The following is a 72,089-nucleotide window of genomic DNA, read 5'->3' as shown; positions in this document are numbered from 1 at the left end:
GGAGGAGCACAGGGGACTGAGGTGATGTGCACAGGTGCCTTGGGGAAGGAAATTCTATGGGGACTACATCTGAGGGGGGCGGGGGAAGCAAATGTTTAAAAATGAACAATGATGTAAAATATATATAAATAAAACTTTTAAAAAATAGCAAATGTTCTGTTAACCCATGGCTAAAAAGTTGGAAGTTTTGTCTCTTCCTATAACACTTTTTTTTGTCTCAGGTAAGGTACAGCTGTAGCTCCACCCCGAGATCCTTTCCTGCTAAGACTCTAAGGTTCATGCCTTGTTTTTTTGCCTGTAGGGGAGATCAGAATGCATACTATAATCGGATCCTTGCCTCCACAGTACCTACTCACTAGGTCCTCTACCGCCCTCAGGGAGGCCCTGTCCAGCTGGGCCCAGGCTATTCACACATGTGGGCCTCCTGCACGCTTCTACCACAACCAAGTATCTTAGTAATAGCTCGCTACTTAGGGTCAATTGCCAATGTCAGAAGACCACAAGACTGGTTTAAAGCTTCTTGCCCAGGCCACAGCAGATAAAAGCAAACAGCACAACTATAAAACTCCTCCTGTCCTGACATAAGCCTGTATAAACTACCAAAGTCACACTAGCCTGCTTCACCAAACACCTTGCTAGAGTATATTTTGCTCCTCTAATTTTAAGTCATTCATTTTTAGTTCTTGCTATTCCAGGCAGTGCACCAAATGCTGGCGTCTTAAAGAGACCCTCATCCCTGTTTGAGTTCGGAACAAATTGAGAAACAAAAGGGAGAAATGACTAAATGGTAGCAGGGGTGGGCAAAATAACTAAGACTTTTATTACTGATCAAGGACAACTTGGAGAATGTCACTTAGCTTAAGTGCTTAACTGTTTTCCTGCTATTGAGTTCCAGAAGCAGAGAAGTTTCTCCATCGAGGTGCGTGCTGGTTTCCCCCACATCCTAGCATAATCAATGTTTCCCCGAATTATACCTATCATACAGTTATTTCATCTCTCCAGAGGCAGAGTGAATGCAGCGGGAAAAAAAGGTAGGATGTTTTTAGAGCCAAGCCATTCTCATGAATGTAGACCTGGGGAAGAAGGAGGGACCCACCCTTCAGGGCTGCTTTAAGGGGAAGACTCCTGTCCTATTCATTCTTGGCTCTTCGGTGTCCAGCACCATGCCTGGCATTTAGACATTTGTGCCTCGCTTTTAAAAAGAATCAAGGGAACTATAAGTTTTGAGAAGCAACCCCTAATGACTATGGAAATTAAAGGAAAATGAGAATAATAAGATAAGCTTACAGAAAATGGAGTAGAAAACAATACATGCCCTTCAAGATGGGATTGTTTTGAGTTTTAACACCTGATTCAACAAGAAAACACCCAATTCCACAAGAAAACACCTACCCCCCTGTACTCAGTGTCAGTCACCGGGAAGCTCTTGGGTACAATCAGGCTCCTTAAAGAATAGCCGGAAATATTTGGAAAACAGCACTAATGCCTACCTCAGTTTGCAAGTGTAAATATATGACAAAAATGAGAATAAGAAGAGGGCAAGAGCAAAAATGAGAGAAATTCTGGGGAGACAGAGAGAGAAAAAGAGAGGAAGAGAGACAGGGGTAAGCAGGGGTCAGGCAAGCATGGCCTGCATATCGTGCCAAACAAGCTAGATTTGATCCAGAGAACAAGAGAAAGTCATTAAATGTTTTGTTTGTTGTCACTGTCATTGCTTTTACACAAGGAATAATAATGGTCAACCACTTGCGAATATTCTCCTCAATAAAATGATAGATTGGATTTGGTATTCTGTGTGTGGAACCATATAACTTATTTCCAAATCAGGACATTTCTGAGGGTGAATGGGAACACTGTTAAAATTATTTTATGACAATAGGCAACAACCTGGACTGCACTTAGCAAATTGGATCTAGTAGCCCTCCCAATCCCCAAAGCTACATACCCTGATTCCTCTTTTTTTTTTTTTTTAGAGATTTATTTATTTATGCATACAATAGCTGGGGTATAGGCCAGAGTGGGTTGAGAGGATTCACCAGAGACAGAGTGGGGAACAGAACAGGCAGACTGACTGAAATACACTGCTGAGGGGAGCAGTGGGTGAGACAGGAGAGGTCTGCTGTGCCATGTGGGTCACCTCCCTGGCCGGGGATCAAACTCATGCTGCAATAGCTGCAGATTGCTTCACAGTGCTGACACTTAATCCCTTGCACCACCAGGGAGGCCCTGATCCCTCTTCTGTTGTCCAATATGTCACTGCACGACTCTAGAGTCCAAATTCTACCCTGCACAATGAAGCCGTGAGAACAGTCTAAAGGGCTATCCCAACAATTATCTTTCATTTCATATTTTTAAGACACATATTATAAGCTCATAAAGCACATACTATAAGTTCAACAGTCCATAAAACTCACTTGATTTTTTCAAAACTCTTTTTACTACAACTAAACAATATTACCCCCTTCAACCATTATTCCCCAAAAATGTAGTAGTGATTTTTAAAACAAATTTAATGCATGGATTTTTCTTAAGACTTTCGGGGGAAATGAAGATACCTGGAAATAACAAATGGAAATTATTTCTCCACAACTTTTATTTACAGATTGAGGTTATTCTGTCTTGACTCACATGAAAGACTTTTTCTGACTGTATTTTTGGCCCACATAAGCAAGAGACACATGAGTCAGATTCTTTTAAGTATAATTTAATATTAGCAATTTCAAATATATTTTTAAAAATGAAATTTCAATTCCAGATTGATTTTTATTTCATGTGAATAATAAGCACATTGTAGAGCTTTCTACCCACAGCTTGTCAATCCTTCATGGAAAAATTCTCCCTAAATAATGTTTTGTAATGCAACACTAAATGGCATGACATGGATGTGTAGAAGTGTGTAGACTATGTTCTCAATAATGTATATAAAATACAAAATACATTTATAAATAGTATTTTGGATATGTGCAGAAAAATGATAATGGTGTCATGCAGGAAATTTTTGATTTCCCACTTTAATTTTCAGTGTTTAAAAATACTAAGTGTATCAGTAGAGTTCTTTTTTCTTTAAGTCTTAAATGGGTTATCTGGTACTTTTGAAGTTTAATGTGTATAAAAATCAACATAATCTTGTTAAAATGCAGAATCTGATTTACTACTCTGGGGTAGGACTAAAGAGTTTATAGTTGTGGAAAGTTTCCAGGTGATACCAACCCAAGGACTATACTTGAGAGTAAAAGTCATCGCACTCCAAAGTGGCTACACCTTAACATCATTTGGAGAGTTTTTTAAAATACTGACGTATGGGCCTCTCTGCCAAATCATCTGATTTAATTGGTCTAGAATGGGTATCAGATTTTTAAAACTCCTTAGCTGATACTATTGTGCATCCAATTTTGAGAATGAGGGCTACAAAAGTTTATAGTTAAAAGGTCTGATCCTATTTTTACACATAGAGCATCTGTAGTGTGGGTGGTTCTTATACAATTTTTGTGTTCTGTGTGATGGTAGGACATTAGCCTTAAGATTTGGATATTTCTCTACAATGATAGATTTTGATTCTCCAGAAATAGGAATGCAATATCATTACTCACAGCTGCGTCACCAAAATGGACGCTTTGGAGCAAAATCTCAGTGAAAGGGCCTCCCTGGTGGGGCAGAGGTTGAAATCTCAGCATTATCAAGCCACCGTGGCATGAGTTCGATCTCTGGCCAAGAAGGTGACCCACATGGCGTAGCAGACCTCCTGTCTCGCCCGCTGCTCCCCACTCTGTCTCTGGTGAATCTTCTCACACACACCCACCCTCCACAACTCTGGCCTAGACCCCAGTTCTTATATGCATAAATAAATTAAATACAAATATTAAAAAAATATCTCAGTGAGTCAACAGGGTATTCACTGGAAGCTAAACTCATACCAATGGTGAAAGCATCATCAAAGACGACAATACATCACAAATAATATGAAGCCCTTTCTGTGTTTCTCATTTGATAGCCAACCTTTACTCCTCTTGGGTTCAGCAAATATTTCTTTTTCTTGCTGTGCTCTGACGTTGGTCAAGTCATCTATCCTCCATGGCTCCTGTAGGAAATGAAGGGATATCATCAAATGGACCCTACATTCTCAAGTTCAAGATTTCTCTCCTTTTTCTCTTTATATTTTATTTTTTAAAATTTATTTTTGTGTAGGAGAATTGGGGTGTAGGGCAGAGGTGCAGGGCATGAGAGGAGTCACTAGAAACAGAGTGGGGAGCAGAACAGTCAGATGTTCTGGAATATACTGCTGAGGGGAGCAGAGGGCAAGACAGGAGAGGTCTGTTCGGTCATGTGGGTTAGCTCCCTGGCTGGGGATCAAACTCAGGCCTTAGTGGTGATAGCACTGAGGCTTAATCCCTAGGCCAATAGGGAGGCACCTCCTTTTTTGCTTCCCTTTCTTCCCTATCGCCATTGTCTATTTCTTGTTATCAACATTGTCATCCTCTCAGATGCTCTCCCACAGAGCATAGTTCTCAGAGCAGACATACTTAGTATATAACAAAATAATCAATGGGGCCAATTGAAGCACAGATCCTGAGCCCACTGCCAGAGTTTCTGGTACAGTAGGTTTAGTGTGGGACTTGAGAATTTACATTTTCTAACAAGTTCCCAGGAGATCATGAAGATGTAAGTCCAGTACATATTTTGGAAACTACTACTTAGAGCATTCACCAAATCAAAATTAGAATGCCAGTGGGTGATAATTAGCACAGTGTGGGGAAGTAAAGGGCACTTAACTCCAAAAGTGAATTGCCTAAATATTAAGGGATCTTTGTATGCATGTTTTTAGAAAACTGCAGGGCCTACCTTGCAGATCAAGGACATTCCTCCTTGATGTGCTTTATTCAGACCATTTAGACAATGGTTGCCTGAAAGCTTTCCTAGTGAGAACATTATGATGAAATTTCTCTGCACTACAACACTTCACCTTTCTTCATGTCGATGAGAAAGACAGGGGAAACTGCTCGTTAGAAATTGTTCACTTCACTACCTTCATTTCCATCAACAACACACATCATCGAGAGAAAATCTTAAGTACCAATAAGTCCTCCATTCCCGTGGGAAGATATTCTTTTTGGTTGACCTGTGGAATAAAAACATATTTTCCAAAACACACACACATGACTATGGTATAATTTCTACACACACAGAGATATGTGCATGAGATGAAACACACACGTGTGCTCACTGGTTTGTACATACATTGTCCTAAGAAGCTCGTCGAGGGTTAAAAATAAGATAATCAAATGTCTTTCTTCTGTTTGCTCTAGCAGAGTATGTCTTTGCATATTTCAAGGCTTCCCCGGGACATGCAGGAATTATGCTTGCACACTGGCAGCGCTGAGTCAGCACCAATCTGACGGCTGCTGCTGGATCTGTGCAGGGACGCCTCCACTGCATGCTTGGTATTCTCCAAACCTATTTTAAGATCAATGTTATTAATATTCTTCATTAAGCCAAACAGGACACTGTTTTCTTTCATAGCAAATGATTTTAAAATAGCATGAAATTCTCAAAATGGATTAGATGAAAGAAAAACGAAGGAGTGTGAAAATGGCTTGGGTCTTTTTATTATTATTATTTTTTAAAGGAGGATATTAAAATGTTCACCCTGAAGCTTTATCAAATGTTTTGGAGATTCTTTGTACCTCTGTTCACTAGTTATAAATTTGAGGACTCCATGCTGCTTCCACCATGGGCATTTTTTCAGCAACTTTATATGAAGAAGAGGGATTTTTGAGTTTCGTTGTCATGGTAACCCTATATTCAGGTTGAAAAGCTTTATTGAATGTTTTGGGTATTTCTCTATCACAGCCTTCGTTTAATAGATTTTGATGTTCAAATGTTTAAATATACTACTTCATCTTTGCCAGGGTTGTTTGGCCATATACATATAATTTAGATGCTTAGGTACTGCAGGAAAGAAAATATGCTAAATATGATTTATCTTTTTCTTTCTCTAAGTCCATTGGTATGTAAGATTTTTTTTACTTGTGGAAAGCAAAAGAGGATATACAGATAAAATGTCAGATATAGAGAAAATACATGCCCTCTTGTTTCATATCTCAAAACAGTACTACATGGTATCCCTAAAAAGGCTGTCATTTTCCCCACATAATATTCTTTATTTTTCAGCATGGAGATGCCACAAGGACGAGTGACAATAGGATCAGAGGGTACAGTCAAGTGATGAGGAAAAATCACATAATATCAAAAAATAGAGGTAATCCTAAATATTTGTCCTTTTTACAAGACTCTTTGCTTACTCCCCAGCATCTCTTAAAACATTTTTTCTAGGGAATGCATGTCTTCTATCAAGGACAAATGAGCATTTCAAGGTTATAAAGGACTTTGCTGTCAAAAACATTAGGCTGACACAGGATTAGATAAATGATTTAAGATGCTTCAGTACACTGTGATATCTTTGAAGGATCAGAGGTACCCATGTATTTTGACCAGGGACCACAGGCCTTGGGGGTGAGTTACCAACAGAGAGCACTTCAGGCGATGCCACCCCCTAACATATTTCTAGCAAGTTACTACTATTCCAAATGTGAACAGAATAGATTCTTGAGTGAGCCAGCAAAGTGACACTTAAGTCACATCTTGCCCTACTCTATACCTGTAGAATATACTTAAAGAGATAGGTCTCTCAAAACAAGATCAGAGCTCATAGGAGGAAAATTACAGACCCCTTGACAATAGACTCTCCATCACTAATCACCTCTACACACCTCAAGATCCAGATAACAGCAATTCTCAAGAGGGAACTCTGGAAAAGCAGGGGATATGTGTTGGAACTTACTCTGAAATTCTGTTCTGGTAGTGAATTCTATGGAAGTAAACCTATTAACTATTAAGCATCACATGTGTGAGACTGAACTTTGATGGATCCCCTCATATGAATGCTGCTGTTTTCCCTACTTACATATTTTAATCTGCAAATTGAGCCTTTTATTATCCAGTGTAGTAACTACAATAATAGGAGCTTAGAAAGTAAATTTCAATCAAAATAATTTTCTCTGAAACTCTGAAGAAAAATATGCCTTTGTTCCTCAGGCTGATGTTTATACCTTTTAGTTTATGAATCCTGGAAACTTATTATTTCTGTTCTAGTGCCAAAAGTTAGACATCTTTGCCAGCATCACTTAGATGCACAGTGAGTTCTACTTCTTATTCTGTTCTTAGTCTCCTTAATAAGGACAAGTTCATGTTGATGATGAAGTTAAACTCTAACCACATCCAACCCTACATTATATTCTCTTTGCCCAGCAGAATTATTTTATAAATGCAATTTCAAATAAAAGTCATAAACAGGAGTATTGCTGACTCATATCAGAGAAAAGAACCAATATTTTATTTATATGAACATCATTAGCTATAGGGAGTTATTCATCCTGATTTTCCTTCCAACAAGTTTCCAGCCAACATCTTCCTCAAAGTTACAAGTTGTAGCTCATGGAATGAGTGGGGAAGCTGCTAAAGGAAAAACCAAAAAGGACAGTGTCTGGGTGACCACAGCCATTTCAAACCACACCACCAGGTTTTGTCCAGGGAAAGGGAATCTCTTCACGACTGCTTTTGTTCCATAACCCAACTGTTAGTTGCTGGGTCCTTCTGTGTCTGAAATTGGCATAAGTCAACTTTTATATGCTGACCTTAAAGGGCTAGTTGTCCCAAAAGTCACCAGTCTAAGCTATATGTGCTCATAAAATGCATTATCATTCTTCTTGCCTGGTTGATTTCTACAATCACAATGAGTTAAGAAAAGTAACTGCAAAAGTTGCTTCTGGTGCCCAAGTCATATCTCCTCTACTAAGACTCACATTTATCTCCCATTCTGTGAGTGTTGACTGCTAATAATTTGCAACTTTCCCCTTCTGAGGAGAATTTCCCTTGGTCCTAAATGGGCCACTGCATATAGAGATAACCATCCCATTTTGTTGGGGACTGCCCTGGTTTCAGCTTTGAATATTCTGACTTCCAAAATATCTCTCAGGGCCTCCCTGGTGGCACAAGGGGTTAAGCACAGCACTATGAAGCTATCCAAAGCCTCTGCAGCATGAGTTCAATCCCCAGCCAGGGAGCTATCCACATGGCCCAGCAGACCTCTCCTGTCTCGCCCGCTGCTCCCCTCAGCAATGTATTTCAGTAGATCTGCCTGTTCTGCTCCCCGCTCTGTCTCTGGTGAATCCACTCACCCCCTGCACCTCTGTCATGTACCCCAGTTCTTGTATGCATAAATAAATAAATCTTTAAAAAAAACTCTCAGTCTTCAGCAAACTGAAATTGGTCTTTCCTCCTCTTACATGAGAGCTCTAGAACTTTCCTCCCCTTACATGAAAGCTCTAGAACTTAGTTATATCTTGTATAATAGCAACTTAATTCAGGCTGAGTCACAACCTCCCCCCTGCCATTCTATTGTTTCTACACCACATATAAGTTGAACTGTGCATATTTGTCCTTCTATGAGTGGCTTATCTTAGCCTAATGTCTTCCTTGTTCATCGTGTTGCCATATTTAGTAGGATTTCCATCTTTGTAAAAGCTAAATAATATTCCATTGTAGGTACAAACCACATTTATCCATGTGTGGGTAGTTAGCATGTTTCCATTTCTTAGCTATTATAAATAGCACTGCAGTGTATGTGGGAGTGCAGATGTCTCTTAAAAGTTCTTATTTCAACTATTTGAGGTAGATACTCAGACATGAGATTGTTGTGTCACACAGTTGTTCTGTTTTATTTTGTCCTGTTTGTTTTGTCTGTAATTCATTGAAAGATACTATAGTTTCACATTGAAGTACAAATCAAGAAAAATGGCTGGAATAAAATGGCTGAGATAGTGAAGGAAGAAGTTAGGAAATAGGTATAGGTAGGCAGTTAGGAACAGGGTATACCAAGTCCCTAAGTCCATTTACCAGCCTGATTGAGAAACCCTCAGCTGAAACCAGAAGGGTGAGACCACCCCACAAACCCAGATGCCCTAGGTCCATTTATCAGTCTGATTGGTGAGTTCAGAACACTACCATAATAACACAATGCAAAAGCAACATACAAAGTCTGGTTTAGGGAGGGTAAGCCAGGTAACATGAGCATAATCAGTGGGCCTGGGTAGCCTTGGAGAACCCTGCTAACTCAGTAGCCTAGGAAAACCCCGTAAACTTAGTGGACCTAAGCAGCCTAGGAGAAACCCATGGATCCAGCCAATAAGCAAAAGACACAACAAGGAGATACCCAACAGCTTAACCCCCACTCTTTACCCACTATACTCATATAAGCACCTGCTTCTTGCCACCTCAACTGACTACCCACTCACTTGGAGAACCCCTCTCCACTTGGAGAGCATTCCTGTTTCTTCCTACTTATAATAAATCTTTTGTTTTTCTGACTTTGGTCTCAATGTTGAACACTGAACATTCTGTTCCTTGCCAAAGACAAGAACGGAGAAAGAGCCCACTTGGAGTCCTCAGACTCTAGGACTGCTCCCTGAAAACCCTGATTCAATAGGACTGAATTATAAGGTAATCAATGATAACTCTTAATTTATTTAGCTCTTTCTTTGGTTCCATGACAACTGTCTTACTTATATAACTCTTTTAATTCTCACAACCTTGGAATGGCGAGAATGTTATAAATGTTATCTAATGTTGTACATTATATATGTTACATACATATGCTATGTATAAGCTACAAATGTTATAAGGAGGAAAACTGAGACTCAGGTTATTTAATGTTAGACCCTGGAGTAGAAGGAGAAATAGTGTATGAAATAACAGGGAAAAAGAAAAAGAAAAATCTAACCACAAGACTTTCTAGATATTTCTCTCTAATTAGAGATTCTTAAATTTAAGCCATCTCTCAGTCAATTTAACTTCTGTTTGATCATTTTGCATTTAAAAATGCACCTTCCCCCTTCATTACTGACTTCTTGTAAAACAATAATCATGATAAATCCTGATAATTATTTCAGAATCGTTCACAAACTTATCTGCAACACCTGATCCCAGCGTAGCCTTCATACCCAGTAAAACTCCAATAAGCCTCCTCTTCACTGTATGAAACAGCTCTCCATCCATCAACAATCTTTATTGGGGACAAAAGACTACTTGGCATTCTAGTGGGTTTTACAGCTACTCAAATATGATGAATTCAAGTAAAAGTTTTATTCAGAAGCTATGGATTCAAATACCAATTCTATTCAAAAAACAGAAGGAGAGAAAAACAGTATTCACTCTTACATATTAAATCCTTAGAGTAGTTCTTTTTTTCATAGAGCCTAATTTATGAACTTATAATTGACTAGTGAGCATCATGCTTTAATTATGATTTTGAAAAGGCCCTGGCAGTAGACTAGCTCTGACAGCCTGTGACATGGTATGGGCTTAAGAGAATAGGTATTTATACAGACTGTGTCAATCACCCAATGCATGCCATTTCAACTGCCTGTCCCAATCAGGGCCAGCATCCAAAAGTATAGCAATTAGAATGAAAAGATAAAAAGCACTGGGGACATTACAATGGAAGTCAGTGGCCAGAGGAACCCACTGAGACAGTACAAAATGTCACCTTCATCCAGACTGCTATTTTAATACTGATAAGCCTGCAATTGTGTATGTGCGTGCACGTGTGGGGTTTTTTTTTTTGTTTTTTTTTTTTTGTTTTTTTTGGTGGGACCCTCGCCGGCGGCCGGGGAGCAAACTGAGGCTGCCCAGCACTCAACTGCTGCACCACCAGGGGAGGCCCTGTGTGTGTGTGTTTTAACATGGGGCCACATCACTTGTTGAGGTGAATAAGAAAGAGCTAATTTAATAAAATCAGGGGATTCACATGTTTCCAAGAATTTACAGACTCAACTCCAGATTTCACTACTATATGTGACAATAAACTCAACCCAGAATCTAACAGCTAGTATTACACATGTGCCATTATTTGAACTTACAATAACCACTGCATACTGAAAAAAGAAAAATCACAACCCATTAAAATATATTCAGAAAAGTCATTAATTGGATTCATGGCTGCCCCTTTTTTGCCCATATTAAGTGAAGAGAGAATTAAAAAACAGGGTCATCATTGAAAAGTATTTAGAGTGAAAGGTATAAATTCATATATTGATTCAACTATTCCAGATTCAAACTCTTGAACAAGATTGCAAACCTCATTTCTTTTACTATAAAGTGTGACAATAATGGAAGGTCATTGTACAAATCACTTGATGACAAGCATGTGACAAATAATAAAATCCTCATTACTTAAAATCTTCATTATCTACTCCTATATAACTAATTCATTGAAAATTTGACTGCTGGAAACAGCATACATTTATTATCTCACACTTTCTGGGGACCAGGTGTCTATGAATGGCTTAGCTGAAAGTCCGGAGGCTGTAATCAAGGTGTTAGCTGGGGTCCTCTTGAGGCTTAGCTAGGGGAGGATCTGCTTCCAAGCTCATGTGTGGGGGAGGTGGCAGAAGATCCACTTCAACACTCACTCACATGGCTATTCACAGGCTCAGAAGGATTGTCACCATGCTCATTAACAGGGTGCCCCCTACAGGGTTACCTCACCAGGTAGCAATTGGCTTCTCCCAGCATGAGGATCCAAAAGAAAGCAAGAAGCAATAGCTAAGAAAGCAAACCACAATCTTTTCACAATCTAATTGCAGAAGTGATATCCCCTCACTGGGCTGCCTTTCACTTGTTAGAAGCATGTGATTCACATGCCTCACACTCAAGATAGATAATACAAGGGCCTGGAAACCAGGACCTGGATTATTGGAGCCACTGGGAGGCTGTTCACCGCTACAACTGTTTAGCTGCTGTAGATAGCTGAGTGAGCCTCATAGTCAAATCAGTCAAAAGAAGATGATAGGGAAAACATATATATCTACTTAGGTTCTTTCTATGATTTTTACTGGGCTTGAGACACATAACAAACTAGTTCTTTCGATTGTTTTGTCTGCACAAACCCGCTGTGAGTTAAGCAACAAGAGTTTTGAAAGCTCGTATATGATTTTTCTACAGTATGGTATGCAGTCATCTATTTATTTCTAAGTGACTTTCCAAAGGCAGAGGGTCAATTATCCATTTCACATAGCATCAGAAGTAAGTTGTCAATCTAATGTTATCCATTACATTTTTCTCCACTCTTTTCCCTCTTTGGTTAACCAATATTATCTACAATTTGCATTCAAATAATGAGTGGTTTAAATTCTGAGCCTATCCCCTCTGTCAACTTGCCCACGACAACTACATTTACTCAGACTTCAAATAGCACCCAGGAAAAATTTATACTCACCCTTTCAGGAAAGGAGATAACCAGACCCATGCCCACTATGTTCCAAAACAAAATATGTTAAATGTATTAAAAGCTCAGCTTAAATCAAAGAGTAATTATAGTCAAGAAAGTAAAAAAAAAAATCAATTCAACATAATTTTATAATGAGGAAAATGAAGGCACCAAGAACAAAAATCTAGTAGAAATCTTAGGTATGAAAAACATAACAAAGGAATGATTTTTTTTTCTCAATAGGCTCCTGAGAAGACTGGAAATATTAAAAGGAAATGTCAGTGAATGTTAATTTATTTCAACAGAAATTTTAAAACAAAGTGATGGAGTTTTATATCTGAGAATAGACAGAGTTTCTCAGAGTCTATGCATGCTTATAGCTATAGTGTCCCACGAAGAAGAAACAATGAATAAAGCAGATTAAATATTTGAAGATATGGTGACAAGAATTTTCCGAATTGTGAAAAAATTCAAACTGCACACTAAAAATATCATGAAAACAAAGAAAGATAAAAGGAGCTAAAAATAAAATCGCTCCTTGGCTTACCTTTGCCAAAATATTGAAAAATCAAAGATAAAGAGGAAAACTTAAAGCTAAAGGGAAAAGCCATAGTTGGTAGAAGGTAGCAGCTGTAAGAATGATGACTGACTCATCAGGAGCAATTGAAGCTAAAGACAAGGAAACAACTTTAAAGAACAGAGAGGAAAAAACCAACCAAATATAATTCCACACTGGCAAAAATATATCTTTCAAAGTGAAGGCAAAATCTTTTTTTTCCCAGGGACAAAAACTGAGATAATACATCTCTGGCATGCTTGCAGTACCAAAAAAGAAGTAATAAAGGAATTTATTCAGGCTGAAGGGAAAAGAGTCCAGATGAAAGCTCAGATGCACAGGAAGAAAGTCACCTCATATTTATACTTTGACTGGTTTACATTCTTATATATTTTTGATGTAATAATTTTTAAATGCAATGCAAGTGGGGACAGCTTATTAGGCAAACATTCCCATATTTCTCTTCACGCTTTACAGTTAATATATAATTTGTGAATCTCAGTATTTTATGGTTTCTATCAGAAGTAATTTCACACTCCAACTTGAGTCTCCTAAAGTTTGTTAATTCCCCATGTGCATTCTCTACTCCTTCCCACAGCCTCCTGTTGACTCCATGAGAGTTAATCTAACACTCTTCCTATTTCTGCCTATGGTCATCAAAGCCAGAAAGTACAAAGGAGATTTATTCTGCCAAGTCAGGAAGGGACTTATGACACCATCAAAGGGCACATTTCTGACCTGTAAAACAGAAATTCCATAGGAATACAATATCCTTTCTCAATATAGAAATCTTTAATTAGCTTTGTCCTTGACATTGCTGTGTAGTTGTTTCAACAAAGAGGTATAAAAAAATGAACTTAATTCAATTTTGAACTTTTTTTTCCCATTTCAGTGTGTACCTATTGCCTTAATAATGTATTGACATCCAAATTATCCTGCTTGGCCCTCACATCTTCCTTGTTCACTAAAGGTTAGTAAAATAAAATCAGGCCTCTGGAAATATAATTTGTGTAAAACTTCTAGAATTTAGATAGATGAATTCTATATGTTGTTTTTATTAAAACAAACTGAATAAAATTTTTGAAAGTTCAACCTGATATCATAGTTCATTAAACATAATGTTCATTCGCTTTTTAAAAAAATATTCTATGTGTATTCTTCATGTCCAGTATTTGTTGGCCAGTCTTCCCAAAAGGATCCAACTTAGCTATGAGAAAGCCGAGAAATTCACTATATCCCCAAAGTCTTTGTGCAGATAGTTAAATATCTAACAGGTTATTTAACTGGGGGATTTATAACAAAAAATAATCCATTATTACGAGAATATTAACAATGTGTTTCAAGGAGAGTATACCATTTACTGTAGAATTGACACTCATGTAGTATCTATGGCATATTGTGCTGAAATTTTCCAATTCTCTTTTCCATCATCTTTGAAAGGATGACATATCCATTTTGTTTGCTATGCGGTTTACAACTCTTCATAGGATAGGAAGGCTGCTTCCCTGACTCATTTTCAGCCTGGCCATGCACCTTTCTTTGGGGTAAAATATGGGCAGACATGATGAACATTATATCCAAACAGAAACTATAAATAGGCTTTTTGTTGTTGTTGTTATTTTGCATTCCTGCCCTAAGCCATAAGAACAATTTAGTCCAGATAGAAACTTCTCATCCTAAGTTCCAGAATGAAGGGACATACAGAATAGAAATCATCACAGTCAAATAGAGTTGTAGTCAATCTGCAGAGTTGTAAACAAAAATAAATAAATAAATAAATAATGAGTATTAACTGTTTTAAGCCACTTAAATTTAGAAACAAATCTAATATTTTCTGTGAGAGTGTGATGCATGCGGACAAGTATACTTCTTCATGTAAAATCTGTTACTACTAACTAAGAGAATTCTCATTCTCTCTTTTTGAAATTTTTGTTGGCACTTTCCATAACCTGTTTATTTTTAATTGTAAACAATTTAGGAAAAAGCTGTATGCTTCTAATAAGTTTTGCAAAATCCCAGACTCAGTTGCTCAGGGTATCCCTCTGTTTCTCTAGCTTTCTATTTGTATTCTGCTCTGAATATTCTATGAATTATTACTCTTTTATCATGATTTTTTAAAGATTTATTCATTTATTTAAGCACAGAAGAACTGGAGTGTAGGCCAGAGGTGTGGGGGGTGAGAGGACCCGCCAGAGACAGAGTGGGGAGCAGAACAGGCATATCCACTGAAATACACTGTTGAGGGGAGCAGTGGGTGAAACAGGAGAGGTCTCCTACACCACACTTGGGCCAGCTTCCCGGCAGGGGACCAAACACAGGCCACAGTGGTGATAGCACAGGCCCCTATTTCACTTTTATAGGAAAGGTTTTATACCACTTTGGCTCTTGTTGGAAAAGAAATTTTTCTTGGAAAGTTAGATATTAACATTAAAAAAATGTCCCTCACCCAACCTTTGTGGAAGTAATTTGAGTCAAAGATACTCTCTGTTGAAAACTATAAGTAGTGTCCCCCATCTGGGTTGAGGAAACCAGGAATGTATTATTTCACTTGATTGTGCAGTCACAAAAAAAAAAAAAATTCTGGTTGAATAAATTCTTGGAATTCTAACAACGTTCTTGACATTTGGGAGACCATTTGTCCATTACATTGAATACCCAAATGTCCAAATGATTTCAAAATGTGTAAGTCATTAGACTGTAATGTTACACTTGCTCTCCAAACCAAAAACAAACATCTCCACATTTAATTAACAGCAAATTTAGGGTCTCCCCAGTGGTGCAGCAGGTTGAGCGCTGCACTGTGAAACTGTCCACTGCCTTTGCAGCATGGGTTTGATTCCCAGGCAGCCAGGGAGATACCCACATGGTGTGGCAGACCTCTCCTACCTCACCTGCTGCTCCCCTCCCTTCGGACTGTCTGCCTGTTCTGCTCCCAGCTCTGTCTCTGGTGAATTCTCTCACCCTTCCGCACCTCTGGCCTTATCCCAGTTCTTGTATAAATGAATAACTCTTTAAAAAAATCAAATTTAAATGAAATGATTTTTTAAAACATGCAATTAGCTCAAAAATGACTTCTTTCAGTTACAAACTCTCTTAAAGAAAATGTGGATCAATTTTCATCCCATAAATGCAAGTCTCATTAAATATCTATAAATTATAATTTCAGTGTGTTAAATGAGACCAACTATGTAAAATACCTAGATCAATCATTGCACATACACAGTTCCTAATAGCAGCACCTTTCTCCCATGCAATTTCTTAAAAATTCAACATATTACTTTAAAATTCAAATACCACCAAAGAGATGCCTTCTGTCATCTTATTGTATATTAATCAGTAGCTTCAAATCAAATCAATACACATCATCCATAAACATAGTAATATTTAGACTGGCTGTGCAGTTACACAATCTTCCCTCTAGGTTGGAAGATCTGTTAGTTGCTTTACAATTTTTGCATGAAATATGTTTTGAGAACCATCTGTAAAAATAATATTGCTCACTTTGGTACATTTTAGTACAGAAAATCTTACATTTCTAAGTATTCATGAACAAGTATGGTTTATCCTTTTGTCTGTGATACATGAGGCCTTTGAAAATATGTCACAAACTCACCCATACTGCTCATTCTTGTTTTAGAAATAAATGATTTTACTTCTTTGGGTTTAATATTACTTGAATTATGTAATAGACTATTCCCTAGGCACTATGATACTTAGCATCTCTACATGCCAAATTTGGAGTCAGAAAGCTTTATATTTCAACTTCTAGCTGGAAAATAAAGTGGAAGAATATTCAGCATATCAATGGCAATATCATAAATAATTGCTATCCGTCTGATTTGAATGTATAGGCTTGGTTTCACTTCAGCCAGTGATATGTGATACTTTGGTGCTCTGTGGTCTCCATACAGAGGCTCTTATACTACAGAGTCATAGCCAAATCAATAGCCAGCCTGGTTAAATTACAAGAGCTATACAACCAAGTATCGGATCTATGTTGGTGCAAATGCTTACAAGCATAGAAATCAAATGTATCTTCTGCATTCTCTAGCTTTTATTTTGTCTTACATTCCTTAGCACTTCAGTGAGGCACAGAATATTTAGAAGAGATTTTTTAAAAGTCTGGGTGTTTTATTAAAGAATGAGAATTTCATTTAATGTTGTCCCCAAAAATTTTTTAAAAAAGATAAATAAGGTTTCAGTACTAAAACATATTTATTTAAAAGAAGACTATTTGACAAATCATATTGTCAATCAGTCTAATTATGAATCACTTGAGTATGTGCACTGCAGTCTCAAGTATCTGGCAGTGTGGCTTCCTATTTAAAATTCATGACATCATACTCTGGTGCTTTGAGTTTGGCTCAACATGAAAAATCGCCTTCTTTGGATGAATTAATTGGATTGTTGGCTCTACGGGAAAAATAATTCCTCCAATGCTCTTTATGAAGAAATTAGTATCTTGGATATAATTTTCAATTCCCTAAAGGAAACAACATCACTTGATAAAGGAAATAAACTGCTTCTTCAAATTTTTTAAAACTTGTTTAATATTCTACTTTGTTCTGTCAAGTGCTATTGTAAAAAGAATTTTCTTTGTCATAGATAACCTACAAAACAATGCAGATAATAGAATGAGTGTTAAGATAGTAAGAAGAGAATTTCAAGTTATTTGAATATATATTTCACTTATTTGGGAAAAAAGTTTTACTTTTTAAAATAGTAAAAAAAGTTATAAAAGTATCTTCCAGTCTTAAGAAAAAATAAGATCTATTACAGAGCACATACAATTAGGATATTTCTCAGATAATATAAATGTGTTCACTAGAGAACTACAATGTTTTATTGTACATGATAAAGCTCTTTATTCTGTTAACTTGATATACATATATATATATATGCTTACAAGTTGTAGGTCAACAATATCACCTCTGTATTACAGTTCACCTTAAAGTCTCTTCTTATCCTTATCTCAAATCCTCCCCAATGTAAGGGGAGGAACATGTTCACTACATATTAAACTTATAATAAGCCATCCCATCGTTCATTACAAAGAAAAATGTACTTTCCTCTTTCAGAGTAAGTAGTTTTTCAAATAAAAAGTACGTCATTCAAATGTTGAATAGAAATGTACTAAAAGAATTATAGCTGGTTAAATTTAGAGTGCTAAACAAAGTCCAATCTAAGAATATTCTTTGGCTTTATGCCCACAGCATTTTTATTTGATTGTAAATTGGACATATTTTCATTCACTTTAGAATTTTGCTGCTTGGTGTTTTTTTTTTTTTTTTTTTTTTCCCCCTCAAGAGACTCAGCAGGTTCTGATTAGCATGTAGGCTCCAGTGTTAACTCCCTGCCTTCTGAGGAGAGTTGTATTACTTCTAGTCAATGATAAACCATCACCATCCTTTTTACCTAGAATATTTTCTGCAAATAAACGTGACTACAAAGGTTGTTTTTTAATGTAAATGAATCATTGATATATAATTTACACAGAGAAAGATTTACCCATATTAAAATCTTCAATGCACTTTCACAAATACATAACCATAATTAACATATAGAACATAGCTATCATACCCAAAAGTTCTTGTAAAGTAGTCTATGCCTTTTAATTGCCATATAGAATATACTACACTGCTATACCCTATCCAATTGTTGATAAACATTGGGTCTTTTTTTTTTTTTTTTTTTTTTTTACTTTGGAGCTATTATAAATAATCGGTCTTTTGTGTAGATATATATTTTCATTTTTCTTGGATAAAAGCATTTTATTAAATTTGTCTCTGAGTATTTTGTGTTTTGATGCATTGTATATGGTGTTTTTCTAATCTCTCATTGCTAGTGTACAGGACTTCAATCAGTTTTTATGTGACTTTGTGTCCTTGATCTTGGCAAATTCTAGTAGCTTTTTTGTTTGCTGTCTTAGGACTTTCTGCCACAGAATTATATCATCAAAGAAGGACAGTTTATTTTTTCTTTTCCAATCTATATGCCCTTAATTTATTATTCCCCCATCATTGTACTGACTAGAACACCCATTACGATGTTTAACAAAAATCATAAGAATGAACATTCTGTCTTATTCTCCATATTAGGAGGAAAACATTCAATGATCTATTATTAAGTATGATGTCAGCTATCAGTTTCCATATATGTCATTTATTTGATTAAGAAAGTTCCTTTTAATTTCCTGGTTTGCTGAATACATAAATTTGTTAAATGCTTTTCCTTCACTGATTAAGATGATCTTCTAAAGTATTTAATGTTTCTAAACTGGTTGCTTTTTTTGCATGTTTGTTTGGAGAGATTTTTTAATTTTATTTTTAACAATAATGTATACATATTTTTTACATCATTGTTCATCCTTTTTTACAATGGTTGCTTTCTTTTATCAAGTGTAAACCCCATAGAATTTCCACCACCAATTCACCTGGGCACCATCACCATAGACCCTTGTGCTCTTCCTGCCCTTATTTTGATCCCTCTCCATCACCCTCTGCTGTACAGTCTCAGATTTATAGTTGTCTGTATTATCAGTATACATGTACATATTTTGCATATTTCTGGGCAAAATATCAGTTATGCATGATGTTTCATTCTTCTCACATATTACTAAATTCATTTTGGTAATATGCTGATAATGAATTTTGAGTTTATGTGATAGTTGGGGCAACAGCAACACTCTTGCAATCATGAGGTAAATTACAAGAGATTTTCAAAGATATTGACATAATTAAGTTTCTAAATCAAGGCCAATAACCTGTAGACTATCTTGGCAATGGATGGATGGATGGATGGATGGATGGATGGATGGATGGATGGATAACAAACCTTTGTTTGTATAAAACAGAGCATATGAGATTCCTGTTACTTAGAGTTAAAAGGATCCCTAACTGACACAAATGTCATGTGAGTTATACTGCATTTTAAACTACTCAAGAACATAGGGAAATCTCTTAACTATTTTATTAAGGCAAACAATAATCATAGTACAATAGCAATAACATTGCTATACTCATTTGTCTTAATTTCATAATATCTTTGTCTTAAAAATGGATACTATTTTTATTTTACCAAAAAGTGAAACTCAGAGAAATTAAATGATCTTCACAAGTTCATTCTACTTTAAAGATCTAACACTACATTCTGTACTTATTTTCATCTAAGTAGAAACCATGGCCTCCCAAGAGTAAGAAGTCTTTCCTGAATATTTTATTAAGTAGCTTGGAATTCACACATGGTAGTCTCTATATCCACTTCTTTGAATTTGATACTTAGGGAAGTTGTGAAAGTTTGACTAATGGAAGGTCTGTTATTGAACAGCGAGGGCATAAGATTCCAGGCTGTTATTTCCAAAGAGTAGTAACAGTCAAAGGAGAAAGTCAAGACCTTGCTGGTTTTATGCACTATTTATAAATGTATGGAAAAGAAATGCATTTGAAAAACTGCAAAATAAAAAAAATATATGCTGTGGTATCTTGAGACTTCTAAAAGAGCATTACTAACACATAATAACTGTAAACCTATATTCAAGTCTCTAAGAATCTTCTTGCTTGGAAACAAGTATTAAATATAACATTTGTTGGCTTTTTGCTATACAATGTTTTCAACAAACCTTTAAAGGACACTAAATTGTGCTATTAAATTCCAAGAGGAAAAGAACAGTTCCTGAAAATAACTGGAGCTGTAGTTTTTCAGGATAGAATTTTGTCAAGTTGAAATGCTCTGGCTTAGCATGATTGCATAAATATCAGTATCAGAAAGAAGAATGAATTTAAGAAGTGTTCTTTCAGCCAAACCAAGTTTTACTAAAACATTAGGAATACAACAAAAGTCACACATGTAGACTTGGAAAGAATGCTTAACAGGAAGAAATAAACTTTCTGTACCTAAATTAAAAAAAAATGCACTTTTTGGCATTTTTGGAGATGCAGTCATGTAGCAAACCTGTTTAAACTGATAAAACAGAGCCTAAGGTTTTGTAAACAATCAGAGAAAGAGACAAGTACTTCCTCCAATTAAGTGGTAGAGCCTGCTTCAATACTGATTAGGTCTCCTACACAGTGAGAAATGAAGGAAACCAATGGAGTCCTGGTGTCCAAATACTAGAAAATGAAAATGAAGTGAGGCAGGAAATTTAGAGAGGTAGTCTTGTCATTTATAGAACTACAGCTCAGTAACATTTTGAAAGAGCACTTTATCACTAGCCAGACTTCCACTTTTTGAAATAAAAACAAAATTGCTATAACTATTACTTTATTTTATGTAACATTTTACATTTTCAAAGTACCTTCAGAGGCATTATCCAATTTGATCTTCATAACCACAAACTAGACAAAGAGTTTGATACATTATTGGACTGATGAGGAAACTAAAATTAGGGAAAAACATAATATTATGAAATTACTTGTTTTTATGCTATCAGTAATCACAAAAACTGACCACCATTTATTGACTCTCTGCTGGATGGCCAACATAATGGTAAGTACTTTAAATACTGTATCTCACTCAATCCCTACCAGTCTTTTGTGAGATACATGCAAGATATCACATTATATGTAAGGAATAGGGAAGATGAGATTATTTAAATAATTTGTCCCCAAATTACATAGTTCATAGCTGTAGGCTCAGAATTCTATTCCACATCTCTCTGAATGCAAGTGTTGTAAATTAATAAGAAAAACATTGGATCTATTGTATTACCCTTTGCTAAATAAATGATTTCCTTAACCTACTGTAATAAAATTGTCTATCTATGCATTTTATAAATACTTATTTACATACATTATACCCATATTCATATAATACAAGTAGTGTAGGCATGACTTATATATGTCCTTATTTTCAAAGATTCTATTTAATGCCTAGATGGGGTACAAAGTAAATGGAATAATTGAGTTTTTCACTTTTATCATCCCAGGCTATTTGTCATTTGTTACATAAAATTATGCAAATGAAATTTGTATTTGCAAAGTTATGCTTAAATTGTACAAGCTCTGAACTTCACACCAGGGAACCAAGCTAAACAAGTTCTATTATGTTCTAAATAGTCTGATAAATAATAAATTATTTGTTGAAGAAAAAGTAGTTTAAAAAGAAGAGCAGTTTGATTTTGACCATTGATGTATCACTAATAGTATCAACACAGGTTTTCGATTTATTTCTGCATTGATGGAATGCCTGTCTTTGTAAACTCTCTGTTATAAAGATAAATAAAACAGAATCTTTTTCATTATTTCAATTATATGAGATATGCACAAATGGACAATTCCAAGAAGATAACAGAATGATAGAGATAAGACAGTGCGTCAGTAGATTGGAGGAAAGTGACAAAACAAGCTGGTAGAATCCAGAAAGCCTCATAAAGACCATGCTGGAGTTAAACACTTCAAAGAACAAGCAGAAACAAATAGCTAAAGGAGAATGCAGCATTGTAGATGGGGACATTGTGCAAACTTTTTGATCCCTCCTTTTATTACATTGAACTTCCAAGTGCACTGAAGAAGAAGAACACCACTTCCCCACAGAAAGTCAATTTATTTGGAGTAAAATTTTGCCTTCCAATAGGCATTCCTTAAGTATATTCAACTTAAATTAATCCTACTATCTCTACATCTATATACACTGTTTCAATGCTCATGCCCTCAATTCCCAAACTCTCATTAGAAGGTTATCACTCCATTTTTTTATTACTTCTATTGAGGACAGAAAATTTTTTGCATGTTAAAGGAAAACAGAAGCAAAGGAAAAATAATAAATACTAGAAGATATAAATAGTATACATACTTCCAAGCCCTGGAGGCTTTCCTGTAGGCATTTTTATAATAAAAAGTTGGTTTTAAGTTGCCTTCATGGGGAAATAAAATTGTAATACCTCAATTTTGGTTGAAATTTTATCTTTACTGAAAATCATATATTAATGAGAAGTGTTCCTTATCTCTCATTATTAAATTGTCTGAAACAGGTATCAAACATCAGAAAGGGAAGACTTTTCAATTATTTAGTCCCCAACTGAGAATACCTCAGACAGAAATCACATCATTCTAGAAGGCAACAATAACTGTGCTTCTGACAGTGTTTCTAAAATCTCACAATCATTTCTTACATTTGCAATAAACACTCCAAGCTTCAAGACCACTATGTATCTAAGACAATAAGAAAATGAAGCAATTTTTCTCAATCTAAGAGGTGACTCTATTCCTCTCTTTTATAATTTCTACCTGCTGAATTAAGAAGTCCATATTGTTTAAAAATGAACAATGATGCAATAAATAAATAAAAAAATAAATAAATAAATAAATAAATAAATAAAATACCAAAAAAAAAAAAAAAAAAAGAAGAAGTCCATATTATGGCCAATCTTGTAATTAAGACTTGACATTGAAGAAGACATTTCCTAGTTACAATGACCCTGTATTCCTAATTTTGAGGTCGGGGGAAAGTCCTGATCACAAATATGCTTCCATGTTGCAGCTTAAAAAAAAATACATGTTGAGTCATGAGTCATGATTTGGAATTCTGAAACTTCAGATTCCCATAATAATGAAGAGTAAAAATTCCAGAGCAGAATTATCTAGGTTTTGATCCCAGCTCCAGCATTTACCAGAATTTAGGTAAATGATTATCCACCCTGTGTCAAATCACCTGGCTGAAACATTTGGATGTTGAAAGTATCTGCATAATAAGGTGGTTATGAAATGTAAATATAAGTGATTAAAACAGTGACAAGCACATAGTTGGCACTATGTATTTTATATTACAGTCATTTCTTTTGAAAAATAAAGGCAAAGGAAAAACAACACAGCAATAACAGCAACAAAGCTAGCAGTAGCTATTTGCAGCATTGACAGTCCTGCCAGCAAACAAAGGAAGCATACCTTATAGGTGGGATTGGAGGTGAGAGGTGCTTCAAATAATAATAATTCAAGAGGACAGAATTAGTAATAAGCTAAAGAAAATTGTAAGGAAGTTCATATTTGTACCTTGGACTAAAAGTCTTTGTGTCTATTAAAATATTAATATCCTTTGAGTGGCTAAAATGACTTAATGACTTAAAAATTTTAAAAGTAGAAAAGGTAGAGTCTAAAATTACTGAAAATAAACAGTATACTCTTTTTTAGTATATATGGGTCTCCAAATTTTCTGCATACACACAAAAACATTAACTTTTTAATCAACTATTATTAATATTCTGACTTAAAGGTTTACTGATGTCTAACTGTTTGTATAAAGGTCTCTCACCTAAGACTAAGCTATTTGCAATGGATTAAACAAAAAGCACAGAACAACGTCCTTATAGCTTGAAAGGGAGTATGGTTTTCTAAAGGACTCCAGTAGTTTTTGAAAGATTCCTTAGATAATAATCTACTAAATTCACTATTTTGTGATTTTCATTTTAAAAGGAAGGACAAGATTATTTATCAACTAATGTATATCACAAGTGTAATCTATTTTCATTCCTTCATAGACCATTTTTATTCATTAAATAACTAGAGAGTATCTGGTACATTTCAGATCTTGGGTTAAACTTTAGAAAACAAAATTAAAGAAAAATGGACTCTGCGCTTAGGAATTTTATGGTCAAATGGGGGAGTTATTTGCAAATAGTAATGCTGATATTTATTTATTATTTTTGGAGCACTATGTTGTAATTTTATCCTAACTCTATTAAACTTTGGTATATTTCACAATTTATTCCTGTTGAGCTCATTCTTAATAATTTATTTTCAGCTTTATTGAAATTAAAAGATAAAAAAATAAAAGATATTTAAGTGCACATAATCATGTTTGGGTATTTGTGTACATTGTGAAAGGATTCCCTCACCTAGTTAATTAACAGTCATTACCTCATCCTGTGTGTGTGTGTGTGTGTGTGTGTGTGTGTTTGAGAGAACATTTCAGTTTTACTCTTTTAGCAAATTTCAATTATATAATATAGTATCAATTTTGGTTAATTATCAATTATAGTCCCCACGTTTTACATTATATCTTTAGACTTTATTCATCTTGTAACTGAAAGGTTTTTTTTGTTTGTTTTTTTGTTTGTTTGATTTATTTATTTATACAAGCACTGGGTACAGTCAGAAGCGCAAGAGGGTGAAAGGATTCACCAGAGCCAGAGCAGGGAACAGAACAGGCAGACTGACCAAGTACACTGCTAAGGGAAGCAGCGGGCACAGCAGGAGAGGTCTGTCGCACCATGTGGGACTCTCGCCCTGGGGCCGGGATCAACCCGGCACTGCAGAGGCTGTGTGCAGCTTTGCAACCCAGCACTCAACTGCTGCGCCACCAGGGGAGGCCCTTGTAGCTAAAAGTTTTATACTATTTTATCAACCTTCCTCTATTTCCTCACCCCCTAGCCCTTGGCAACTACTCTTCTATATCTATTTTTATGGGTTATTCTGTTTGGATTTTTTTAAGATTCCACATATATGTGATACATGCAGTTATAGTTTTTCTGTCTGATTTATCTTATTTAGCACAATGTTCTCAAGAACCTTCTCATATTGTTGCAAATGGCATGCTGTTCTTTCGCATAGCTGAACAATATTCCAATATATTTAGGTATATATACATAAATATATATACACACATTTTCATTTTCTATGTATATACATCATCTTTTTTCATCCACTAAGAACACTTAGGTTATTTTTACACAATGGCTATTATGAATAATGGTGCAATGAACATGGGAGTATAGATATCTCTTTGAAATTTTGTTCTCATTTTCTTTAAATATATTCCCAGAATGAGATTTTTGGATCAATGAGTAGTTCCATTTTTATTTTTTTGTGGAAACTGTGTGCTGTTTTCCATAGTGACTATGCCAATTAACATTCCAACACCAGTGTATAAGGTTTTCCTGTTCTCTATATCCTCAACAATACTTGTTGCCTATTGCTCTATCTTTAATCATTTAATCCAGGGGGCCTCCCTGATGGCTCAAGGGGTTAAGTCTCAGCACTATGAAGTTATCAGCAGCCACTGCAGAATGAGTTCAATCCCCAGCCAGGGAGCTAACCCACATGGTGCAGCAAACCTCTCCTGTCTTGCCCACTGCTCCCCTCAGCAGTGTATTTCAGCTAGTCTGCCTGTTCTGCTCCTCACTCTGTCTCTGGTGAATCCTCTCACCACCCCCTACAACTTCAGCCTATACCCCAGTTCTTATATGCATAAATAAATAAAATAAATCTTAAAAAAAATAACTTAATCCATTTACCTTCCTATGTCTCACTGTTCAAGAGAAGGCTAAAGCTGCCAAGGCAAGGAAGCCAATAGCAGTGGAAAATATATACCACATAGTGATTTATAATTTAGACTGTGTTGTCATATGCATTAATCTTTTATCCTACTTGAAGGCAGGTAATATTACTATCATCCCGATTTAACTTTAGCAAGAAGTACAGTTCAGAGAAGTACAGTTGTGGCTTGCTTAAGAGCAAAGTTATCCAATTCAAGATGATAACATAATAATCACAATACAATAGCTAATGCATAGGTATACTCTATATACAAGATACAGGGCTTTATATCCATTAACAACTTTATTCCTCATTAAATAACAATAAATTCTATAAGGTTTATGCTACTATTATATCCATTTTTTTTGTCATGTGAATGATGATTTCCCTAAGGTCACCACACTGTTAGCTACTAGAAGCAGCTTATGATTTATAGAAAGTAACACATAAGAGTCAGGACTGGGCCTCCCTGGTGGTGCAGGGGGTTGAGCGCCTCACTGTGAAGCTGTCCGCAGCCTCTGCAGCACTGGTTCGATCCCAGCCAGCCAGCGAGAATCCCACATGGCAAAGCAGATCTCTCCTGTCTCACCCACTGCTCCCCTCAGCAGTGTACTTCGTCAGTCTGCCTGTTCTGTTCCCAGCTCTGTCTCTGGTGAATCCTATCACTCTCCTGCACATCTGGCCTATACCCTGGTTCTTGTATAAATAAATGAATGAATAAATAAATAAATAAGAGTCAGGACTCTACTTCCTGCTGTATTTCTCTTCCATGAAGTTTTCTTCACAAGTCATTGCCTCTATTTTTCATAGATATGTATCTTCAAAAATCATAAGTTATTTTTAGAAGATTAAAAAAACAAAGACCAGTCAACTAAACACTAATTTTTCATGCTTTGCTGTCAAAACCACAACGGCTCTGCCTATCTCACCCAATGCATCTAAAGTATTATATTGGGCAAAAGAGAGATTTCTGAAACAGGAGAAAATAACTTTAGTAAATATGTTCTTACCGATCAGTTTGTATTTATTCTCGATCATTTCCTTTTTATCACACCAATCTCTTGACTCGGTATCTTAATCACTCCTTTCCAAACTCTATGTATACTTAACCATCCAATAAACTGCAACTATCTTCAATTAAACCATACCTTCAGTCTCTCTCTGACTTTTATTTAAATCAGGTAAATTTCAACAAAATTTGCCATCTAGTTTTAAGCTCTGGTATTGTTCCGATATTGTGCAAAATGAGCAAATCCTTACATTTATATAACTCCTAAGATTAGGTTTATTGTAAGTGTTCAAAATCTACTTCAATAATGAAATAACTGACTCACAAACGTTGCCATTTCAGTGAGAAAGCCCAATGGAGCTTCAGTTTTCAAACAACACTTAAAGAAAATAAGCTTCTCGGACTCAAAAATAAAAATGGTTCAATTGTCTCCAATCTAAAAGACCTTACAAAGTCAGAGTCAAGAACAAAAGCAATCTGCATCAACTCTCTAGATATATCTTGACCTAAAACTAAGGCTGAATGGGAAAACATAATAACAGAATTTGATTACCTGGTTCCATTTTAAATAAAAAGACTGAAATCAAATATTGGGACTGATTTTGCTGATTAAGTCACCCAAAGGCAAATTAAATTGATCATTTAAATCTCAGTTGTATAATATGCCTGATATGTGACTCAAACACCATTTCTAATAGAATTATTTTTCCATTTTCTGCTTATTCATCTTTGAATGTCAGTAAATAAGAAGGGAAAAGTGAAGCTTATAGGGTTGAGGATAGTGCAAGAGCAAGTGCTCTGCCTGAATTTTCTATTTGTGAATCACCCTTTGCAAGGTTTGGCATTTATTCTGAAAATTCCTAAAAAATAAAAATGTTTCCAGAAATGCATACCTATTAAGTTGGCATTATACCATACATATATTTATTTTAATGTAAATATATTATTAATAATCTTATAACTTCATCTAAGCTCAATTCCTGTTTTCCTGAAGTATTTTTCTCCTTAATTATGTGTTTCAGAGATTCTTATTTTGTGTCTGTCTTTCCTTGTGTTTCCTAGAGGCCTCCATAATTAGACCCTGTAATAATTCCACATCAGAGAGGAAACCAAGAAAATTTCTCTTGCTTTCAGGTTTTTGTAAAAATTTAAAACTTGAACCTGGGTTTATCAAACGTTTTCTTTAGGTAGACAAACCTTTCAGCAAGTTTTGTGCAAATCTGGGATGAATTCAAAGTCAGATGAAGCCAATTAATTTTTTGGCAGGCAAAATTGTAACATATGACAGTTGTGTCTGTGCTAGATGGCTTTATAAAAAAAAAAATGGGTGACTTTGGAGTATCTGGCTTTGAATGCATTGGCTCTTCACACCTACATATACAAAATCTGACCAAGGGCTTGTATAATTCTGTCCCCTCAGAATCCTTGCAGGCAAATTTATCAGCTGTGATTTTATTTCCCAGGCAGAACATTCATTTATTCAGTACTGAACATTTTTTCCCAGTTTGCATTAACATCAGTATTTATTTTCCTTTAGAAAGAGTGTTAATCAATTAATGAGATAAACAGGGACAGGACACAAAAGGGGATAAGTTCCAAACTACAAATGCTATGAGACAGGGATTTCTGTTCTATTTATAATTCCTAAAACAGAGTCTAGTACATAATAGGTACTCCATTAATATTTGTTGAATGACTAAATAAGGACACATTCCTCCAAATAAATACCACAGCAGTAGAGTGAAAGGCAAAAGAAATAATCCAGTATCTCCTCAAACTCTAATAAGACCTCCTATTACTAAAGTGTTTGTATTGTTTCCTCAAATATTCAGGTTGCCAGATAGTCACAAGATTACCCAAAGAAGTCTAGTCATGTATGAACTTTTGCTTAAAGGTAATAATAACTGGAGATATGTATATATCATATGTAGATTTGTGCATATGTTAATTACAGGTTTTATAATTATTATTGTGATAGGTTTAATCTGGTCAAATTATTCTGCCATTATTTAAAATAATAATCACAAAATATACCACCAATATAATATTTTTAATGTTGAGAAATGAGTCTTACTCAGCTTAATACTTCAGAGGCCAAATATGTTCTTGCCAGATATTACCTGTTCAAGAAATGTTTGTTGAATATATTTTATTTTGACTTCCAGGTTTACAGTTGTTTGTTTACATGTATAATAAGTCATTTATAAATAATTGCATGCATTGTTTGACATGAACAAGATTTTCAAAAAGAAATTATAAGATATTGCATTGTGTTTAAGTCTCAGGAAAGCTTGACTATCTAAAAAGAATTTGAGTCATAGTAATTTGTGAGACACATGTTTTATAAGCTGGAAGGCCCAAAGGTGCATCTTCCTAAGCAGAAAAGAAAAAAAAAAAAGAAAAAGATGTCTTCTTTTAAGATTATATTTTCTGTCAGAGGCAAAGATATACCAAATCATATGACTCTCAGCCCTCAAAACAGTACCCTGTGTCTCCTCATTCTTTCTATAATATGACATAATTGGCATGTCATACACCACAGAGGGCTGACCAAACCTTTGAAGAAAATTCCAGCCAACATCCTCAGGGTACTAATCAATGCTAATATGATAATGTCAGCATTAATCCAAGTCATAGCCACTGAGCTTTGGGGAAAAGCACACACACAAACAGCAACCCAGGCTGAACACGGTTATTTTCTCTTAGAGAAGGGACCGTATTTGTTACTCGAGTAACAACTTAATCCCTCGTTATAACACACAAGAACAAATTACAGGAGAGAGATTATTTATCAATATCTTCCTCAACATAACAAATGGAAGAATAAACACTAGACATTAGGGCTTTCAAGGAAAGGTTTGGATTTTGGATAGGCTGTTAAAAAAATCAGTTTTATCATTTGGAAAGGCCTTCATTCTATTTCTGTGGAGAAAAGTAACCTCCCACCTGCTATTAAACATACTAAATTGAAGAGATCCAGACTGTATGGCTTATACTTATGGCATATCACTTGAACTTTTGACTAAGTGTCATTCTTCTAACATTATCACAGATTCCTAGCTCATCACGAGAACAGAGCTGCTAATCAAGAGGAATTACTTAGCAATTATATTTTTATTTAGAATTTTAAGCGTGAGCAATGCTATTTTTGGAAGCACCCCCAATCATCATTTTTACACATGTATTTATCTAAAGAGGTTCAGTTAACTCTTTGTTCTCTAGGAAAACCTAGATTTGTTACCCATCTTATAGCACTGTTTAAAGGTAGAAATATTTTAAAACACAATGTTCAAAGCTAAAATTGCTAAGTGTATTAAGGTTTTCCAGAGGAAAATGTTCAGATTGTTAAAGGTTCAAATTGGAACCAGAACTCTGGTCTTCTGTCTCACATTTGGGGTTGTTTTTCACTAACCAATTTGACCAAAATTATTGCTTCTCAGTTGAACTATAACAATAAAAACAATATGTTTAAAAAATTTAAACTTCTGTTGAAAATTCTTTGGTTAGGATATATACAACACTTTCACGATAATATCCATTACTTTTCCTTTTATGTCTCCAAAGTATGTTTTCTACAGTTTTTTGAAAATAGATGATAGATAGATAGATAGATAGATAGATAGATAGATAGATAGACTTCTTGATAGCTCCTTGAGTTATATATTCTTTTCAATTCATTTCCACCAACATTATCTATATATGTGTGTGTGTGTGTGTATCCATGTGTGTGTGTGTGTGTGTGTGTGTGTGTGTAAGGTTTGGTTCATGTGATTATGGAGGCTGACAAGTTCCAAGATGTGCAATTGGCAAACTAAGACCAAAGATAGGTAGCGATGTAGTTCTAGTCCAGGTCAAAAGGTATGAGAACCAGGAGAGTCAATGGTATAGATCCAGTTCAAAGACTATCATGCTTAAGACTGAGGAAAAGTCAATATTTCTGATCAAGTCTGAAAACAGGGAAATTTTGATGTTTCAACTTGAAAGCAGTCAAGTAGGAGAAATTCCCTTTAATTCACAGGAAAGTCAGCTTTTTTGTTCTATCTAGTCCTTCAACTGACGGGATGGAGCCCATGCATCTTAGAAGCACAATCTGCTTTACCATATCTACTGAGTTAAAGATCAATCTCATTGATAAATAGCCTCATAGACATACCAAAAGTAACATTTGATCAAATCCTTGGAAACCTTGATGTCCAGTCCCATTCACACATAAAATTAACCACTACACCAAGTGAAAATGAAGTAGTAAAAGTATTTCAGCAATTTGCTCCCATTATACATTATCTTAAAAAGAACATGTGATTCAGTTCCTACTCTGATAATCAGGTAGGGAAATTATTTTAATCATTCATGGTAACATGTCTTTCTCAAGTGTAAAAATTAAGAATTTACTTATATCAATTGCACACAGTTTATCCTTCTTTGTTTTCAACATGACATTATGTTACCCCTTTGGGACATTTATCTTCACACTTGCCAGTATGCCAAAATGAAAATAATTTTCTAATAACTGTAAGAAACATATTTTGGAGATATACAAGAAACAGTAAGGAATGTCATCATGAAAGTGTTGTGCTAGCTCCTGAGAGAAGAGTTTTCAACAAAAATCTAAATATTTAAACATGTTGTTTTTATTTTTATAATTCAATTGAAAAAGCAGTAATCTTGGTCAAATTGGTTAGTTAAAAACAACCCCAAATGTCAACCAGAACACCTGGGGCCTTGGTTCCAATTTGAACATGAGCATGGAATTGGCATGTTATTTCTATGATCCTCAGTTTCTGCTACAATGAAATGGGGAAATCAGATGATAAAAATTGAAAGTCTATAAACTCTTCAATGACTCCTTGAATTATGTCTTCTTTCAATTCATTTCCACCAACATGTGCTGACTGTCTATGAACCAAATAAGAAACTCTGCACTCAAAATAAAAGATGACTAACATAACTCCCTTACCTTAAGGGGCTCACCATCTAGAGGAAAAGAGTAAAATGAATTCAAAAATTTCTTATAAAAAAACACAGTAAATATTTTAACATAATTTCAAAGCAAGAGACATAAAATGACTGAGGCCAGAATAATTAATTCCAACCAAGATAATTTCAGCCATTTATGTGAGCAGGAATTCAATATATTATGCAATCAAATACACTAAATTTTATTTTTGCTTCAGTACTTAGAATGAAATTAAAAAAAATAAGCACTAGTTTAAACACAATGTTGAGATGATCTTGGTAGAACTGGAGTATATGGGGAAGTTAATACTTCATGTACCAAGACGCATTTCCTTTTCCTTGTGGCTACATAACCAGTCTACATACCTCAGCTTTTTCCTTCAATTTTTTAAAAAATATTTATTTATTTATTTATTTATTCATTTATTTATTTATTTATTTATTTATTTATACAAGCACTGGGTACAATCAGAAGCGTGGGAGGGTGAAAGAATTCACCAGAGCCAGAGCGGGGAACAGAACAGGCAGACTTGACAAAGTACACTGCTGAGAAGAGCAGCGGGCGGGGCAGGAGAGGTCTGTGCTCCATGTGGGACCCTCACCTGGCAGCCGGGGATCAAACCAGCGCTGTAGAGGCTGCGGGCAGCTTCGCAGTCCAGCGCTCAACCGCTGCACCACCAGGGAGGCCCTTTTTCCTTCAATTTTTGAGTAAGTGAACTCCAGATAGTGGAATATAAGTAAAAGGGAAATATACTCTTTTCAGTTCTACCCCCAGACTCCCCAATCTCATATGCAGTACTCTTTTCTTTCCTTTTGTTAGTCAGATTCAATAAATCTAAGGGTGAGTCTAGGATCCTTGGGAAGCATGGAACCACTCAAAGAAGGATTCACTGTCCTAAATGATTGTGTGGCTAAGAGACTTCTCTCAGCAACACACATTTGACTGTGACAGGAGCGTGAAATCACTACAATTTGGGGATTATTAAGGTACTTAACCTACTTGGTTAATAGAGAATTACCCTAGACATCAATAATATCTTAACAAAACTTAGATTATATGGTATTTATTTAGCAGTGGTATAATAACAGGAAAAAAATCCATTTCCTAGACCACAAACATGGCAAAATACTAACAGGAAATTAAAATATGAAGGTGACAAAGAGAGAAACAGAGAGATGCCCACTCATAGAGAGATTAAAACACTCTCTCAGTAATTGAAAAACAATTAGGCAAAAATCAGTACATAAAATGTCTAAATAATTTCAGTCAAACAGATGTAAATGATATTTACAAAACATTATACCCAAAAACCTGAAGAGCATATGTCCTTTTCAAGCAAACAAAAATGTTCCATGTTGGGGTATAAAATAAATCTCAAAGAACTGCCAAAGACATAAAATCATCCAGAATATATTCTCTATTCACCTTAATTACATTGTAAGCCAAAAGCAATAAAATATCTATAAAACCCTTGAAACATTTAGAAATTAAGAAGTACTCTTGTAAATGCCCTGTTAAGATAGTATTTGGTTTAACAAACTGAGCAATGAAAATTTAAAGTCAAATATTTTATCTTGTATTCCCCAACCCGACCTGGGAAAGTCACCCATGAATCAAGATGAACTGAGTTGCTCTCTCTGTGCTTCCACAGCACCTTTACCAAGTGTCATCTCCATCCTTGTCCCAGACTTTTGAATATGTGTGTTCACGTGTTTTACCTTTTCCATTTGACCAATTCTCGAAAGGAAGAGACAGTGTCATCCTTGTCTTCATATACTCAGTGTCTACCATGGTGTTTCCATTATGAAAAGTACTCAATAAATGTTCATTTGTTGAGGATGTTACAGACTATACATGTTATAAATTAAGATGAAAAGAACGATAGTGTAGGAGTTAGAGAAGTTGTGTGCAAGTCCCAAATCTACCATTAAACACCTGGTTGATTTTAAAATATACTTATGAGTCTCACAATTTTTATTCATGATGTAGAGATGAGAATTCTTGACTTACCAACTTCAAGTGATACTTAAATATTAAATATAAAAGCAACTGAGACATTACAAATCATTTCATAGACATGATAGATTATAAGAACCAGTTTCCACCAGTTTATAAGTTACATGGCCAAACAACTATGAAGGATAGACAATACTTTCAAAGTACCATCTAGTTTAAACCTTTCTCAAGTGCATTTTTTTAAAAAGAGTGATTGGGCCTCCCTGGTGGCGCAAAGGGTTAAGCACAGCACTGTGAAGCTGTCCACAGCCACTGCAGCACAAGTTTGATCCCTGGCCAGCCAGGGAAGTGACCCACATGGCACAGCAGACCTCTTTTGTTTCGCCCACTGCTCCCCTCAGCAGTGTATTTCAGTCAGTCTGCCTGTTCTGCTTCCCACTCTGTCTCTGGTGAATCCTCTCACCCCCTCATCTCTGGCCTGTACCCTAGCTCTTATATGCATAAATAAATAAATCTTTAAAAAATAATAAACTAAATAAAAAATAAAAAAGAGTAATTGTATTTTCCAAAGAAGACTCTGTGTGTGGGGGGGAGGGGGTGTGTACATTCCATCCTACATGTTCTTTTTAACAATATGATGCAGACATACTTTCACAGGAGATTGCCTTGAACTTAGACAGACCTTTATAACTGATTAACCAGTGAAATGCAATGGCATCAGCCTTGTGTAGCTTCCATAGGTCATAAAAATCAATATCTCTCTGGAGGCACCCTTGAAGCCACCTTGTTAAAAGCAAGCTGAAGCTACATGTTCAGCCTAACTAGTTTCTCAGCCAAAAGCCATCACCAATTGCTCGACACATGAGTAAACGAACCTTCAGATGATTCAGCCCCATGCTTTCAAATATTCCATCTGAAATCAGACATTGTGGAACAAAGACATCCCCATGGAGCCCAACCTGAAATCCTTCCTCACTGAATGCTTGAAAATTAATTAACATTCATTATTTTTAAAGTACTTGTTTGAGGCAGTTACACAACAATAGATTGCTCATACAACTTGATTCCCACATGCTACTAAAAACATCATAAGATATAGCAGCCTCTGCTTCCTCTCCTATTAGTATATGTAATATCTTTAGCAAGACTTACAAGGCAGAGCCGACAGATTTCAAAAGAGAAAATACCAAAGATGGTAACTGCAATTTATACAGAATTCTTGAAACTGGAATTTCTGACTTGGGTGGGAATAGGAGCAGAGGAGGACAAGCTAATGAAAAACTTAGAAAATACCAAGCTGATAATACATCTTCAAGTCAGCCTTCCCATGGCAACTTTTTGTTCGAGCACAGTCATGAAATATTTAGAATTGCTAGAACTCCACTAGGAAGGCTTTTATCTCTGCAAAAGAGTTTGTAGCCAGAAGCTGCCTGCTGGCACTGCATCCAGGAACACACCATTTGTTCAATGCCAGAGTTTACTCTTTGAATGACTGACACACTCCAACCTATCTCCAAAGGCTTCTTTGCCTTTATGACTGACACCTCCCAGGAAAGAGGGGCTGTAAGTGCCTCTCATTTAGGGACTGGAGGCAGTAGGAGGGAATTTGCTTTGGAGTGCCAGAGACCCTCCACTGGCAAACACCACAGGCTCCATGGGAAGAACATTTCAACTCAGCGGGAGAGACTGAGGCAACAGAAATAAAGAAATCCATGGGGCTGATGTGTTTCTGTCCGGTTCCCCAGTGTTGTCATTTCATTTCCCCTAGTTACAGAGACTTGTTTAAAATCCATCACAACAGAATTTATGACACACTTATTTTTCAAAAAAATCCCTAGTATGTTCTTGTCCCACTGGCAGCTCCTTCAGAAAATATCAAATATAGGAAACCAGCGATGGCGGCTTCTGCCCAAGCACACTCTTCTGCTTGACAATGAAACCATTCACTCCTCATTTCTAGGGAAGCAGAGGTAAGTCACGTGGAGTATGAATGAAAGCCTGAAATGATCTGAGGTTTTTCACATAGGAGATTTTCTCAGACAAATTAAAAATTTTCCTGAGAGGCAGGAAATTATAGCTTGTATAGTGAGTGTACAGATTTTCATAGAGCAAAATATTATGTATAAATTAATCTGACCTAATCATAACTGACCAGGATGGAAAGATCATAGGGCAGTGATACACACACTTTCTAGAAAAACATTTATTAATATGAGATATATGGTGAGCCTCTGACTTGTATCATTCCATTCAAAATCATACTACTTTGATATTTTTATAGATCAACAATTTATTACCGCATAAACACCTTTCTTTCAAGCTCTGCTTTCAAGAAAACCCAAGCTAAGTCACTCCTATAATATCTGGAAGAACATAGGTATTATGTCAACAAATAAGTGCCAACAAGGTAATAAAGCAAAATATCATTATTCTAAAGGATCTATGCTTATCAAGCAGAGAGGTATATTTGTTATGTCTGTTTCTCTACCAACCACGCAAATAACTAGCATATGAGTTGCTCAATAAATAATTATTATTTAAAAAATAAAATCTTTTAACTGTTATCTTCATGTGCTTAAATAATACCTTTGTGGCATTGCTACTTTACTTTATAGGCTAATAATTAGGGGAGGGAATTGTGTGAAGTACTTTCTTTGAAATCAAATAGTGAATTATTTTCTTGCCATTGGTCATCAGACAGCAAGTGAGGGCACAAGAAATTTCTATGTTGGGGACAAGAAGAAATTTCATTGGGTATTTGCCATGTCATAATTTTCACTACCTTTTCATTTTAAGGGGAAAGATTGAACGAGGCTAATTTCTGAATTAATTTTCCCCTGAATAAAATTTCCAGGTGCAGCAATATAACTGTTCCCTAGTGTTTTTGGAATTCATCCTGAGATTCATCTTGTGTTTATTTGTCTTCTATGATCACAATTGTTCTTCTGTTTTAATTCTTTGGGCTCTTATGGAAATTGGAAAAAAAAAACCCCTAATATTATTATTTCACAGTGCTAAGATGGTTAATATCAAAAGAGGAACAGCAAGGAAAGAGAGGATAGTATGATGCCATTTGTTGGTTTAAAACAAAACAAAAAAAGACTCATTGTTAATAAAACGTAGAGAAATTATGTAATAGTTATAAGCCTGTGACCTTAGCTTATTCTGTAACAGAATTCTAACAAACATATTTCTTTACATTTTGTTTATTATAGTTCCCCAGCAAGGAATTTCAGTTCACTATTAGGGATAAATAAATAAAGCACTTCAAAATGATGTTTCTATTGTTGGTTAACATTATTCATTGGGATTTCTGTTCTTATGGTACTTAAAGATATTTGTTACAGAAAGGAGTCCTGGTAGAGGGATTTATCATAAGCTACCTTAGTTCTAATACCAATGTAGTGTTGGCATAAGATGGTGAGGCAGCTGACAAACATCGATTCTATTTAAAAGAATGGTTTCTGCCATTTTCCCCACTGCATTTTTCCACAGAAGCATTCTGTCACAGCTGTCAAGGTTCTCCTACCTTAGCAGTAACTGATCACAGTGATTTGTAAAAACTGACTTTAAACCCTAGCTCAGTGGGGCTGTATCTCTGGAAAGGTTCTGGGGAGATGTAAGGTTAAACTGATGGATCACTTGAACTACAGTGTGATGATGTTCAAAATCCTTATTAACATCCCAAGGACAGGGAAGGAGACTGGAAAGCGAGTGGCAAAACATGCCAACAATTGAAGATCATATCCAGACCAGGAAAAATCATGGGGCCTCCAAAAAGCAAATTTGTGTAATTGGACAAAAACATCTAATAAAAAAGGCACAAATATCCTTAATAGAAAAAAAAGTTTATGTCATAATTCATAATCTAGAGATAAATTTATTCAACCCAAACTATGGCCCTTTACTATGGTACAATTATTTCTTTCTTGTTTTTCTGATTGGTTACATTAGTAAGATATGTAATCTTAATATTCTCCTGTTATGGCTAACATGAAATCTCTGTGCCTTAAATGATAAAGTGTTACTCTGCATTTTCATCACAATTCTTGAAGTCACTCAGGAGAAGAAAAGGAGTTGATGACTATATGTTAGTCTGCACATTTCTTTTTAAATTTTACTAATGCATGTAATCTCAAAACGTGGACAGCAGTCTTTTTTATGAAAGTTATACATATCGAGTTTTTCAGTTACAACTTTAATTCTATTCTTAAATTCAAAAGGATGCAATCCTTCACCTAATAATCTCCAGCTCTTTCCTGCTTTGCTCTTTCAAGCTAGTCCTTGAACTTTCCCTAAACATAAAATAAAGCGCATAGATCAGAGGACAGGAGAGACTGAAATTGTGACAAGGAGCCAATCCATTACTTTGGACATTTCTACACCACGTCTCTAGTATTTGTACATGTTAATGAACTTTCCTGGATCAGGAAATAAGCATCCTGGTGGAGAATTCAATGAAGATGTGAACTCATTAAGTAACAGAGGTCTGAAGAGCAAATAAAAAGGCAATAATAATGAGAAAGCAGTGGGAAGAAAGGGAACATACGACAATGGTACTGCTTAAATCAATAGAATCTCTGCTTAAATACTTACTCCTTTCAGTTCTAACTAACACATCCAAAATAGATGCAGGTTAAATGGGAAAGTTTTTCCACAATGTGCCTACTTTCCTTTCATGGTGGTGGCAACCTAAATAAGAAAGAGCCCATTGTAGAAAGGATGCTTAGATCGAGGTGCTAGCACCAAAGTATAAAAATAATTACATGTGTTCATTAGGAGTCATCGTTTCTCCTGTCATTGTTTTCCTATAAACTAAATCTTTTCTCTAATAGAAAAGAAAACTTCTACCCTTTTATGTTCTTGGTATTGCCATTGGGTGCTGAATTTTTATATACTCAAGATAAGACACTAACAATAGTGGAGCACCAAACATGGACCATGAGTGCTTGTGAGATCTCTGAAAGGTATTACCCTCATTTTAAAGATAAGGAGATAAAAGCTTAGAAATGTTACTTAAATGGAAACTCTGTGCATAACACAGCAAGGATTTAATTAAATGAGCAAATTCACAAAAGTGTTACATTTGGATTACTCAGATAAAACAGACTTTGATAATGCCCCATGCTGTACAGAGCACTGCAAGTGGATGTGCCCCACTTGGGGTACCAGATTTTTACTATTACTGAAAAATCATTTGTGCATGCTCGCTCTAACTTTCATTCCAAGTTCCACTCAATCCAAATAAGGACCTGTAATAGTACATAGAAGATGCTACTGATGTTAACATCTATAAAAACTTTGAAAAAATGAGAATGCTTGCAATGATCCTCTGGAGAGAAAACAATATGCACATTTACCATGGTTAGAAGGAGAACAATAATTATAAATGGAATATAATATAGTTTTGACATTATCTTCTGTATTAGTTAGGAGCAGGTTTAGCTACTATAACAGAGGGGCCAAAAATGATAGTGGCTTAATTCTCTTACAAGATAGAAGCTAAATTCTCTTACATTTAAAATGTAGGTAGATGGATTTTCATCTTGCTGCTTTGTGATCTTCAACACCTGGCTCCATCTTGTGGTCCAACATGGCAGCTCCAGCACCCTTTGACATATTCACTTTAGTCTGGCAAGGGCAAGTCAAAACACTTGCTTTTCAAGCACAACAGGAAAAAGTACATATCACTTTCAATAACACTCCATTGGCTAGACTTTAGGCCACATAAACCTTCAAAGAGGCGCGGAAATACAGTTTTTAGTGTGCACGCACTAAAATCTTACTATTGAGGAAGATACATATTTGGCTACAATTGTCAATTCTGTCACACTGAAAACAAAGAAGGTGATGAAAATCCTTAGCAGGCATTACTAAAGGATGCTTTTTGGTTTGAGCCCATTGGTATTGTGCTATGCCATTGCTTTAAAAGTTTGGTCATTACAATGTGACTTTCTAATATTTTCATTTTTAGTTACAAAAAATAATCTTCCTTTGTCATCAACTGCTCAAAATTTGGTCTTTAAATCGTGAGGGTTATATGAGAATGTTTCCAAATAAATCCTCTAATGATTTCTCTATTTTCAGTACTCTGGTCTATAACATGAATTAATTTTTTTTTAAGATTTATTTATTTATTTATTTATTTATTTATTTATTTATTTATTTATTTATTTATTTATATGAGCACTGGATAGAGTCAGAAGCACGGGAGGGTGAGAGAATTCACCAGAGCCAGAGCAGGGTACAGAACAGGCAGACTGACGAAATACGCTGCTGAGGGGAGCAGCGGGTGTGGCAAGAGAGGTCTGCGCGCCATGTGGGACCCTCGCCTGGTGGCAGGGGATCGAACCGGCGCTGCAGAGGCTGCAGGCAGCTTTGCAGTCCAGCGCTCAACCACTGCGCCACCAGGGGAGGCCTAACATGAATTAAATTTTTGCAAAGGGTGTAAACTCTGTTTATTCATTTTTGCATGTGGACATAACTCAAGCACTGTCCAGTGGAAGCCAAGCACAGGGCAGGGTATGATTGCTTGGAGCTTCTGTGTCATCATCGCATCACCTCTCAGCACTCCTACATGTTCAGCAACCAAGAAGCTCCATTCTAACTCTTTCTTCTCTTTTGAAATTCCCTACCTTCCCTCCTCCAGCATCAGTACACTGTACATTTTAAGAGGGCAAAGATTTTTGATGATGTTCCCTGTTGTGCCCAGGTTCCTGTCATGTATTTTAAAAATCAAAAATACTAAATAATCTTTGAAATTATAAAGGTAGCAACAGGAGATAATAAAAAAGGTCAGAGCAACAATGTAAAACAAGTATTTCTTAGATCATAGTCAGAGTCAGCTGTCACTAGAGAAAAGAAGAAGATCTGGAAAAAGTTTAAATATTAGTGCAACTCTGTAAAGTAAAATGACAAGAAAGAGAAGTCAGAAGTCAGAGAGAAACAAAGGAAAGCTTGCTGTAAATCAGAAACATTTCATGTTTTTATTAATATGTGTTACATGTTTATTATTCTCAACAACATTATGAAGTAAATCTTACTTTATTCATGGGGTAGCTTTAGTTAAAGATGTCAGGAAACCTGTCCAATGTCCCACTGTTAGTAGGATTTCAAGTTTATTAGTGATGATTTAACTCCAGGCTTCGTTGATTCTAAAAGCCAAAGAAGCAGAAAACAGAAGAAAAGCAGTTGAAAAAGCTCCTTTCAGAGAAAGTGAGATTATTGAGAGTCCGGGAGGGGAAAGTGAAGGTAGGAAGGGGTGCCTTCTGCCATTAAAGTATATGAAGCACAAAGAAAGAATCTGGACAAGCAGCATAGGAGGAAGGTAAGAGAAGAAGGGAATTTTAACTCGATATGCCCAAGTCAGATATCCCTGAAATAGAATCACACACTACAGCCACTTCAGACATGGAAGACCAAACTAATTCTTTAGGTATTATAGATAAATATTTCAGAAAGAAGAGAGGGGAAGGAAGTAATATATTGCTGTGTCCTTAGAAATAGGAGACATGTGGAGCCTCCCTGGTGATGCAAGGGGTTAAGCATCAGCATTATGAAGCTATCCACAGCCACTGCAGCAAGAGTTTGATCCCCGGCCAGGGAGCAACCCACATGGTGCAGCAGACCTGTCCTGCCTCACCCACTGCTCCCATCAGCAGTGTATTTCAGTCAGTCTTCCTGTTCTGCTCCCCACACTGCATCTGGTGAATACTCTCACCCCCCACATCTCTGGCCTGTACCCCAGCTCTTGTATGCATACACAAATAAATCTTTAAAAAAAATAAATAAGCAACATGAAAATTCCTAAGCACCTATAGCACCTAAGCCACTAGATATTAGTTTAGTGTGCAAATGATTATTTCTAGAAGTGGAATTTGTCTTCCAACAGTGACTCAGCTAACTTTGGACTAAGACAGATTAGTTTAAATCCTGACCTGTCATTTGTTCAACTTGTGTTGTGTGCCAGATGACAATTCTCAAAATCTCTCCAGGATCTATTTCCTCACCTTCCTGGGTTCTACCAAAATTAAATGAGATAGTGGATGTCAGCCTTTGCTATTTGTCATGTACTCAATAAATTGCCACAGCTATTATTTGCAGGCTCCTGTTGGAACCATAGGACTTAATTTTTCAAATGAAGAATCTGAGGGGGCAGAGAGAGCCAGGTCTGGTGATTTGTGAAATTAAAGGATCCTGGAAGACAGACATATATATCATGTGAGCCTAGTCTTTTAGAGTATCCAAATGTCTCCAACAAAAAGTGGAATGGGTACTGAGTAGGGATGAGTGCCCCTTAGGCAGTGAAAGCCAGACTGTATTTAAATGGAGTTGGGGGCTGTTCCTCCACCATCCCCGTACTACATCAAGCCTGTCCTTCCAATCATTGCCTGAGCATGCTGATTGCAAATCAAAACTTCTATTAGAAAATCCCAACTTCTCCCAGAAACTCTGCTTAACTACATTAAGGGCTGAAAATATATTTTCCCTACTAATTCTATAATCTAGCAGTTCACTGATATTTACAGTCTGAACTTTCTCATTCCCTGTTTGTGTTTCAGGGAGTGGAGATATATAGAAACATGTTGTTAATGCAAATCAAAACTACCATGAGATACCATCTTACACCAGTGAGAATGGCACATATTAAAAAAAAACTAGCAACAACAAATGTTGGCGAGGGTGTGGAGAAAAAGGAACTCTCCTGCACTGTTGGTGGGAGTGCAAACTGGTCCAACCACTATGGAGAGCTGTGTGGAGATTTCTGGACCTACTAAACATAGAGCTTCCATATGATCCAGCAATTCCACTCCTAGGTATTTACCCAAAGGACACAGAAACATCAATTCCAAAGAGCACCTGCACCCCTATGTTTATAGTAGCACTATTTACAATAGCTAAGCTTTGGAAACAGCCCAAATGCCCAAAAATAAATGACTGGATCAAGAAGATGTGGTACATATACACCATGGAATATTACTCAGCATTCAAAAAAGATAAACACATGCAATTTGCAGCAACATGGATGGCGCTGGAAAGGGATCATGCTCAGCAAAATAAGCCAGAAAGAAAAAGAAAAATACCGGATGGTCTCACTCATAGCAGGAATCTAGAAAACCTAAATAAGGGACCAGGAAAATGAATAACTATAAGAAAGTGAAAATCAAAATCAACAAAAATCTATGAACCAGAGACACTTTTGGGGGGGTGAGTGGAGGGAGGGGAGGGATTGGGGTCAAAATGGGGGGGGGTTGAAATTGTATGGGGAATATAAAAATAAAATTTATTGTAAAAAAAGAAATAAAATGTTCCCAGTGAGGTGATATATACCAATGTCTCTCCTCTCCTTAGTTTACTCACAACCCTATGGGAGCTCAGTGAATAAAAAGGACTCAATTTTCTCCCCTTTGCTACCCATTTTAAGAACTTCCCTCTGCTGAGGTATTCAGGATAGAACATTAAGTCATTCAGGCCACCAGGGGCTTTTCTGTGGAGCTAAGATAGTAAATACAAAGAGAAAAATAAATGTTTATACAACTTTCTGCTTACTTGGAAAGGCAAAGTTTTCTTATAAATATTTCTTAAAACAATGCATCTTCAATTGAGACTGACTAGCAAGTATGCAATGCTCAGAACTTTTTTGGACTTTGAAATCTATCAAGCAAAGCACTCTACCGACAACTTCCAGATTAATATTTTTAAAAGCTAACTATTCTGTTCTCTGTCCATGTTCAAAGACAATTATAGTGGGAAAAATTCTCCCTCATGTAACTATTTCATTTCTCTTCTTTGTCTCAGATACTACAATTTGCTAGTTTGTTGCAGGCAGAATAATTGTTTTGCACATCCTACCTCCATGGCCATTCCAGCTCTACAATCTTGGGGATTTGTTCCTTGCTGCAATGTAACACCCTCTGGGTCTCAACCAAAAAAAAAAAAAAAAAAAGACTAAAAGCCCCATTGAAATCCTGCTATTTAAAAAAATAAAATTAAATTAAAAAAAAAAGAAATCCTGCTATTTTAGGCCATTTGTACTTTGCTCAGATTCTTCTATATTTTCCTTTCCTTTTACTTTGAGTATTTAGTCATGTTCCTAAAATCTTTAAACTTTTCTCAAAGATATATCTAAAAGGACCTTTTGTAAACATACTCTTCTCCCCACTTGCAAACTGAGGGGAGCTCTTCTTCAGACACTCTTACACCCTTTCTATGGTCCTCACTCTCTCCCTCGAAGTCTAGTGATTTCAGTGAGTCTAGTAATTTATAAAGCCAGCTTATGTTATCATTAATTATAAGTATCTTGAAAAAAAGAGTCGTTCCCTCACATTTATCTTTGTAAACCCTGCAGCACTCAAAAAAATTTTGTGGTTTCTAAAAAGTTCACCTTACTATAAAACCTACCATAAGACTCAGAAATTCTATTCCTAAAGAAATGCAGGCATACACCCACACAAAGAGTGGCATGTAAATGTTTATAGCAATATTACTCATAATAGTCCAAAACTGGGAAGAACCCAAATGCTCATTAAGCTGTAAATGGATAAACAAAATGTAGTATATCCACACAATGAAAAATTATTCAGCAATAAAAAGGAACAAAGCATTTATATATGCTAGAACACGGATGAACCTCACAAATACTATGCTAAATGAAAGAAAGCTGACATAAAAGGTGACATATTGCATGATTCCATTTATAGTAAATGTTCAAAAAAGCCAAACCCGTAGAGATATAAAGCAGATTAGATTAGTGGTCACCTGGGCTGGGGTGGCCTGGGAATGAACTCTAAATGGACACAAGAAATCTTGTAAGATGACAAAAATGTTGCACAACTTGGCAAATTTACCAAAAGCCATTGAATTGTACACTTTAAAAGAGTGAATTTTATGACATGTAAATTATGTATCAATAAGGTAGTTTTTTAAGCCTGCTTGTTCAATGGAGTTTGGGTTTGTTGGTTTGTTTTCCTTGGGTGCAATTTTCTCATAGGTGCTAATACTCCTGAAGTCTTAAACAGTTCACAATAGGAAAGAATGGCCCTTTGGGGCCTGTGCCTCACTCACAGAGTCATAAACAAACATATCACTTCCATATCAAAAGCCAGGATTCTTGAAATTTCATGCGAGGTCAGACCACAGTTAGATTGTGTGCAGTTGTAATACACCAATGGTTTTCTGGCAGGGAAAAGGGCTGCTGGTCTCCCCCAGTATCTGGCTTAATAATAAAAACTGACTTGGGTACTGAGCATTAAAATTTCCTTATAACCTGAAAATCTTGTCTTCGTGGGATTTTAAATCCTAAATTGGATCAACGTAGCAAAGTAATTTAGAAATAAATCAGCGACATGAGTATAAAATGAAAAATGCAGGATCAATGTTTCCCTCTAGATATTTAAAATAAAATCATGCTTTAAGAATGATCTATACTATAGCCACCGGTAAATATATATTTTATGTAAGAGAATAGATACACTCCATTCATCATTAGAGATGAAATTTGGAAGTTCCATTCAAGGCTTGAAACATTTTGGGTTTTTTTTAACATAACATTTCTAATTATTTTAACTTATATTTTACAATACTTTGGCTATTTCCACAGTCAGGCAATCATCTATGGGACTCCAGGTAAAGAAATTTGAGTGAACTGTGATTTGATCTCCAAAGAATTTTCTCTGAGCTTTTGTTTATGAGCTCAGATTACAAGGGTAGTGGTTTGCACCTAAAATTTTCAGTGCTCACAAAAACACTAATCCATAAGGAACCCTACACTCCTAGGTTCATTGCAGCACTATTCATAATAGCTAAGATATGGAAACAACATAAATGCCCCAAAACAAATGAATGGCTCAAGAAGATGTATATATACACAATGGAATATATCAAAAAAGATAAAGGCATGCCACTTGCAGCAACATGGGTGGAGCTGGAAGGGATTATGCTCAGTGAAATAAGTCAGAAGGAAAAAAATACACTGGATGATTTACTTATAGGAGGAATATATGGAAACCGAACAAGGGGTAGGGAAAGGTAAAGGGGAGGTGGGAGAGAGAGAGAGAGAGAGAGAGAGAGAGAGAGAATTAGCAGGCAAACTATAAATCAGAGACAGACATGACGGAAGGGGGAGGGAGAGGGATCAAAACATGGAGGGAAAAGCACAAGAGACTATGGTGATGGTTCATGGGTGACTTGGTGGTGGGAATTTTATGGGGACTACACCTGAGAGGAGAAAGCATACATTATACAAAAATGAACAGCGAGGGGCCTTCCCAGTGGCACAGCAGTTGAGCGCTGGGTTGCAAAGCTGCCTGCAGCCTCTGCAGTGCCGGTTTGATCCCTGGCCACTGGAGGACTGTCCCACATGGCGCGCAGACCTCTCCTGCCGCCTGCTGCTCCCCTCAGCAGTGTACTTCGGTCCTTCTGCCTTCTTTGCTCCCTGCTCTGGCTCTGGTGAATTCTCTCACCCTCCCGCGCTTCTGACTGTACCCAGTGCTTGTATAAATAAATAAATAAATCTTTAAAAGAAAAAAAAATGATGTAAAATATATATATACTTAAATAAATATATATTATAATTTTTTAAAAATTGCCAAGATAAAGGGACAACCTGTCCTTAAACAAATGTATTGAGGACAACAACATGGCATAAATACACAAGGGACAATACTACTCAGTTATGGAAGAAGATGAAAGTTTATCACTTGCAACAACATGGAGGAAGTTTGAGGGGATTATGCCAAGTAAATCAGAGAGAGAAAAACAAATACCCTGTGACTTCATTCATATGTTGAAGATAAAGAAACAAAGCAAATGAACATAAAAATAATACCAAAATCATATTGACAACAGAACTGTGATCACCAGAAGAGAAGGAGTTGTCAGGCATTATTTGCTGGATGAGTAAATGAATGCTCAGGATACATTGAGATATCCAAGTCTCCAACCAAAGAATCAGGTGAAGCTTGCAACTATATTTTCTACAGTAATTAGCATTTGCATTACTGATGTACATTATGCTTTTTGTGGTTTTATATTTTATTTGCTAACTCTGTGTTCCAATTTGATAAATTTCAAATACCCAAATTTCATTGAATGAAACAAATCATCAATGACCGAAATATTGGCTCACAAAATTAATCATGGTGAAAACCAGATTTTCTGTCAACGGTGTTTTAGCCAAAGGCATATAACTTTGAAAAACAGGAGAGATTTCTGACAAGGAAGTTAAGTATATTATGCTCATTACCAAAAATGATGATGTGATTACAAAGCAACTACTTTCTTCAGGTCTACCAAACACAATGGAAGGCATTTTGTAAGGTTTATTCACTACATTTTTCTTTTTTTTTTTAAAGATTTATTTATTTATGCATACAAGAGTTGGGGTACAGGACAGTGGTGCAGGGGGTGAGAGGATTCACCAGAGACAGAGTGGGGAACAGAACAGGCAGACTGTCTGAAATACACTGCTGAGGGGAGCAGCAGGCAAGTCAGGAGAGGTCTGCTTCACCATGTATGTTTCTCTCTGACCGGCCGGGGGATCGAACTCGTGCTGCAGAGGCTGCGGATTGCTTCATAGTGTGGTGTTTAACCCCTTGCACCACCAGGGAGGCCCTTTTTTTTTTTTTCCTTTTTTAACTCTTTTTAAATCTTATTCATGATTCAGATACCTATAATGAAAAGATTTCAAATATTTACATTTTCATCTTCTAAATAAAGAAGTTAATTTCAATATTTTCCCCAAGGCTACAGGGGCCAAAGCATATAGGTAGACACTGAAAAATTATTTACTTAATGAATGAATATTTGTATATGATACAACACTGGGGATTATAACTCCAAAACAGGAAGCTAATTTTAACCTTAAGAATAGTAAGTGAATCGTTTTAATAAATTCTAGATTATGGGTTCCCAGGATTAGCAGGAAAAGGGAGTACTGGCTGGAACATAGTTGGCTACATCTCAAAGGAAATGCACTTGGCTGTCACTCAGTTCAATCTGTGCAAAACACTGGAGAAAATCCTTGGTACCACTTCCTGATTTCCTGGAAATAGCTGTTAGTTAGGAGACCAGCAGGGGCTCTCTTTCCTCTGAAGTGTTGCAGGACCAGGACAACACAGCCCTTGCTGAGCCTGCTGTTCTGACAAGATCATTGCTGCCTCTGTGACAAGACACTGTGTTTACCCAGAGAAGGGAAGAGGGTGTCAGGACAAGACAGCAAAAACGATACGTGTCAAACAAGAGTTTTCAGCAAAAGCTTCTATTGCTGCTGCTGTTCTTACTGAAGAATCTGTTAAGGCCAAAACAAAGCTTGACTAATGACAAAGCAGGAATCAATTGTTTATCCTTCATGATGTTTAAAAAAATAAATTCATGGGGACTCCCGGGCACAAGGGGTTAATACACAACTTATGGGGCTGTCTGCAGCCTCTGCAGCACAAGTTCGATCTCCCAGCTGGCCAGGGAGCAACGCACATGGCACAGCAGACCTCTCCTGACTCACCCGCTGCTCCCCTCAGCAGTGTACTTCAGTAGATCTGCCTGCTCTGTTCCCCACTCTGTCTCTGGTGAATCCTCTCACCTCCCACACCTCTGGCCTATTCTCCAGCTCTTGTATTCATAAATAAATAAATCTTTTTTAAAAAAACATGTTAACCATTGACTGTTGTAAAATCACAATTCAAATATTGAAGGAAGGGTCCTGAAGCCAATAAACACAATAAACAAATTTTAAAAAATAAATAAATAAATTCACAGCTTGATATTCATCTTCATTTTAAGTAACGGATGAGATGGAATTGGTTAGCAAGTGAGATTAGTTATTGAAAACAAATATAGTCAGTTGAAAAAATCAACACCCTCAGGCCTCCCTGGTGGTGCAGCAGGTTGAGCGCCACATGGTGAAGCTGTCTGCAGCCTCTGCAGTGCTGGTTCATCCCAGCCGGCCAGGGAGATACCCACATGGTGCAGCAGACCTCTTCTGTCTCACCCACTGCTCCCCTCAGCAGTGTATTTCAATCCGTCTGCCTGTTCTGTTTCCTGCTCTGTCTCTGGTGAATCCTCTCACCCTCTGGCATCTCTGGCCTGTACCCCAGCTCTTGCATAAAAGTAAATAAATCTTTAAAAAAAAATCAACACCCTCTTTGTTTTCACACTGTGGTTTTCAAATTTGTGTAAGACATTTATCAGTAAACTTTTACATTTAATGAATGCCATTATATAGATACGATTAATTTCTTACATCAAGGATGCAATAATGAAGAGATACATTTCAAAAACGACTTTGAATTTACCTAAGGTAAATCCATTATTTTATCCTCCAATTACTACATAATTGACTTTTTCACCATGGTATAACTGATACCCACATAAAAGACTTTCCATTAACCAATTTTGGAAATAAAGCTACTGTAATACTTCTATACAAGATTTGATTTTCTCACTTAAAGGCCTTTTTAGCTGCAAAAAAACCGCCTCTGCCTTCAAAGCACCTTTGTTTCATGAACTGTGACAAAGTGAAAGGTTTTTATGTGAACATTCTCTTGGTTAACTTTTGCCTGATCCTGACTTCAATGATTATCCTGCTGAAAAATTACAACAAATGTTTGCATTTGAGAAGTCACTTTTCCCCCACAGATTCAAGGGGAGAGTGGGAGGAATTTACAGCTGGGAATTGAAGAGTAGAAAAAGATTCATGGAGAATACTCAGGATATTATCAGCAGAAATAGGAAATTGCTTTTCAACATTATTATAGAGACATCCTACAGATTCCTGAATCATCAGGAACACAAGCTAAGGGTGGCGGGGTAGTTTCAATGTGATTATGATTCTAGTTATCACTGCCAGTTAGAAATAAGCACTTTCACATTTATTTTTATACAATTGAGGAGTTTATTTTAAGTCTTAGAAAAGGTGGCTCACTATCAACCCACACAGTCTAGTCTTGATGAATCTTAATCAAGTTCTTCTCTCAGGACGGAGAAGTTCTCTTTGGCTTCCTGTCTTTTGGTGACTGCTAAGACAGAGCAGTGTCCCAAAGAACAGCAAGAATGAAGGACAAATAAAAAAACATATAAGCCACAATGGTAGCATTTGGCTTTAAAATGAGGTTATTTTCTTGAGAGTAACTAGAAAGCAGACAGCAGAGGCTGGCGGGCTTTGAACCTACCTTACAAAGCAAGGGGAAGTCTCTACCTGCCCTTGGCTCAGGTGTCACCAGCAGAGAGACACAGGGTTGTTTTCTAAGATCCCACTGAAAAGATAGATACCTAACCCTCCTGTTCTAAGCAAGAGCTCAAAATGAAAAGGAAAACAACTTCAGCTCTCATATTAAATTTGAGTTATGGTGCTATAGAGAAGCTGATATTTCCAGGAAGAGTTATAACAGCAGCAAAAAGGGCCATTTGCTTCCAACTTTGAAAGAGTGACGGCCCACCAGGGTCTCGGTCTGGCCCACCTACCTGCGGCGCTCAGCTTTTTGCACAAAATAGCAGTTTCTTGCCATTCTGTCACTTAACAAAAAAGGTGCAGCTTTGAAGAGGTTCTGTGGTGCAACATTAACAGTTAATCAGATAATTGCTGAAGCTCTTGCCAGTAGCCTGCAGCCATTCGCTGTTCTGAATAATGAGTGGATTATTAATTTCTTCATCCTGGCCCTAAGCTCCTGCTTCTGCTCCCTTTGCTGCTTCTTACATTCCCACTGTGTCAGCAGCCCCACTCAGATGCTTGGGCTTTCTATCCTTCACATAAACCAAGATGCAAATTGTTGCTTTTAGACCCCATAGATAAATCCCTCCCAACATTTAGAATGCAGGAATTGTGGGCTTTAAAAAAAAATATTTATTTACTTATACAAGAACCAGGGTACAGGCCAGATGCACAGGAGGGTGAGAGGATTCACCAGAGACAGAGTGGGGAACAGAACAGACAGACTGACTGAAATACACTGCTGAGGGGAGCAGCAGGTGAGACAGGAGAGGTCTGCCGTGTCATGTGGGATCCTCGCCAGCCGCCAGGATCGAACCGACACTGCAGAGGCTGTGGACAGCTTTACAGTGCGGCGCTCAACCACCTGCGCCATCAGCGGAGGTCCGGGCTTTTTGTTTGTTTGTTTTTTATTTTTTTTTATTTTAACATTTATCTTTTTTTACATTTTTCAGACAATATTTGCTTTCCCCACCCCCTCAGATTGAGTCCCCTTAGAATTTCCTTCCCCAAGGCACCCGTGCACCATCACCTCAGTCCCCTGTGCTCCTCCCTCTCTCCCTCTGATCCCTCTCCCTCCTCCTCCCCAGCACTGTGTCTCTGGTTTATAATTGTCTGTTTTTGCTTTGTTGTGTTTTGTATTGTTAATTTTTTTACACTGATGTCTTATTTGTTCCTCTATATTCCTGTTATAAGTGAAACCATCCGATATTTTTCTTTTTCCTTCTGGCTTATTTCACTGAGCAAATTCCTTCTAGCTCCATCCATGTTGCTGCGAAAGGCATGAGTTTATCTTTTTTGATTGCTGAGTAATATTCCATTGTGTATATATACCACATCTTCTTGATCCAGTCATCTATTTTGGGGCATTTGGGTTGTTTCCAGGTTTTGCCTATTGTAAATAGTGCTGCAATAAACACAGGTGTACAGGTGCTCTTTTGGCTCAATGTTTTTGTGTCCTTTGGGTAGATCCCTAGGAGTGGAATTGCCAGATCGTATAGTAGCCCGATTTTCAGTAGACTGAGGAACCTCCAGACAGCTTTCCACAATGGTTGGACCAGTTTGCACTCCCACCAGCACTGTAGGAGAATTCCTTTTCACTGCATCCTCGCCAACATTTGTTGTTGCTTGTTTTTTTTGATATGTGCCATTCTCACTGGTGTAAATAAAGAAAGTCAGTTTTCAATTATTCCCAGGTTATCAGAACCAGAACAAATGGAAGAAGGCAGCTGGTATTGTTCATTTCTACAAAACCATATTTGCTTGGCACAAAGTAGAAAGCTAAGTTATAGTGTCTTTATTGCAGGAAGTTTGACTGCTTACTCTGCCATTCATACTTCAATTGAACACCTACTGATTTGAAGCATCACAACAGATGCTTGAGTAAAAGCAAAGGCACATAATGGTCTTATGTATCACAGATATTTCTGATTTGTAAAGGAAAGAGACCCCTATGTAATAGCTGAAATATATGCCAAAATGAGGTAAATTAAAAAAAAAGTAAAAAATGTGTTATAGGAGACTCTGAGAAGGGAGAATTGACATCCTGCTAGGCACTCAGCAAAAGTATCTGCAGGCTGGGCCTCCCCGGTGGTGCAGCGGTTGAGCGCTGGTTTGCAAAGCTGCCGGCAACCTCTGCAGCGCCGGTTCAATCCCACATGGCGCGCAGACCTCTCCTGCCACCCGCTGCTCCCCTCAGCAGTGCATTTCATCAGTCTGCCTAATCTGCTCCTGGTTCTGGCTCTGGGGAATTGTCTGACCCTCCCACACTTCTGACTGTACCCAGTGCTTGTATAAATGGATAAATAAATTAAAAAAAAAAAGTATCTGCAGGCGAGGGTTGCATTTGCAACCAGCACAGCAGTGGCCTGGGCATGGTTTGGGAAGCGGAGATGAGAAAGATATTCTCGGAAGAGAGAAGAACTGATATAAATTGAAACCTTCCCTGGTTCATGCATTAATTGGGGTCATTGTGTACAACAGGCACTGGAGACACAGGATTAATAAGTCACAGCCACAGCCTCATGGAGTAGATAGACAAGTAAACTAATTGCTGAAACACTATGTGGTATAATCCCAAAGAAGTAGGTTCAGAGCAAGGAACAATTTCGAATGTAGCATGAGGGAGAAGATAAAACAAGCAAAGAAAGATAAGTTGTGTCAGGGTAAAGAGTCACAGATCAACATCTGGATAAGGAATTGGGGGGAAGGGGCATAGATCAGAACCATGAAACATTTCATTGGGGATACCAGTGGGAGGTAGAGGTAAAGGAAAACAAACCGGGACTCCCTGGTGGCACAGCGGTTCAGCACTGGGTTGCGAAGCTGCTCGCAGCCTCGGCAGCACCGGTTCGATCCCCGGCTGCTCCCCGGCTGCTCCCCGGTTCGATCCCCGGCTGCTCCCCGGCCACTGGACGAGGGTCCCACATGGCGCGCAGACCTCTCCTGCCGCCCTCTTCTCCCCTCAGCAGTGTACTATGGTCCTTCTGCCTGCTCTGCTCCCCACTCTGGCTCTGGTGAATTCTCTCACCCTCCCGCGCTTCAGACTGTACCCAGTGCTTGTATAAATAAATAAATAAATAAATAAATAAATAAATAAATAAATAAATCTTTAAAAAAGGAGAAAGAAAGAAAACAAACCAAAAAATGCTAATATATCTTCAAACATTCTTCAACCTATATGTCTTTCAAAACATTAAGCCCCAATAAGCTCTTCAAAAATCTTTGGAATAGATTGGGGTTGTTCAAATTAAATAAAAGTGGGAGGGGGGATGCAGATGGAAATCATCTATTTCTAATAAGAAAAATCATAACCAGGGAATAAGCACTTTATTTGCAGGCATGTAGAATTAGAAACAGGCAGAATTCACTTAAACTAGCTTCTTCATGTTGCAATTGAGGATGTAAACTCAAGAGATGGTAAATGGTTTTTCCAAAATCAAGCATTTAAAAATGCTATGGGAAGGGCCTCCCGGGTGGCGCAAGGGTTGAACGCTGGGTTGCGAAGCTGCCTGCAGCCTCTGCAGCGCCGGTTTGATCCCCAGCTGCTCCCCGCCCACCGAAGGAGGGTCCCACATGGTGCGCAGACTTCTCCTGCCGCCCACTGCTCCCCTCAGCAGTGTACTTCGGTCCTTCGGCCTGCTCTGCTCCCCGCTCTGGCTCTGGTGAATTCTCTCACCCTCCCGTGCTTCTGACTGTACCCAGTGCTTGTATAAATAAATAAATAGATAGATAGATAGATAGATAGATAGATAGATAGATAGATAGATAGATAGATAAATAAATAAAAATTATACCTTTAAAAAATTAAAAAATAAAAATGCTATGGGAAGGGATATATGGTGCTGTGTTCATTGCAGCACTGTTTACAATAGCCAAGCTATGGAACAGAATGGATTAAGAAAATGTAATATATACATACACAATGGAATACTACTCCACTGTATAGAATTTTTCCAAAGATGCCCCCTGTACTCTTCCTCATATTTAAACTTAAAAAACGTGACTGTAATTCCAAACTTTTCCTACTCTAGTTCCAACTTAATCTCTCTATTAATTCATTGTATTGTAAACAATGCTCAACTGAGTAGTATTCCATCTGATACAATATGGGTAGTACTGGAAGGAATTACACTGAGTAAAGTATGTCAGAAGGATAAAGGCTAATGTCAGATGATTTCACTCATATGTAGAATATAGAGAAACAAAACAAAGGAGCAGAGAAAACTGGAGCAAACCCTAGAAATATGACTATAGAATCAAGGCTACTAGAGGGAAAGGTGTAGGTGAGGAAAAAAGGGGCTGGGGGCACGATGGTCCATGGTAAAGATCCACGCGTGCTTTGGTGATGAGGGTGGTGTGGTAACATACATCTGAAGAGATGGTAACCTATTTCCCTAAATCAGATATAGTATTGTAAACCAATGTTATCTCAAGAAAAAATAAATAAGAATGCTGACACTAGCTCTGGAATGACTTCCAGTTCTGAATTCAGGGCCCACTGAAACCATGGCTGTTTTGAAATTTACACTTATGTAATGGTGGCAAACAAAAATCTGCAAAAACACAGCTCTAGCTTCCTTGACCTTTGCCCTAACAAGGTGGTATCCATCCATCTGATCTCCTTACCCCCAATCTCCACACACTTCATGTTATTGGAATGATCTTTCTGAACATTATCTGGTCATCATTTCCCTTCAAAACGAACTTGAGTGGATCTTATTCTATACTGAATCAAGGATGAACAGCCTGGTCAATTCCTAGCCCTTGTGCCCACATCTCCCAGCTCTTTCTTTCTTCTCTGCAATAGGACCATTGCTCACAGCTTCCGGTCCAGCCAGCCAGTTTAGCAAATACTGCAGAAGAGTTATACCTTGAGGCCTTTTCAGATTATGTTCCCTCTGCCTGCACTGCCTTTCACTACTCGCAGACAAATGAGTGCAGTCACGTGTTAGCGGTGCCCTGAGAAAGAGCTAGAGAGCCTAGGACACAGAAGAGGGAGTAATTTTTTCTGTTTTTCAAGGAAAGGTTTCATATAAAGGTTTCATATTCCTTTTGCAAAATCTTAATGATGAGTATTTGACAGACAAAATGGAATTTAGGGTTTAGTTGTAACCGACACTATATAACCTGCAAAGTCAAAAATATTTTCTATCTGTCCCTTTACAGAAGTTTGCCAAATTCTTTCTAGACTAGAAACACTTTGAGATCAGAGAATATTTGCTTTCTATAATTTTGTTCTTAGTAGTGATAGCTAATAGACACTCAGCAAATGTTAGCTGAATAAAAAGATGCATATTTTCTAAGTGAAAAAAGGAAGGAAGTCAAATGAAAAAAAAAGAGACAGTCTCTTTAAAAATGTTTTAATGTTTTAAAAAATTATGTTAGCTTGGTCAGTCCTCTGTTAGTATGGAAGCTCAGCAATTTGTAGTAGTTCTTTTTCCCCTGACTCTGTAGAACTGAATTTTTGCTTTTCTTTTATTTCATTGCATTTTTGTGGAAGGACTTGGACACAATGTTTCAATCATGGTGAGTTAGAAAGCCCTCAAAGATGGCCAATCTATATCTCTTTTGACAACCCAAGTGAGTGAAAAGAGTCAAGATCTCTTGAGGATCAAGGACCCCCAAATTAGCTACCCAAACCATGGTGACATTCTCTGTTTGAAAACCTGTTCATTTGTTAGAATGTCACTAATGTAGTGGTCATGGCTGCACAGCCCGGGGCAAGAATTCATCAAAAAGAAATTGATACCTAAGTGCAAAATTCAATACATCAAAACCTACCAGGCAAACCAGAGAGACAGAAAGTATATTTAATATCGCATTTGGCCATCACAGCCCCAATCAGTCCGCCATCATTTGCACAGGGCAGTAAGAAGTGACGAGCAAAACTTGATTCCCCTGGTGAGTTTTCAAGGCCACTCTAAATATTAGAGTGTTCAGGATAAGAAGTGATTATATTATTATATATTATTATATAATTAATTATATTTGACTTGTTCTCAAAGAATCTCAGCACTAAAAAGGCCATACCTATGAGCAAGGCAGAGTGGAAGGGACTTTCAACTGGGGCTGAAACAAGTCAGTCAACAAAATGCATTGGAGCAGAGGTTTGCGTTAGGTAGTCTGGATATAAAAGACATGCGGGGTATATTCCTTGCCACCGAGTGACCCATATGGGAAGTGCAGTCAGTGGAAAAGAGGAGAAATACAAAGAAAGTCACATATCCTAAAAATGAGTACAAATAGAAATGAGTAGAGTAACCCTAGTTAACGAAGCTCGGAAGTAGAGGTCAGGGTCATTCAGAAAATTCTCCATGAAGCAAGCAAACGTTCTTTGACCCTTTAATATTAAAGGACCCTTTAATATCTGCTTGAAAATAGCATGGGTTTGCATAGAAGAATGCTAAAAGGTAATTGCAAATTGAGGAAGCTAGTGTGAAACCCACGACAGGAAGTAATGAAAGATCAAAGTGGTGGGAGATGAGCAGGCAAATAATTCCAATAGGTCTTAATACACGTGCTGAGAAACATAAGCTTCAAAATAAGAACATCTGAAGGTTAGAGTAATGTTACTTCCTCAATCACTTTCACATGTATTATTTCCCTGTTTCTCCACATTGAAATGCTCCATTACCCCTTCAGCCCCTCTCCTCACCTCATCCTCAACACATTACCCACCTAAGCTTCCAACATATGCTGACAAGTTAATTCTTTAGAGGACGCCTTTCTTCATTCCCAGACCAGGTCATGTTTCCATTTCCCAATTTTATATTCTCAGAATAATTTGTAAAACTCCTAATGAAGGCAATCCAGAGATTGTTCTTCTCCCCAAACATCCTAGCAACTCAGGTCCCCTCCAGGCTTTCACTCTACTTTCCCTCAAAATTGTCCCTCATTCTCAAGATCCAAGACACAGCTCTGGCCAACATCCACATGATAATCAGCAGAACCAAGATAAGGCGACAAAACCAAAGGACACAGACACCCACTGGGTGTTCCTAGTGAAGATTGCTGGAGACTACCACACAGTATTTTCATGTTGTCCTACTGATCAGAACTTAGTTGCGTGACCATCTTTCAATAGAAAAAAAAAAAAAGTTGGTGAATGTTTGCTTTACTAAGAGTAATAGCATATGAACAGCTACAAATTCAATTATTGTGGAAAATAAGGAAAACTTGTCTTTGGGGACAGTTAGTAATCTCTTCCATAAACCCACCACTTGACAGCAAGATCCACTGTTCATAAATTTATTTTCCTAAACTATTTAATTCATTTGTTTATTTCCTTGGACTACACATGCTGTCAGAGAAAGTACTGAATCTGGTTTGTTCCCTGAACTACCTTCAGTATCAAGCACAGTGTCTGGTGTTCAGTACAAAGTAGCTGCCAAAGTAGATGTAATTATATTGTGTATGTGTGTGTGTGTGAGAGAGAGAGAGATGTTTGCTAAATGAAGGAGTATTGAAAATAGTTTTAATATGTCAGTTTCATATAAAAACAATATTGAGAGCCTACTACTATTCTTCAGGATATGTGAGATGTACTAGATATAAATGAAGGAATAAAATAAGGTCATTTTGTAGGAATGGAAAAAAAGCTTCCAACTTTTAAATTAGTGTTATCTTTTGAACCCCATGCTACTCTCCAAATTTTAATGCTGGATCAGACTTAAAGTATGCTCTACCCAACAATTTTTTTTTTTATCTGCATTAGAGGAAAGGTGATGGAACAAAAGTATGGTTTTCTAAATTTAGGACGTGGTAATGGAGGTCCAGATTAGGAAAATGAGACCAACGCCTGAAATCCTTCAAGTCATACTAATAAAACCACAAGTTTGAATGGTCTCACCAATCTAATGTCTCCTGAGTATGTACAAGAATCACCCGAGGATAATTTAAACTACTTCACCCTCTGCACCTTAAAAGCCTAGTGAGTCATCATCTTCAAACTGATGCTGAGCATAACTTTTCCAAAGATGTCCCATGTTACTCTTCTTCATAGTTAAACTTAAAAATGTGACTGTAATTCCAAACCTCTCCTACTCTAGTTCCAACTTAATCTCTCTATTAATTCATTATAGCATCTCATGGCTGCTTGCTTCCATATTGGAGAGGGAGCATATAATTTCTTTTGGCAATGTCCTCGAGGAAAGTCAACACATGAGGAGGCGTTGTGGCCACTATGGATGTAGGGCTTGGAGCTCACAGACTCGAGTTCAGATTTGGTTTCAGTTATTAAGTATGAATCCATAAGAAAATTTTACAAACTTTCCACATTTCACTTTTGTCATTTTTCTCCTCTGTAAACTGAGATGCATCACAGTGTAAACCTAAGAGATTCTTTTTTTTTTTTGGGGGGGGGCAGGGAGAAGGGGATGAAGATTATAATAAAATTAGATATGTAAAGTACTTAGGACAAAGTATAAATATTATTTCTTCCAATTAGTTTAGGGCAATTGTACCCACTGCCAATTATGTTTTATAGGACATATTCTTTTATGAGAAACATAAAAGATATACAAAACTCTCATAACTCATAAGGAAAAGGAACCTACCTAAACAATTTGAAGAATACAAGGAATGTTTATTACCATGTAATTGTAATTGGAAAAACACATACTTGACTTGTGTGGGCCCATTTTTTAAAATCCATATGCTAATGTCAAATATCTGACATTTATGTTTATTTTTAGATTTATGGATATTGTATGTATATTAGTATAGATTTGTAGATATGTATATTTATGTATATTGGTGTAGAATTCATCAAATCATAATGAATTTATTTTCATTATGAAAATAAAGAAATAAAAATAACACTCTAAATTTGGAGTCCCTCTATATCAATAATGAATTTAGACTTTCAACATTCAGGAACAACAGTTCCTTCTCAATTTTCTCAGTTTCCTACTGTCACCAAAGATAGGCCAGTATGAGTAACTGCTTTTTTAAATCCTCAAATAGTTAACAGATAGGTCAATGCTCACTTAGAACATAAATATGAGAGGACAAATTATACCCTGCAAGCTGAGGGAGGATCTATTATTCTTAGTGAATGCAGCAAAGGAAAAATTTTGAGACGTTATTGGGCACCAAATAGAATAAAAGAACAGAACTTCAAGATAATACCTGTCAGGAAGGGAAAATGGCTGAGGGTGTCTGCACAGCGCTGGTAGCAGTGTACTGAAATAGAAAAGCACTGAGGAGAGATAGTACAGGAAGATTAAATATGATCTTGAACAGTGATATCCCCAGAGATCTTAGGCTTTTTATTCTTCCAGACCTAAAAATTGTCAGGATTTTGAGTAAATCACAAAAGCAATTGTCATCGAGAACATTCGCAGCTGCTCGAACAACTATTTTAAGGTGAGGGAAGCTGGCAGGCAGAGTGAGTATGGCAGTAGGAAGTCAGTGAAATGAATAAGTATGGAGAATATAAAACACTGTTAAAGAAGTAAGAGCTGTGACTTTTGAAGCAAGTCAGCCTGTGTTTATATTTATATAGAAGACTGTTTATGGGATTGTCGTAATGTGTGTTTTTACCATTTTAATGCATGACGGTGCTGCCATTGAGGGTACTGGAAAGAAAATGATGGACCAGTTTTCAAGACAGACTCCAGGTTTAACTCCCTCATAATTTCTCAGATGGCTCAGAGTTGAAAATTTTGTAGAGGGGACGTCTGAATGACTAACAGCCTCTAAGCCTTAAAAAAAAAATCAGAATTTAAAAATGATGACACTGGAAGCAATTGAAAGGGATGTACTGAGACTCTACTGAACATTGCTTCACATCACTGTTCAGAGACCACAATCATAGACCTAGGAAAGTTAAATCCATCTCCTTACTGTTGTGATGGACAGCATTTGTAGTCATAAACATTTGGCAAAGCAGAAGTTAGTCATTTCATTATGACATTAATTCACCAATCCAGATGGGATTACAAACCGTGGGATTCCTTCAGAAGCTAATGTATCTCTAAATATTACAAGCAAGATGTTTAGCTGTCTCTTGATGTTTACTAACCTTTCGTGGCTTTCATTTCCAACATAAATTCCTATTACAATTGGTAGCTGAATTTGGGCTTATTTTAGGTTGGGAATGAAGTTGCCTTTAGAAATAAAAACAGATTTCAAGGACATTTATACTCTAGTTTGCTTTACTAGGAAAAAAACATGGTTAGCAACTAACACAAAACCAGACCAGTGTTTAGATATGTGAATTAAAGCAAGATCAAAATATTATGTAGATTAATAGCATTCTATCTTATTAATTTAATGTGTATTTATTGAAAGCCCACCTCAGACATGCCACCAGGGGAGGAATCAATGAGAAAGAAAATCCTGATCATATTATATCATCATATCACTTAGTCAAGAGGGGAATCAGAGATTAAGCAATTACAATAGGATCCTACGTTTAACCCAGTATCAGTGTCATTGAGTTATAATTGACATTCAGTAAACTGCACTTATTTTGAATATATAATTTGATAAGGTTTGGCATATGTCTATAATAATGAAAATATTACCATGCTTAAGAGAGTGGACATTTCTATTACCCCCAAGAGTTTTTTTGTACCTCTTCAATCCTTCTGTCCTGACTCTCCCTGCAAGACTCCTTCTCTAGCAACCACTTATCTGTACTCTTTCTCATAGGTAAGCTTACATTTTCCAGAGTTTTAAATCAATGAAATCATGTAGTTTATGTTCTTGTTTGTGATTTCCTTAACTCAGCAAAATTAAAATTCATCCACATTTCTATGTATGTGCAATGTTTTTCTTCTTATTTCTGAGTAGAACGCCAATGTATAAATATACCACAATTCATTTTTCTATTCACCTACAATAGATGAGTGGGTTGTTTCCATTTGGACTAATACAAATAGAGTTTCCATGCTGAGGCCTAGGTTTGAATTATACATGAATTATAAGTAGACATGAGAAGAAATGAGTTCAGACTAGCGGGAATATCATATGGCTGCATTTTGGAATAAGTCTTACATCCCAGATAAGAGGTTGGAATTTTACTTTTAAACATACTTGTTGTTGGTAGTTACAGGGATAGGCTACTCTAAAGACAGAAAGAGGGCTTGTAGATACTTTGGGAAGCTCTCCCAAAGGGTCCACATTCAGAGAATTTATGTACAAGCTACACAGGCCCCTGAATCAAGCTTCAGTTGCTTGAGGAGATAGATAATTGATACAGGTGTACTTGTCACTGTTAGGGAAATAGTAAGGGGAGGAGCAAATAAATAATAGACAAATCAATGAAACTGATGCACTAAATGAATATTTTCAATCTAAATTATTAATTTTGACTGAAGGATAGGCTATAAATACTTGTAGAATGCTAAAAAAAAAAATGGTGATTTTTATGGTCTGGAAATGGGAAAAACCCATGGCCAAGAAGACTCCTTTGGTGGAATAACACTTTGTTCACACTTTTGTTAGCACTTTTCTCTTTTCACTTGGTGATAAAATAAAATACCTTAATAGAATCTCACTACACCGTGAGTTCCTAAATGTCAAATACTAATGTATCCTCAGTTCAATGCACAGAGCCTGTTGAAATTCAACAGTGGCCCAGATTAAGTTAATCACTACAGATAACCATGGATTCAATCTTCAATACTCCAGGAAAAACCACTTAAAGGTCACTGATCTTCCACTCTCTCCTTAAAGAAATGCTCTGTTACACAACTTCTCCCTGTCCTTCTCACATTCCCTACTGTTGTTCACAATGTCTCTTTATTTGTAATATCCTTCCAGACCTCCATATACAACCACTTTAGAAACCCCAGCCACCTTTCAAAAACCAACTGAAAAGCTACTTTATTCATAAAGGAATCTATTCTGCTTTATTGACAAAAGACTCCTTTCACTATATAATCACCCTATTTCATTTTCTTTCTTCTTCTATCATCCTTATCCCATTATGCCATGTACTATTATTGGTTGTGTATTTGTTTTCTTTTACTAAACGGTAATATAGTTAACAGAAAGGATCTTATTCACCTCTGTACTTCCTATAGTAACATTCAAAATGATTTGTATATAGAAAGGGCTTAATACGTGTTTGTTGAGTGAATAAATTGATCAATGAATAAAAGATGTAAACTTTCTAGTGTTGACTTTATATGAAAGGAGGGAAGAAATATTCTTCCTCATATGGCTCACTCATTGTTCGTATTCTAAGAAATTCCCACATTGTATAGACATTACTAAGAATAAATTCCATTAAATTGAAATGTCATTTTGATATAACAGGCTATAAGTTCACCAACCTGTTGGTTGTAATTAATTCACCCAAACAATTAGCCAGTTCCCTAGGAGAATTTTCAGAGAATAAACATAGTTCAAGCAGGTCTTGATAGTAAGAGATACAAGACAGAAGAAGCCTAAGTACATCTATAAAAACAAACAACAGAGATCTCTAGAAAAAATTTTATTGCCCTGGATTTGGAATTTCATAAGATAGCTTAAAAATGAGTAAAATAAGTGGTTAAAAGAATACTGTTGAAAGTAGCACAGCCAAGGTTATGATTCTGCTTAGGTTCAACCTTACATAAGCAAAAATCTGGGCTTAATTTTATACACTTGCATATTGGTGCATGGTGGAATTAGAGACATATTTTTTTACTTTGAAAAATGGAGATACATGTCTGCCTTCAGGTATGATGAAGTAATCTCTCACAGACAAATGTTCTAATGAAGACAACTAGAAAAGTCAGGTAAGGTATAAAAATCATGATATTAACCACAAGTGTAAAAACAATGAGTAATAAATGAAATTTCTAAGAGCAACGAGGTATTCTCTAAGGCATTAAATCTCAAAATAAGAAGCTGCTTTTCCTTAAGAGTATCTGCCAAATCTCAGCAAGTTCTAAATTTGAAATCTAAATTTTGCTTTCCCAGAGGTCACTTCAGAGGAAATAGGAAAGCAGTTGGTGAACAATCCTAGACTGGCAAAGCTAGAAACTTCAGGTGCCCCAAACACAATTCCAATATACTCTTTAAGACATTTCTAAAATTAGGCCTCCCCTGGTGGCTCAGCAGTTGAGCGCTGGGCTCGAATCTGCCCTCAGCCTCTGCAGTACCGGTTCAATCCCCAGTTGCCGGCGAGGGTCCCACATGGTGCAACAGACTTCTGCCATGCCTGCGGCTTCCCTCAGCAGTGTATTTTATCAGTCTGCCTGTTCTGTTCCCCACCCTGGCTCTGGTGAATTCTTTTACTCTCCCGTGCTGCTGACTGTACCCAGTGCTTGCATAAATAAATAAATAAATCTTTAAAAAAAAGACATTTCTGAAATTATGAAACCGTACATGCTTGAGGCTTAAGAGCTAAGTTGAAAACCTGAGAAAAGCAGAGCAAAATATTCTGTTGTAGTTGGTTCTGAAGAGACAAAGACCCGCCAGGTTTTTAATTGAAAGATATGACTTCAGAATTTGGGGATAATCTAAGGAAGAGTAAGTCCAGCAGACAAAATTAAGAAGAGGTATCCTGAAGAAATTCGATAAAGTTTAAGAGTTTCAATTAACCATAGAAAGTCAGGTTCAGGATCTCAGAAAAGATATTCAGGAGCAAAAGGAGTTCTTCATCGAAGAGACTGAGGCTATTTAAAAATAAAAAGATGCCAAATAAGAAAGAACAGCAGACAGTCGTGGAAAACAGGGACAGTAGGCTTACTGAAGAAGAAGAAGACAGAATCAAGATAAAATACACAAATGAATGACCTGGAGGAGGAGAGAGAAAAAAATTAGGAAAAATGAAGAAACTATGAGAAATATCAAGCTCTATTAGAAGAGGAATGATAAAGATAAAAGGTAACACAGAAAGTAAAGAGAGAGAAAAAGGAACAGAGAAGTTATTTAAAGAAATTATAACTGAGAACTTCCCAAACCTATGGTAAGACTCAAAGAAATCCAGAAAGCTTATAAAACACTCAAATTTTTAAATGCAAAAAGACCTAAGTCAAGACATGTCATTGTAAAGTTATCAAAAGTCAACAATATAAAAAAAAAAACATTAAAAGCTCATGAGGAAAAATTATGGAACTAGACAAAAAAGAATGAAAATATCAGAAAAGGTCAATGACATCAATGGAGTCCTAGAAGAAGAGGAGAGAACACAGAATAAAATGGCATATGAGCAAATAATGGACCAGAGTTTTCCAAAAATGATAAAATCTGTGATCCACAGGTTTGGGAATCTGAGAAGATCTTAAGCAGAATTTCTATTTATAAGTAAATTAGCCATATCATAGTCAAACTGATAAAACCTAGAGGCAATCAGAAAATCTTTGAGATAGCTAGAAAAAGAGAACCTTATCTTCAAAGAAGCATCGATAAGCCTCATAATTAACAATTATATAAACCAAATCAACATCTTTGCAAAGCTGAAAGGAAATTTTTATCAACAATGGAATTCTATTCCTAGCAAAATTATCATTCAAAATTCATGCTGAAAGAAATACATTATCAAAGAAACAAAACTAGTAGACCTGAAATACAAGAGATACTGAAAAGAATTTGTCTGAAAGAAAGAAAATGATAGCGAATACAAATATGGAAAAGAAATGAAAAGAATGGAAGATTTTAACTATGTATTTAAATATAAATTGATATTCAACATATAAGACAACAGAAGTATTTTTAAATTTAAAATGCATGTAGAAATAAAATGTACTAATAAGTAGAAGAGTAACCCTAATAAAGAGGGTGATAAGGTTTGGAAGTTATTAGAGCATTGAAAAAATAGTGATATCCATTAAACTATAACAAGTCATGAATTTTTTCATTAATCACTAGGGTAACCTCTTTAAAATTAACGATATAAGCAGTTACATTATAAAAATAAAGTATATACTCAAACCTAAGATTGTCGTATTGGATTCATAAAATGATCTCCTTTAAAAAAGACATGCTTTGGGCCTCCCTGGTGGTGCAAGGGGTCAAGTCTCAGCACTATGAAACTATCAGAAACCACTGCAGCCATGAGTTCTATCCCCAGCCAGGGACGTGTCCCACATGGCTCAGTAGACCTTTCCTGTCTCGCCAGCTGCTCCCCTCAACTGTGAATTTCAGTAGATCTGCCTGTTCTGCTTCCCACTCTCTCTCTGGTGAATCCTCTCTCTCTCTCTCTCTCTCTCTCTCTCTCTCTCTCTCTCTCTCTCACACACACACACACACACACACACACACACACACCCATACCTCTGGTCTATACTTCAGCTCTTGTATGCATAAAATAAATAAAAACAAATCTTAAAAAAAAAGACATGCCTTAAATATTAAACAAAGAGATTGGAATAAAAGTATGAAATAAAGATAGGTCATGAAAATATTAACCAAAATAAACCTAATATAATGACATCAACATTAGTATTTCATAAGTATTTCAAAGGCAAGAAGCATTACTAGAGATTTTTTAAAGACTTTATAAAAGTTTCTCATTTGTGAGAAAAAAGCATAGTCCTAAATCGGTATGCACCCAAAACAAGAACTTCAGTATGTATTGTAAAAATGTGTCTGAACCTAACAAATATAAATAAACAAATGTAAATCATATAAGCATATTTTAAAACATTTCTTTCAATAGTTTTGAGAGAAGCAAATAAATATCCATAATACAGATAGATGGATAACACATCACATACAACCATACCATGAAGAACTTATCATTAATAAAAAGAAAATAACTATTGATACAAGAAACGATATGCGTGGATAGCAAAGTAATTTTACTGATTCAAAGAAGATATACAAAATGAGTAGAAACTGTTAAATTCCATTTGCATAGAATATTAGAAAATTCAAACAATCTGTAGTGGAAGAAAACAGATCAGCAGTTGAGCTGGCACAGAAGGAAGGAGATAAGTGGAAGAAAAAGCTGTGATGACAGTTTATAGACCTACCGAAACTTATCAAATTGTATACTTTATATATACTTTAAATTTCTGCATGTCAATCATTTATTTAAAAAATGTTAAAAAGTCAGTAAGTCTAGTGATCTGATCACAACTAACAAATGGATCAAATGGCACACAAAAGCAAAAAGAAGATGTGCACGATATCCACAGAACGCATATCCCATTCACGTGCACATGGGCCACCAGCCTATCAGTGGGTTCCAGAACTTTGTGTGAAAAGTCTTATTTGTTGATCTTAAAGCATCAGTCTAAAGAGAAGGCATCTTATGTGATGCATATTTGGGGGACATGCTTGGGTATTCTACAGGTGCCATTCTTTTTTATTAACTCATGAGGTATTAAATTATGAGTAAAAGTATCATGGGATCTAGTAAGTTCATTTCTGGATATGTATCCAAAGTAAACAAAAACATTAACTGAAAAAGAATAGAAATCCTATGATGACTACAGGGTTATTTGCAATAGCCAAAATATGGAAACAAACTAAATGTCCATCAATGGATGAACAGATTTTTTTAAAAAGGTGGTATAGAGGTCTATATATATATATATATATATATATATATATATATATATATATAGTGTAATTATTATTCAACCATAAAAAAAGAATAAAATGCTGCCATTTGTGACATGGATGTACCTAGAGGGTATTATACTAAATGAATATATCAGACAAGAAAGGCAAATCCTGTATGAACTCACGTGTGTTTGGAGTCTAAAACCAAAATAAACCAAGCTCATAATTGTTGGTTGCCAGAGGCATGGGGTGGTAGGGGACAAGTGGGTGAGAGGTGGGAATAGGGCTCTGGAATGAAGGGGGTAAATGGTACAAACCTCAAGATATAAACTGAATGACTATGGGAATGACTATGGGAATATAATGCACAGCTTCACTATGGTTAATAATACCATATTGTGTATTTGAAAGATGCTCAGAGAGTAGATCTGAGAAGTTTTGTCACAAGAAAAAAATTAGTAACTATGTATGGTGATAGATGTTAACTGAACTTACTGTGGTGATCATTTTGCCAATACGCATATTAAATCATTATTTTGTGCACTTGAAAATAACATAATGTGATGTGTCAATTATTCTTCAATAGAAGAAAATGCACCCAGTGTGCTGAAACTGATTTTATATAAGCACAGAAGCATGAAAGGAAGTAATTCCAGAGAAAACACAGTAACAAGCACAGGCATCACAATAAATTATCCTGCTGGTTTATTTGGTATAAATGCATACTAGCTTCTGATGTATGACTGATCTTTCTATCTTTAATATCTGATGATGACTTATGTATTTTTGATATGTATGTCATTGTGATAATTATGATAAAAACTTTTAATGTGTTCCATGAGTCCCCTTTACCGTACCTCAAATAACAGAAATCCATGTATACTTCCATAACCACAAAGTTCATTATTTTAGGATATGTGGTAAGAAGGAATCAAAAGCAACTCTATAATTTTAATTAGCAGAGGCATTTCTACTTTTATAATATTATCTTCATACAATGTAGTTAAAATATATTACTGCACTAAAATAGTTCATTATTTTTACAGGTTACCGTATCGAAAAGAGAAAAAAAGATGCTTCTTATCAAGTCCTTGTGAAAATATTTTCTATATTTGTAGGATTTTTTAATAAAATCAAACTATTTAACAATTATTATATCAAGAGCTCCTTAGTTCTCAGAGATTATGGCAGGATAACAGAAAAAATATTAACTTGTAGACTCATAAAATCACAAGATAATTATGCTAAACTACTCAGTTTAGGTTTTTTGTTCTGTTTTGTTTTAAAGATTTATTTATGCATACAAGAGCTGGGGTCTAGGCCAGAGGTGCAGGAGGTGAGAGGATTTATGGAGAGGAGAAAAGGTGGACTTACTGAGATACATCGCTGAGGGGAGCAGCAGGAGAGACAGGAGAGATCTAATGTGCCATGTGGGTTAGCTTCCTGCCCAGGGATGGAACTAATGCCTCAGTGGCTGGCACTAGCATGATAGTACTGAGACTTTAACCCCTGTGCCACCAGCAAGGCCCTCAGTTTAGGTTTTAAAACATTCTACAAAATTCTTTTCAATAAATTGCTGAACAGGTTTTGATAAAAAAAAAAGTTGCCCTAAAGAGTGGAATTTGTGACTGCCAAGGTAATACGTTGTACTGTTAATGCATTTTTTCTCATTATAATCTTTTTTACATGGCTTTCACACATACGCTTTTTTTGGTTGGTTATCATTGGAGAAGTCCTACAAAATAAGCATATTCCATCCTCTTTATGCTAACCCTTGAAATGTTTGAATATAGCAATCAGTATCCCTTGATGATCTCCTTATTGTCAAGTTTTTCCTATCACAGTTCATATAACATAGCTTTTTCTCCAGTCAGCTGTCGCCAGGAGGGCTCATACCCCAACAGTGCATTCTCCATGGAGGACCCAGTACTCCTGTTCTTCTATGACTAGTGCTAAGTAGAGCAGGACTCGGCCCTCCCTGTGGGTACTGAGAACAGAAGGAGTGTGCTTTTGTTCTCAGAGGCTTGATTACAGCATTAACTAACATAGACTTAAATTTAGGAAATTTCCTAACATATTTCACTTATTTTCAAGAAATTATATCTCCTCTCTGAAATTATACTGCTATGTTTTTAGGCCTAAGTACAGGACTCTAGATTTATCCCAATTATTTCTGTATAGAGATAGACTCTTTTGTCAAGAATATCCGATTCATCATAAGAAAAATATGAAAACTCCCACATTCCTAGCCTATTATGTATTATGATTACACCGTCTCCTTCTTCAAAGACAAAATAAAGTGGAAAAGTAGAAATTATCTAAATATTGGTGACTAATCTTCCACCACAGAAGAAAATGGAGAAAGTGAATGCTATTTGTACTTTTTCATTTTTTGCTTAATTTACCAAACAAATATCAATTCTCTGCTTCATTTTACCTGTGTAGACACAGCTTGAACAAGAATTCTTATTTAAAGGGATGAAGTTGTCAATAGAATTTTTTCTTGATCAATCACGATTCATTCAGCTGTTGTAGAGCAAAGCAACAGGCACTGTGTTACATCTTGCTTTGCTTTAGCTGAGGGCACACAATTCAAGTTTCCCATCATTTATATTGAGTCTAGTGATTGTTTTTGCTTTGTTTTCTTTCTGTCATGTACCATTTTTCAACTTTACTAATAAAATGTTGATGAAAACCATAGAATGCCACAAATTAAATCTTTTAGTTATATTATTTTATTAATAGCATTTAACTTTGGCTGTTAAACTATTAACAACACATAATAAAATAGCTAAGGTTTTGCATTAGCAGAGTAAATGCATTCCAGTGAATAACAATAAACCATTCACAATTTACTAGGAGCTCAATTTAACCCAAATTATATTGTTAGCAATATGCCTGGCTTACTCACATGAAATTTTTAAAAATACTCTCAAGAATTAACATAAAACACCTTCTGCTGTTTATGGAGATGAATTCATAGATGGAATGGGCAATAGAAAATGTCAAAATTAACATTTAAGCCAGTCTTTTCAGAATAATGCAATCAATGTATGAGCCTTATATAATGTTTGCCTCTCTTTAAAAAAAAAAGTTTATTTATGTACTTATTTATGCATAGAAGAACTGGGGTGTAGGCCAGAGGTACAGGGGGTGAGAGGATTCACCAGAGACAGAGTGGGGAACAGAACAGGCAGACTGACTGAAATACATTGCTGAGGGGAGCAGTGGGGGGCAAGAGAGATCTGCTGCACCATATATGGGTCAGCTCCCAGATTAGTAATTGAACTGATGTCACAATGGTGACAGTGCTGAGACTTATCCCTAGACCACCAGGGAGGCACTTTTTCTTTTAACTGTATATCTCCATTTGTACCTGAAATATATCACATTGTCCTGTTTTAGAATATATGGTATTTTATAGATTCATGGTCTACCCATAACATTCAAGTTATTTTTTTCAAGGATAAGAGATTTAGGTGGATGGAGGAGTTTGGAAGATAGGTAGAGAGTGGTGCATAGGTGAAGGGCATATCAGATGGGGAAGGGATTGGCAGATCTAGAGGCTGATTCATGGATGAAGGACTTGGCAGATGGGGAGAAGAAGTGATATGAATGGAGGGTTGTTTTTTTTTTTCATTTGGAAAATATTGTTTTCTTGTATTACAAATGTTTGTAATGATAGTCATAGAGTAAGAAGGAATTTAGCCACCCTCTTATTCTTTACAGAAATCCTCCTTGTGGCATATTTAGGTAATTATCATGAGAAATATTAACACTCAGTTATTCATTACTTTACATTCATGAGCATCCACAAGGAGTTTTCAGGTAGATGCTGAGATAGACTTGTAGAGTTAGTTCCCCATGATCTGCCAAATAGTTAGTTGTGGATACAGTGACAGGAAGAGCATACAGACTCTCTAATGGCTGATGTCCTGTGCTTGTACAGAACACAAACTTTCAGTATCTGTGGTTAGGCTGTTTCTGCTTAAGCAATTTTGGAAAAGGGATGCTCATTTTCCCTAACCTACCTACCCTATTTTTGACATCTCCAATTTAAGTAGTCCTTATATTGAATCTGTATGACTAATGTGTATACCTCTTGGTCCTGATTTAGTCCTTTAGAGTAAGACAGAGTAAGTGCTACTATCACAGAAACACATTCAAACATATGAAGTATCTTTGTATGAAAAATAATCCTCCAAACCTCCTTTTTGTATTTTTTTTCAAATAAAACACTTCCCACCTCCTTCAACTTTTATTCTTATGAGGTACTTGCGATCCTTACCACATTCGGATTGCTCTACATGGACTATAATCATTTGTCAACAACCATTTAAAGTCCGTGAGATCAAAATTGAGGGACACATATGGGCTAGCCACTAGATATGGGCTAGCCACTATGGGCTAGCTACTAGAGAGTGCATGGGGCTATGTCTTCTCTTCTCCTGGATGATAGACCAGAGAACCTTAGCATTTCTGACTGAAGTTGACTGCTTCTGACTTAGTAAAAGCAAATCAGCAGGTTCATGATCTGTATATCATAATGAGTATGTGGACATACTAGGATTATGTTGCTTGGATTAAATGAGATAATGAATTTAGAAATGTGTGGTTCAATGCACAGCACTTTCAGACCAGTGTTTAGCAGTGAGCTACTTCCTAAAGAGGGAGCCGAGCTAATTTTTAGTCTTCCTGTCTAACTGATTATCATTTTAGCTCTGGAGAACCAAGAAATTCATGCCAAATCCTGCATACAGAACAAGGGAGGCATCACATCATATCACTATTGCATCCTGACTTGAAATCAAGAAAATTTTCTAGGTTACTGAGTTGCTTTTCCCAAGATCATGCTTGAATAATTTCTTTAACGTAAGTGATGGACTATGTCTTTATATTCAGAAAATTTTATTTTTTAGTTGTGACCTCTGCCTTCTACTTGGTTAGTCAAGATACTAGCTTTCCATGTCACAGCAGTGATAGGAAATGGGTGTGAGGAACAATCTCACAATCATGACTATATGATTAAGACAGCAACTGGGCCCAGCAAAATCACCTGAGCAAGGAACAGCATGGCAAGGACATGAGAAAGAGCACCAGTTTCATACAGCACCAGGAATAGACAGAAGAATCAACACTGTCTTAGGTCACCACAGAGACTATTGCCTTAGCCTTAAAATTCTCTGTCTTTGACTTCTTTAAAAGAAATTAAGTTGTAAATATCTAAGTAACCCAAGAAGAACATACAAGTCCATTAAGATGTCCTTAGTAAAGGTTTATTTATGGAGCTCCCAAATAATGGTACTCACAATAATGGTATTGTTAAGGGTAAGAATAATGGCTCCTGTTACCAAGCATTTGCAATCGTCCAGGCTCTACATTGAAAGAG

This window comes from Talpa europaea, assembly GCF_964194135.1.
Source record: "Talpa europaea genome assembly, chromosome: 7".
Taxonomy (NCBI): domain Eukaryota; kingdom Metazoa; phylum Chordata; class Mammalia; order Eulipotyphla; family Talpidae; genus Talpa; species Talpa europaea.
The sequence above is the reverse complement of the archived record's forward strand: the minus strand, read 5'-3'. Positions refer to the sequence as shown.